The sequence below is a fragment of the Dermochelys coriacea genome, chromosome 12, assembly GCF_009764565.3.
Source record: "Dermochelys coriacea isolate rDerCor1 chromosome 12, rDerCor1.pri.v4, whole genome shotgun sequence".
NCBI classification, from domain to species: Eukaryota; Metazoa; Chordata; order Testudines; family Dermochelyidae; genus Dermochelys; species Dermochelys coriacea.
The window spans coordinates 36162823-36234911 of NC_050079.1; the positions used below are offsets into that span (position 1 = coordinate 36162823).

The 72089-nt window shown below is 43.6% G+C and overlaps 1 protein-coding gene and 1 long non-coding RNA gene across 5 annotated transcripts; one reads left to right on the forward strand and one right to left on the reverse strand.

The window, feature by feature from the left end:
- The first annotated feature begins 2982 nt into the window (after positions 1–2982).
- LOC119841347 lies at positions 2983–34385 on the forward strand. 4 transcript variants are annotated; one of them, XM_038368713.2, is made up of 12 exons: positions 2983–3830; positions 7922–8056; positions 12286–12410; positions 14211–14279; positions 15876–15989; positions 17343–17458; positions 18644–18699; positions 22217–22269; positions 24103–24230; positions 25256–25412; positions 27927–28095; positions 32673–34385. In XM_038368713.2, exons 1-11 carry the CDS (start codon positions 3543–3545, stop codon positions 28069–28071), a joined length of 1386 nt encoding a protein of 461 aa, XP_038224641.1. In that variant the 5' UTR covers positions 2983–3542; the 3' UTR covers positions 28072–28095; positions 32673–34385. The 4 variants fall into 4 exon arrangements, with proteins under 4 accessions (XP_038224641.1, XP_043350654.1, XP_038224647.1 ...); XM_038368715.2 differs by lacking the exon at positions 14211–14279 and having other exon boundaries at positions 3356–3830; XM_043494719.1 differs by lacking the exons at positions 24103–24230; positions 25256–25412; positions 27927–28095; positions 32673–34385 and adding an exon at positions 23733–24080 and having other exon boundaries at positions 3355–3830.
- On the reverse strand, positions 13900–27067 carry LOC122456230. The gene is made up of 3 exons (XR_006274989.1): positions 26751–27067; positions 21721–21863; positions 13900–14421 (listed from the first exon to the last, which is right to left on the reverse strand). It is a non-coding gene; the product is annotated as an uncharacterized LOC122456230 (long non-coding RNA).
- Positions 34386–72089: the final 37704 nt, after the last annotated feature.

Here is a 72089-nt window from a genome sequence, read left to right on the forward strand (position 1 = left end):
GTTCACTTATGCCAAGTATTCCATAACTCCTTGCATTTGCTGAAGCAAGCATTTGGCATAAGCAGATAGGAAACTTGCAAAAAAATAATCAAGATTCATGGACATAGTTTGGGGGGCACAGGAGGGGCATTGGCCCCCTCCAAAAGTGCAAGTAGGTGCAGAATTTGCACACACCCCTTCACACACAGCCCCATTGGCCTGACAAGCACGGCTCCCCTAAATAAGTCAAACTATGCCTATGCATTCATCCTTGTCTTTTATTAAGACATAGAAAGTACCTTCATGGACCAGCACCTGGAATGCTAGTATCCAAGACAAAGATAAGGAGGAAAAGAACAAATTAGGGAACTGGAACAAACTGATAGGTTAGATTTTAGTGACATGTAAAGAAATGTGTCACTTGTAAAGTCATATAAATAATACCAGCTGAAATGCATAACTTGTGGAGCACACCTTCTGGATAAGATGAATGTAACATCCCTGCACAGGACTGCTCTTCAGAGACTGGCATCATGTAGAACTTTTTTCTCTTGTACCATATTAATACACCTGACTGACACTGGTTATTTGGTCTCTTGAGTATATTACATAGTCAAAAACAACCAACATGTGATCTCATACAATTGACTATACAATTTATCAACACTCTCCTTCAAGCAGCATCTCCCAGCCCATGCTAGCTACTCTTCAATCAGTCCCTCTCAGGCCTTCCTACCAGTACCTGGAGTCCTTTCTTCCCCGAGAAGAGGATCCAAAATTCTCTTTGGGCCATTTCCTGTCTGTCAGAGAAGCCATTAGTAAACTCATTTTACTACTTTTTACCAAGCAAAAACTCCCACCCCTTCTATATTGGCAGGCTTCCCCAGGCCTGTCTTATCTACAACCAGAAGCCTGATTGGGTCACATGACCTTATTTTGTCTCACCTGGGGAGGAGGGATTGGCTGTGTCACAGGTGAGGCTGAAACTCTTATCCCCTTAAAGAGCCAGCTGCCTTGTGACAATAAAGAATGCACTAGAGGAATTCTGCTCTACATCCTCCAAATGACACTTTCACAAGCACCACCAGACTCTGGGTCCACTGTATTATGTATCACAAGAACAAGATAGTGCTATTGTACCAGCAAAGCTAACCACGACAGCTTCAACTTAACTGACAGAGAAGCTCTTATGACATTGGGAAATCATGCCTGAGGTCCAGGCAGCCAGAGAAGCCTGGAATTCCCCTTCTAAATTCCTGTATATGCATGCATATCCTTTCTGGGAAGTGCACTGAGATCTGCAAGAATTCCTTTTGGAAAAATAGTTCTAACACTGACATCAAGCATCTGGGAATAAATAAAACAGCTAAACAGCCCCATAAGGGAGATGAGTAAAATAAACCATGAAATACCATGTATTTCAACACTGTATTTTTCACTCCATGCATCAGATGAAGTGGGTTTTAGCCCATGAAAGCTTATGCTCAAATAAATGTGCTAGTCTCTAAAGTGCCATAAGGACTCCTCGTTGTCTTTGCTAATACAGACTAACACGGCTACCACTCTGAACATGTGAAATTTGTGCATCTGGTAGGTGCCCGCAAGATGGAGCTAGAGTTCAGGAAAAGCTGCCATGAATGGACTAGTGTTAGGATTTGGGCTGGTTGATAGCCCCAGGCTAGGGTCTGGGGTGGATGATGGCCCCAACCTAAGGTTAGGCTTAGGGCCAGTTGGTGACATCAGGCTAGAGATGGAACCTATTAGTGTCCACAAGTTAGATTTATGTGTGGGGCTGGTGGGTAGCCCTGGACTACAGTTCATGGAAGGTGGCCCCAGGTTAGGGCTAAGGTTGGGGCCAGCTGGTAGCCCCAGGCTATGGCTGGAGACTAATGGTTTTCCTAGGCTAGGGTTAATGTTGAGAGTAGACCCCCAGTTTATACCAGCTCCTGCGAAATTGAAAGGGGAGAGAAGGGGGCATGAAGGAGAGAGAGTAGCTTTTCAAGCATTAAGGAAAGTAAAAAAGAAAGAGAAACCAGCAGGGAATTCAATCCAAATTCAAAAGCTGACAAGAGTGGGCAGGGCTGGGTTTCAGGACTCCTTGGTAGTGGTGAGAAGCTGCAGAGGAACGTTGTGAGCTAGGATTTAGTATCGAGGGGCTGGAGGACTTTGCACAGTGTGTGCGCAAGGAAAAGGGACAGGAGACTATAGCTTGGGACCAAGTGTGTATCAAGAGGGTGAAGAGTAGCCAGTGGCTGAGGGCACTGCGAGTGTAGCCATGTGCTTGCGGTGGTAGTAGTGAGTATCCAGGGGCTGGATCCTGCAGTGAAGTAAGTGTGTGTGTGTGTGTGTGTGTGTAGCCAGGGGCTGGATCGCACAGCGGGGAGTGTATGTGTGTGTGTACCCAGGGACTGGCTCGTGCAGTGAAGTGTTGTGTGTTGGTGTGTGTAGCTGGATCGTGCAGTGGGAAGTGTGTGTGTAGCCAGGGGCTGGATCCTGCAGTGACGTGGTGTGTGTGTGTGTAGCTGGATCGTGCAGTGGGGAGTTGTGTGTGTGGTAGCAGGATCGTGCAGCGGGGAGTGTGTGTGTGTAGCCAGGGGCTGGACCCTGCAGTGACGTGGTGTGTGTGTGTGTAGCTGGATCGTGCAGTGGGGAGTGTGTGTGTGTGTGTAGCAGGATCGTGCAGCAGGGAGTGTGTGTGTGTAGCCAGGGGCTGGACCCTGCAGTGACGTGGTGTGTGTGTGTGTGTAGCTGGATCGTGCAGTGGGGAGTGTGTGTGTGTGTGTAGCAGGATCGTGCAGCGGGGAGTGTGTGTGTGTAGCCAGGGGCTGGACCCTGCAGTGACGTGGTGTGTGTGTGTGTGTAGCCAGGGGCTGGACCCTGCAGTGACGTGGTGTGTGTGTGTGTAGCTGGATCGTGCAGCGGGGAGTGTGTGTGTGTGTGTAGCCAGGGGCTGGACCCTGCAGTGACGTGGTGTGTGTGTGTGTAGCTGGATCGTGCAGCGGGGAGTGTGTGTGTGTAGCCAGGGGCTGGACCCTGCAGTGACGTGGTGTGTGTGTGTGTAGCTGGATCGTGCAGCGGGGTGTGTGTGTGTGTGTGTGTAGCCAGGGGCTGGACCCTGCAGTGACGTGGTGTGTGTGTGTGTGTGTGTAGCCAGGGGCTGGACCCTGCAGTGACGTGGTGTGTGTGTGTGTAGCTGGATCGTGCAGCGGGGAGTGTGTGTGTGTAGCCAGGGGCTGGACCCTGCAGTGACGTGGTGTGTGTGGTGTGTGTAGCCAGGGGCTGGACCCTGCAGTGACGTGGTGTGTGTGTGTGTAGCTGGATCGTGCAGCGGGAGTGTGTGTGTGTGTGTAGCCAGGGGCTGGACCCTGCAGTGACGTGGTGTGTGTGTGTAGCTGGATCGTGCAGCGGGGAGTGTGTGTGTGTGTGTAGCCAGGGGCTGGACCCTGCAGTGACGTGGTGTGTGTGTGTGTGTGTAGCGGGATCGTGCAGCGGGGAGTGTGTGACACACACACAGGCTCAGAAGCTGCCCTGGGAGGCGGGACCCGGCGCTGAATCCCGGGACAATGCCCGATCTCCTCAGCCTGCTGCCGGCCGCGCTGTGCCTTCTCCTGGCCGGGTGGCTGCTGCGGAGCCAGCGCTGCCCCGCGGCCGGGCCGGGCGGCAGCTGCCGCCGCTACTCGGTGCCCGGCTGCGGCTTCCAGCTGAAGAAATGGGCCATGCGGGGGATTCTCTTCTTCGCCTTCCGCCGGCGCCGGAGAGAGCGCGGCGGCGCCGCCCGGCGGGAGCCGAGGGGCTCAGGAGCCGGCCAGGAGGCGCTGGAGCGGCTGCAGGGACTGGTCTGCCATGCCCACGTGAGTGCGACCCCAGCGGGCTGGAGCTCGGCAGCTCCCCGGGGATCGGGGGAGACGCGCAGGACTGGGACCAGCGCCTCCTCCCGGCAGATTTGTGGCGATCATAAGGGCAGATTCTTCGCTGGTGTGAGGCCCCACAGAGGCATTTATACGCCTGGGATCCCCACTAGACTCTGGCCGGGTTCAGGCAAAGACATTAACCATCTAGCTTCGGGTGTAGCCATTTTAGGCAAAACCATGTTGGTTATTACCTGAGTCCTGCTCCTCTGCTTCCCTCTGATTGTGTCACCCTCTTGTCCTGCCCTGGCAGGGATGCTTCTGTGTGTCTGTGCAGTGGGCATCTGATCTCAGTCGGGGCACCCTGACCCTTCTGTAATACAGATAATAAATGTTATGAAACCACTGTTGCAGGAACTTGAACCAGAATAACATTGCAGGGGCAAGAAGCTAGAGGTGAGAAAGTGCGGGCAAGCAGGCAAGGCGGAAGATGCAAAATAGCTAAAGATATAGGGCCACATCTTCATCTGGTGTAAATGGGCATCACTTCATTGAAGTCAAGTTGATTTACACCAGCTGAGGATTTGGCCACTGTCATTTTTTGGAGAAACTTCTACCAATTTGCGACATTTTCTAAAGGTTTTGAGGAATCCAGAATTTCCTCTCTTTTTTCAAGCTGATTATCATCACATTGGCATTGTGTGTGGTTTTGATGGGTAGGGATGGTGTCCCTAGCCTCTGTTTGCCAGAAGCTGGGAATGGGCGATGGGATGGATCACTTGATCCACCTGTTCTGTTCATTCCCTCTGGGGCACCTGGCATTAGCCACTGTTGGAAGATGAGCTAGATGGACCTAGCTCATACTGAGCTAGATGGACCTTTGGTCTGACCCAGTATGGCCGTTCTTATGTTTTATTTTATTTTTTAAATAAAAGGCTATTTTTAAAGCTGGTGTTTGAGGGGACACACCGGGACACAAAGCAAGTCATGAAAATTGTAATAAGTGATATTGGATGGGCATCTTAAAGTAGGGCTGGAAGAACCCTTTGTGTTTTTTCCAATTGTGAAAGCCCTTTCTGTGGCAAGGACAGAGATCGCCTTCCAAAACTGTAGTCACTCTATGACCAGACAACACTCCTACACCAGAGTGATCCGAAAAGTGGTTCAAACTGTAAGCATCACCTATCACCCAGCTTTGCCGTTTTCCTCTCAGACTGAGAGCAATGGAACACCTCTTCTAGAATGCTTCCAGAAAATTTCAACAATGGTTCTGAAACTGTCTCTGCAAATATCTATTTTGACAGTCCAATGCATTCTGCTTTGCTCAATATAGGACCCACTTATCAAACTTAGCTACCTCAAGTCAGGCACATGCATATATGCATATTTAGCTGCTTAGATGGGCACTTAGTCACCTGAAGTAAGTATTTTTGGGCATTATTCTGAGTACATTTTTCAGAGGCAGGAATTTATCCGCACACAGAAGTCAGGTTATGCATGTGCAAACCTGATTTTTGAAACTGCATCTGGTGAGGGGTTGCACAATTTGTGCATTTATACAGCTGAATTTGAAAATTTGGGTCTAAGCACATAATAGAAGCATTAACATTTATCATTTGGACCCTTAACTAGTGGCCAATTACCGTTATATAAGGCACTGATGAGACCTCACCTGGAATACTGTGTGCAGTTCTGGTCTCCCATGTTTAAGAAGGATGAATTCAAACTGGAACAGGTACAGAGAAGGGCTACTAGGATGATCCGAGGAATGGAAAACTTGTCTTATGAAAGGCGACTCAAGGAGCTTGGTTTGTTTAGCCTAACTAAAAGAAGGTTGGGGGGAGATATGATTGCTCTCTATAAATATATCAGAGGGATAAATACCGGAGAGGGAGAGGAATTATTTAAGCTCAGTACCAATGTGGACACAAGAACAAATGGATATAAACTGGCCACCAGGAAGTTTAGACTTGAAATTAGACAAAGGTTTCTAACTATCAGAGGAGTGAAGTTTCGGAATAGCCTTCCAAGGGAAGCAGTGGGGACAAAAGATCTATCTGGCTTTAAGATTAAACTCGATAAGTTTATAGAGGAGATGGTGGTATGATGGGATAACATGATTTTGGTAATTAAATATTCATGGTAAATAGGCCTAATGGCCTGTGATGGGATATTAGATGGATGGGATCTGAGTTACCCAGGAAAGAATTTTCTGTAGTATCTGGCTAGTGAATCTTGCCCATATGCTCAGGGTTTAGCTGATCGCCATATTTGGGGTCGGGAAGGAATTTTCCTCCAGGGCAGATTGGAAGAGGCCCTGGAGATTTTTCGCATTCCTCTGTAGCATGGCACACAGGTCACTTGCTGGAGGATTCTCTGCTCCTTGAAGTCTTTAAACCACAATTTGAGGACTTCAATAGCTCAGACATAGGTGAGAGGTTTTTCGCAGGAGTGGGTGGGTGAGATTCTGTGGCTTGCGTTGTGCAGGAGGTCAGACTAGATGATCAGAATGGTCCCTTCTGACCTTAGTATCTCTGAATCTATGATTGGATTTTACTGAAATCAAATTCTAGCTTCCCTGTAAATCTGAATATTTTGCATACAGTTTTGAGCTATTGCTCAATTTGACTCTGGGATAACAAGTAAAGCACCTGGGTTTGGAACCACTTCACACTGAGGTTAATAGTAGTGCTATTTGCCAGCTGGACAGATGTAAAGTCAGTCTGGGTTGGGACTCCAAATGCCTGAAGACATCAGGCATTTTAAAACACATGAAGCACAAGAAGGCTTGTGACAAGGCCTCCTTGGTGCTACAATAATACATACAATAAATAACCATTTGGACTTGAAATGTGTCAAAAATCATCAAAACAAAAAGTTTTGATGTTTCTAAAACAAAATTTCCCCAGTATTTTGGGCTGGTTACAAATTTTGAAAACTTGTCTTTTTTTGGTCCCAGTTTGGAACAAAGCAAAATGCCAAAATTGTCAAGTTTTTTTTGCAAGTCATAAATTCCATCTTCTGGCCAACTCCAGGTGACTACTCCCCACTCACCAGGCTACATCAAAGGAAAGACACAAATGCGAAGTTGCTAAGAAAAGGAGTACTTGTGGCACCTTAGAGACTAACAAATTTATTAGTCTCTAAGGTGCGACAAGTCCTCCTTTTCTTTTTACGGACACAGACTAACACGGCTGCTACTCTGAAAAGTTGCTAAGAGGGAGGCTTGGTGTCCCAGATTATGATATGGAAGTGATCAATGCTAAAAGGAATGCAAATGTGGTTGCCAATGCTCTGTGCAGGAAATATGTCAATGGTCAAGCACCCTAGTTACACCCATTTCTTTTAGGGGGAGATCTGACAGTATTCATTGCAAAACTAGCAACCTGGTTGATTTAGGGCTATATCAGGCTTGTTCCAACAGACCACAATTCCGGGGTTTTCAGTCATATTTTCCTTCTCCTACAATTTCCTCTCATTGTTTCTTAACTCCCAAGTCAGCAAAAAGGAAAAAAAAATTATCAAGGTCTAATGAGCAAATAAATGGAACCATTGCACAATCAGTTGTTAAAGTAATTGCTGTGGAATGCAGAGATTATTTTTTGTCCATTTCTTAAAGAGACATGTGGCCACACAAATATTAAAAGAGGAAGCAGCATTGACAGCTGATTAAAAATAGTGGACTGGGAGCGCACCCACTGACCAAGTATGACCTTTTGAAAATCTATTAACCTCTTGGCAGCCCTATATAAATAGAAATGAGAATACTTACCTATTTGCCTGAAGTATTGTAAGGCTTAATATAATACATTGCTATTTTTAAAACACTTTGAGATGCTTGGTTGGAAGGGACTTGGGGGCGGGGATTGCAGGTGTTGACTAAAAGCAGTCTCTGGATCAAGTCCACTAGTGTCATTCTACAAAGGACCCACATTAGGAAAAAAGAACATCCTACATCCTTTGAGTAGAGGGGAAACTTAACTGGCCTGATGATTTTTGACATGCATAATCACTCTTCCCCACATACCTCGCTTCCGTTTTTTCTCGTTCTCTCTCTCAATGCTAAAACATTTTTTCCCATTACCTTTCTGTAGGCCCTGGATTCAGTTTACTTCACTGGGTTTACAGAAACCGACAAGACTTTTGTGATCACTCGTCTTGCAAGACGTCCGAATGGGCTCTGTGAAATGTGGCTCTTCCTCCAAGTGGATGGAATTGGAGAGTTTGAAGTAAGTGGAGGGTGAGAGCGAAGTAAGAGGTTGGAGTTTTGGGGTAACATTCAAGGGTGATGTTCGTTACCCATCTGGAATTTAATATCGAGGTTTGACCCCAAGATTATTATTCTATTATCAAGGGTAATGTCTAACGACCAACCCAGAATGGGGCTCCATTGTACCAGGCACTGGACAAATGGAGAGTTGACAGTCCTGGCCCCTAAAAGTTGGCACTTAAATAGACAAGACATTCAGGGTGATAGATGGGGTATTACGTACAAGCAGAGTGAATAATGTAATGGTCAATGTAGTGGCCAATATGGATCCCTGAGAGACTACTCAAAGAATGGACAAAAAGTAACTCAAGCAGAGGCTAAAGTTTTTTTCCTCTTCATAAACATCAACATCCAGAATTCTGTGCAAGACAGCAATGCTATGACTAAGGTCAATTACAGGGTACCGTGTCTGTCCCTTTCTTCCCCCTCACCCTGTTCCAGTCTCTTTCCCCATCCTCTTGTTTCTCCATCATCCTTCAGCAGCAAAGGCGGGTCTTACTAGCTCAGTTATGCCTCTGCTCCATAGTAGCTCTTTTTCCAGTGGCTCTGGGAGCAGCAGCGTGAAGCAAAATACAATCGTGATCCTAGTTCATCCATTACTGGGTCATAAACGATTCACTCAGCTGTAGGGCACTATGCAGGAGGACAAGGAAAATGCACTCTTTCCGTGTTCCTGCATTGAATGTAGCTGTTGCCATGCCCCTGAAGTAGTGTGTGATTGTGCATTAGTGAGAGAGGTTTGAACTAATGTCTTTGGTGGAGTTGACCTTTTTACTGTTCACAAATTGCCCACAAACTGCTTGTGAATTTTAAAATTATGCTTGTAAGATTCCTAGGAACATATTTGTGCAGTGAGCTGCATGCTCCTATTTAATCTGAGAGGTTGCTGACCTAAGTCACATGGTAAGGTTACCATTCTGTCATTGGGCAATTTACATTTTATAAACAAGTGCTTGAAGAAATCTGTAAGGTGTTGAATATTTCAGCTAAAGGACAAGGAACATTTTAGGGAGACACATGTAGAGCTACTTATTTCTTGCTAACTGTAAGTGGGGGAATAGTCCCGCACTTGTGGGGAACTTTCCTGGCTTCTGCACTGCCCCGGTGAAGTGGGCTAGCGAAAGGATCTGAGTCCTCGCTCCCACTTCCTTTACCCAGTTGCCTCCCTGCCTTTGAGGACTCCCCTTCCACTCTCCTGTCTGGCAGAGTCCTCGTAACCTCAACAAGACTGGGCCCAGGATTCCTGGGGGGCTCGACCCCAACCCTGCTGTGGTCACCTAGGACAGGGGCTAGGGTGTCCCCACTCCGGGGTACTCTGTCTGCACTGGGCACATCTCAGACCCACTGACCATTACATACAAGTTAAAGCAAATGCAAGTTATTTAATCAACAATTAAATTTAAAAAGAATAAAGAAAAAATGGGAAAGGTTAAAGGAAATGCATCAGCCCGCTCTGTGGTAGGGAACTTCACAGACAGTGTCTCTGGAACGTCAGGGCAGTTCACAGTCTGTTCCTTGGAAGTCCCAGGCCTTCTTCTCAGGCCCTGGCTGTGCTGCAGGGACGCTGTGGATTAGACACTTGCTCTGATGGTAGCCAGACGCTCTCAGGCTCTAAGTGGTAGGACCCTTCTTCCCAGTGTCGCCCCCGCCCTGTCCGGGTTACGATCCAAGCCTGGCCTGCACAGCCCCTTGGCTGAGGTGTCTCCCTGTGCTGGGCCTGCTGCCCAGGGTCCCCCTCAGTCTCCGCAGCTGCTCACTGCACCCGGCTCCGGACTGCTCCAGCCCCAGCTGCACCACTCTGACTCTGCACTGCTGCAGCTGCTCTGCCTCCAGCTCCCTGGGCTGCTTCTCTGGCCCCTCTGCCTCTGGTTGCTGCAGCTCTGCTCCCAGGACAGGTCTGCTCTGCAGGCTGCTTCTGTGACTCTGCTCCCAGCACTGACCTGCTTCGTGGGCTGCTTTTCTGGCCCCTCTGGCTCTGGTTGCTGCAGCTCTCTGGATCTGGCCCAGCTCTGCTCCCCAGCTCAGCTTGGACCCCTGCTTTCTCCTTAGCTCGGCCCCACTCTGTCTGATCCAGGCAATTCCTGCTCACAAAGAGGATGGGACCTCCCTGGCCACCTGACTCTCTGATTAGCCTCCTCACCCTGTCATTCAGGCTGACCTGGAGCATTGGCCTCTCCCCATTGTTCCTGGGGGCTGTCAGTCTCAGGGTCCTGATTTCCCATAGACCCTTCCCCTTTTAGTACTGGGAGCTAGCCAACCAAAACACCCCCACTGACTGTTAGTAAGGGGACAAGAGTCCCGTTACATAAAAACCATTAAATCTATTCCTAGGTGTGTGTTTGGGTTGGTTTTTGGTCTTGTAAATGGCTGGATTCTTTCTTGACTGTGGAATAGAGAAAAATATAACAGATTTTTTGACTGTCTAGTAGACTACATATTTTAGTTTCTCTTGAGTACTTCTGGAACAAATGCCTTTATGCATTTCACATAAAGAATTATATGCACATGAATAAAAGTTCTTCTCTAAACATTAACAGGACTAAAAAGCAACAATCCAAATGTTTGCATAAAATCAAACAAGTTAGGAGCTAAATACACTTAGTATTTTCATTATAGTAACACGAGAACCACAAAGAGCTAGAAGAGCTTACAGTCTAAATAGATGAGATGGACACAGGGTTAGAGCAAGGAAGTATTATCATCCCCATTTTGCAAACTTGGAACTGAGGCAGAGTGAAAACACGATTGTATTTTGAATTAAATCACAAGTGAGATTTAGCAAACATGCCAGTACATTTTCCCACTGTTTGCCGAGCTGCAGTTAGGGAGATGTATGTATAACCTGGACTCGCTGCTCTGAGTTTAGCAGTTGCTAGGCAGTTAGGTTTCATTATCTGTTACCTGGCTAGTATTAACTGCAGTAAATACCTGGTGATTTGAACAGGATGGTATTTCAGACTCTGTTATGGAAGATAAAACTGAAGTCTTAAAACAGTGATTGAAAACTGCTGCGTGTTAGAATAAGTAGGTGCAATTGGCTCGTGGCTGGGACCATGTGTGTGCAATTGACAGAAACCCAAGTCTTTTGTAAAGCCAAAATATTGCATATAAAGCTATTTTTACGCGAGAGAGTGACAAGGGAAGGGATGCACGACAGATGCAAATCCCATTGACACCAAGAGGTGTTACTTATGTGCAGTAACTGCAGAATCAGGCCCCTCGGTTAGTAAGGATTCTGCTTGATATGTTCTGCAGGAGTAACTTCAAATAATAATAATTTCTTTACCAGCTGCATGGTCCTCTACAGCTCCTGCCATCTGCAACATTCCCCTTCCTTCACCACTGCCGCAATATCACCTCTTTCCAAATTTCATGATAAAACAATTTTTTCTCCTTTCCCTGCTATTTAATTTTTCTGTACCCCTCTATTATCAACTCCCATGAATGCATGCCTTAGAGTGGATTCGCCATCTATTACTTTTTACAGCACAACTTCCTCTAACTTATATGATATATGCTGATATAACCCGTAAAGCCTTTCATAATGCAGTTTACCTTTAAAAAGTTGTGCAGAATAACTGCATAGGGTGAAATCATCTCTCCATTGACATCAATAGCAGGTTTTTGTAACATTCTTTGAGATCTAGTGGTGAAAGCACTATACAAAAGCTAGGTATTATTATTCGCCATTGACTTCAATGGGGCCAGATTTCCTCCATTAAGTTTACAACTGTGAGCAGTCCCATTGAAGTCTACATAGGGTGATTGACTGGCAGAATGATAGGAATAATGATGGATGGATGAATGGATGGATGGATGCATGGATGGAGGATGGATGGATAAAAGTGGTTTTATCCTGGTATAATTACGCCGGTCAATTTTCCCATGTAGACAAACCCTAAGAGCAATGTGGTAGTAGTGGTTACTGTTGATAGTGTTTGCATCATGAGGTCCTAGAATAGTAATTTACGATTTCATTCCATTTACCACTTGTGCTGTCTGCAGTGATTACTTGATATTCATCAACTCAGGTGTTTTACATGCAGTTTTCTCCTCTGTGAAATATGTGGAATCAAAAAGTTGTCGCTGTCAATGTTCCTCCCACAATAGATGAATAAATTATAACCCCCATCTCTGCTTTATCCCCACACTTTAATTCAATAAATGTTTTATTGAATTGTCTCTTAGCACCCAGTACATCCGGACATGATGGTGAGCAATGAATCTGAAAAATGCTGGCGTGGCGGAGGGCTGATGATTGAGTGCTTAGAGCCACACAGACACTGGAAAATAACGTTCAATGGACAACTCAGGTATTATCATGTCACCTCTGTGGGGAGATGATTGCTAAGATACAGGATTCTGACTCAGGAAAACTGGGTCCATTCTCAGATCTGCGAGGGACTTTGCTGTGTCACCTTGGAAAAGTCATTTAATCTCTTTCTGCTTCAGTTCCCATCTGTTAAATGGAGATGATGATAATGCATCTTTTTTACCACCTTTTGTCTATATTATCTATTTAGGTAAGTTACTTATGTGGTCAGAGAGTGCCCTGCACAATAGGACCTGGCTCTGTTCAGTTAGAATGGTTACATGGGATAAATCGTGCAACTACAAAAGAGATTTCAGGACAAGTTGTGTACAGCCACTTACAATAGCCTTTTCCCCGAGCTTCAGCTAAACTCTGTGGAAGCACGGGCTAGAGTGCTGTCTGGTCAGGATAATTTAGAAAGCATAACACAGAGTTCGAAACAGTGAATTCCATTTCTTATTATCACCTTCAAGTCCTATTCAAAGACAGCACCATACCACCAAATAGCTTACTGTACAGATGTTTATATGGAATACAAACAGCTCAAGCATTTTACCCAGTATTTGGAAATATATTTAAATAATTTTCTATTAGATAATAAGCCTAGCAGTGTATTCTTCTGATATCAACTTTAACAAACTCTGCTGTTGATATCATGGAAGTAGACTTTGTAACATCTGCATCACAATGAAGGGTTTCAGTATAACATTTACATTTTACTTTAGCACACATGCACTCATTCTTTCCCCTCTGATCTTCTTCAGAGATAACTTCTGGTGTGATCTAAAATGTATAGTGTCAATGATAAAAATTTCAGGCAACAGCAAGAACTGAAGTGTCTTTTATCTTGTCCATATCCAAACACTTCTGCCTAGCCAGGAAACTGGAAAAAATGTGGTCTGGGGGAGATTCTTCTGCTAGCCTACTCAGTCCTTTGGTGACAGATGACTTGCTCTCTTGAGATTGTGTTTCAGATGGGAAATCTATATCTAAAATGTGACAGGTTTTGAGGCTATGGTTGAAATATTCAAAAGTGTTTAAGTGACTTAGGAGCCTAACTCCCATTTTTGAAAGAGATGTAGGCTCTTGGAGCCAGATTTTCACCGGTGTTTAGGTGCCTCAAGATGGAGATAGGCCCCAAATGGAATTCACAAAAACACTTGAGCATGTTAGTTGCCTATTTGCATCTTTAGGCCCCCAAATAGCTGTGAGGATCTGGGCCTAGGTGTCTGACTTTCATGGACTACATGCCTAAGTCACTTTTGAAATTGGAGCTAAGGCTCCTAAGTCACTTGGGGTTCTTAAAAATTTTACTCCAAGCCACAACACCAGATGCATATTTTGGCTTTGAATTATCATTTAGCCAAGTCCCCGGAGAACATCTTCTAGCACTATATAGAATAATTCTCCATCCTCCACAAGATCAGATTGACTCAGCTCTCACAATGAGGATATGACTTGCAGAAGTGCCAGCTTATAAAAGTTGGCTACCTATGTTGGCTTCACAAAAGCTGTCAAGCATGCTTAGTACCTATAACACTTCTCTTTAGATTTTTCTGGTTTGCCTGCCCTACCCAGATACAGAAACAGGTGATTTTAACAAAGCCCTTCCTCCCTCTCCATTGCTACTTTCCCGTTCGTTGGACTTAAACTAATTAAAGGTTGGGATATAAAAGCATATGGGTTACACAACAGCTCAGTAAATGAAAAGGGAGAAGTGGAAAAAAAATGTAAGGAATGTTGGTAAATGATGCTGCTGATATAGAAACAAGGCAAGATAATAACACATTTAATCTTCCAGAAAGGGACCATATCGGCATCAGTGGAATGAAGAGGAGGGCGAACTTGTCCACGTTAAATTCTCTTTCCAGTAAGAGCATGGCAGTTTGATGGATCCATTTATTTTGTCAGAGTATAAATAAGAAGTTATGGGCCAGATCTTGACCCATTCTAATTCTGCTTAAATTATGCGTGGACCTTGTTTTGTCCTTCAACTCAGGGTGAATTTCTTCCTGTATGTATAAAAAAATTCCCAGTTAAATTACTAAAATAATTTATTGAGGATTGGCCTGATAAATACAAATCTATTATCTAATCATTGCCTGAGCGTTCTGTTAAGTGATTTGTCATTTTATTAACTCACTACAGCAAAAACTTTACTTATATTTTGGAACTTTGAATTTAAAGGAAAGCTGCTATATGCTTAATTGTCAAAATTAGGCCTTCTTTAAAAAGTTTTATAGTCCCATAGGGCATCTAGGTGCCACTATTTATATATTTTCTGTATTTGTGCAGAAGAGGTGGGTAAAAAAAAAAGAGTAATGAACAACCATAGTTTATAGTAAGGCTGCTGTGGCTATAATCATCTAGTTAGGAAAGAGAATACAAGCTAACTAAAATTGAGCCACAGTCTGCTTTTGCCTATCTATGGACTTGGAATTTTGTATACATATCCAAGGGCGGGATTTGACGCATAGCGTCAATGATAGAAATATATACACAAGGCATTAAACTGAGCAGCTCCGTGATGGATTGTGTAAGAAACAGATCCAATGTCTGCATCATAGCAAGGGTCAAAACTGGAGGGGAAAGGAATGTTTTAGTCTAGAGTTAGAAGCACATTTTTATAGGTCCCTTAAACCCCGCCACAACTTTCCATCTCCCTTAAGCAATCTGTAAACTGGGAAGAATCAAGCTTATTAAAGATGATCATGAGTAATATTCAGAATTTTTTTTAGTTTATTAAGATTATATTTTCAGAACTATTTTTTTCTAAGGGCTGTAGTCTCCAGAGTACTTTGATTATACACACAGAGCCAACTCTTCATGTAATGGCCTGCTGCTTTGATATGCTGTTGTCACTTCCCAGCAGCATAGAAACTATAGGCAGATATAACTGTGTCTTCACTATGGACTTTTGCCAGCACATACATGTCAATCAGGGATAGTATGTCTTCATACTCCAGACTCTCATGGCTTTTTTGTAGTGTAGAGTTGGCCTGTGTTTGATTTGTGGTTCCCTATTCCTCCTGATCTATAGGGTGTGGCTACTCACTTTCCGTCCAAATTAATAATCTGCTGACAAAAGTACATGGCATTTGTGCTACAACATGGGGTGTGTAAGTTACAATAGATCACGAGAGAAAAACGAGGCAGCAATATCGCAGATTAGAATCTTCTGCTATCCCCACTGCCAAGCCAACTTGATGAGTAATTAGCTGACATGTCCTGTGCTGCCACACAATAATTGCACATTAGCATCATGGTTTCTCCACTGTTCCCTTGTTCATTTTCCTAGAGAACAGAAATATCTAGAAATATTGTAAAAATCAGAAGATTCCAAGCATGAGAAATACAAAGGCACAAATCCTGCAAATAAACTGAAGCTTTGTCTGAGTCATGATTGCAGGGTTTGACTCAATAGAAACTTAAAACTGATGAGATTTTCCTTTCTCTTCTTTTGTAGCTGGACTTCCTTTTCAGATATATTTGACTTTAACCTTGACAGTCACCCTAAAGTGTTTGCACATGCCATTGCTTTGGAAAAGTGGAGTGCAGAATTCTTCCGAAGAATCAAAAAGTGAGAGACAGTTTTAACTCTTCTGGGGTTGATGGTAATTTTGCTTTCCTAGCCCAGCTAGTATTACCAGCTAGTTTTGCTGCAGACCAATTCATAATAAAACTGATCAGATACAGTCAACTTCTGTGTAAGTTTCTGCCTTTGTTCTGAAGGTTGTGTGTATTTTTATTATTTATAAGAAAATAATGTAATTTAAATCTGTATATTAAAGAACTTTGCTCCTCACAGCTACCTCCTGGCCTAGATGAATACATAAGGTACATTTTTATTGTAATATGCGGTAGTCACCCGTAAGGAGTCAGAATTTGCTAACAGTTGCTATGCACATAATTTAGACCCTGATCCTGGTATGCATTCTGTGCAGGCACCAACACTCACATGGGATCCCATTGACTTTAGTGGGGCTTCTTGTGAGTGCCGGGATCTGCCCTTTGTTGGAACAGGGCCTTAAATGGCAAGTTCATTGGGGCAGGGACCATTTCATTCTTGGTGTTTTTTTTATAACATCTAGCACTGTGGGATTCTGATCCTGATTTGGCCCTTTGTCTCCACTGCCTGGCTCCTGGTGTAGGCAATTGTGTGTCTCTGAAATGAGTAAAAAATGCTACCGTCTCTTCTGATATGGCAGCGTTTTACACCCACTTTGTGCAGGTGTAACTTACTACACAATTACACTGAGGCAATGTCTTGGGGGTGTGATTCGCCTGCTCGGGGGCGCAAACACTCGCCCTAGCTCCCAAGAGTATAAATAGCAATGTAGCCATGAGAACAGCAGTGGAGGCTTGGCTGAACCCGGCCAAGTACACACTTGCCTGAAACGGGTGCTCAGCTCAGCTGTGCTGCTGCTGCCCATGTGACTGTGGCTATGCTGCTGTTTATACTTGTGTGTGTACATGAGCAGGGGAATCACAACCCTCTCTCGCACCGCAGATGCAGCTGATAAGGCAGAGAAGAATAGGCCTAAAAACATTGTCTCCCTGGTTCTAAATACAGGGAAAAACAGTGAGATCGTTGCTGACGTATGCTGACTTTTAAGTGACAACTGCTGAACTGTCGCTTTTGTAGGGAAAAAAGAGGGCAATTATTTTAGGAAGGGGAGAATTTCTTCTTGCCTCAGGGTGTCTTTTTGTATAACCTATTTATAGGCTGAACGGTTCGGAGCAATATTCTTAAAACTCAAAAATATGTCTGACAACTTGCAGCTGGGATCCAGATGTTCTGAAATCTGTGTGTCTTTCATAACAGAATCAACCCTTTTCTGACTGGGCTTCGGGGAGTGTGTTTGAATAAGAAGCTTTGTTTCTTAGCTGCAGGATCTTTACCACCCTGCCACCCCCCCCTTTTTTTTTCCAGAGATGGGGAACAACATTCTCGTTATGAACAATGGGGCCAGTCTATAGGAGAAATTGAAATTGAAGGTCATGAGAAGAAAGAGGTCTCTATGAGAGGTGTTCGGAGCCACTCTTATGGTAACAATATCCTGAACGATTCTATTACGTGGCAGCCTAGAGGTTATCTTTTTGGCTATTAAGTATTGCAGCATGAACCCTCTTAAGTGTGACTTGTAAAATGACCTGTTTCATGATTAGATCTAAAGTTGTTTAACAAAAAATGTTTTGCAGCTGAATTTATGATATGCAATGATCAGAATCTTCCCACTGCAAGCTCATTCATGATTTCTCACTTTAAATACCAAACAAAGCTTGTGCTGGAAGAACACACTGTCTTGTGACCACACAGCCGCATTCCTTTAGCAAAGGGTGTGCCTAAAACTTTATCCCTCTCCATGGCCCATATGGCTGAGAGACAATCTGAGAGACTGAAGATTCCTTCTTTGTCCAACCCCACATTCGGAGCCAGCTGACAGCTCTGAAATGGTGCTAATGTCTGGCTAAGGGGCCCACTAGGGTCGAAGGTTCCTTCCAGCCTTGCATGTAAGCAGTGTGAGCACATGGGATGGAGGGGCCTTGAGTGGTGTACATAAGGCCCTATAACCTCTCCCCACACAGGTGTTGTTTGTGGAGAGTTCACTCTGAGCCTCCCTGATTCACAGGCCTCCCTACCTCCATCCACTTCAGCGAGGGTGTCTGCTTCCTCTAGGCAGCATTAGCCTCTGTGGTTCTTGTACAATGGGGAAAGGGGTTTAGGATCCATGGAAACCCTTACCATAGCTGCAGGCCTGTCCCCAGGATTGGTTAGGTCAGTACAGAGTAAGGGGGCTACACTGGCCTATTGATACTAGCACAGTTAAGTATTTGACTTAGTTCTAAAGAGCTTTCCTAATTACAGCAAAGAAGAGTCTATCCTGTGGGGGTCATGCCACTACCTAGAGGTCTATTCTCTGAGCTGCACTGGGCAGGCAGATAGCCCTGCTTGCTAGCTTGGGGCCTTGAACAAGTTAAAGGGGAATGTTTGGCCACCAGTTATTATTGCAGCTAATTAACATTAGTCAGGTCTAAAATTAAATCCTTAATAGGAACAGTTTCATTGATATTTCTCCCATAGGCCTTTTTATAACCTTAGTATGTGATTGCCTGGTAGAGCATTTCTCTGGCTCAAGATAAGGAAGCCAGATACCTTTATATAAATGCTTGTACTTAAAGTGCTCAAGAAAGGTAAACTTTCAAGCACATATTCTCAATTTTTTTCCCCAGGCATCCGAAACTGGGCTGAGATTTACCGATATGTCATGATTTTGATGCATTGTGAGGTAGGTCTCATCATGCCTTTCAGCACTCTAGAGATCAAATGCAAACTTCACTCGACTTGTAGGATATGTCTGAACGTCCAGAAGCAATATTCTAGGAGGAAATCAAATATCGTAACAGCCACATCTTTAGACCCTGCTTTTTAGCAAGTTATCTCGTTGCCAAACCTATCATTAACACTCACTGAACTAGTTCTCAGTAGCACATGCTTGCTGGACTCTGACCTCATTAAGCATCTCTGAGATATTTGTTTATACAATGAACACACAAGAAGATTCATGGGTAAACGATCAACTTGTGATAGTGACATTGTGCAATTTGCTAGGTGCAGGGGTGGGCAGTTGCCATCCTCTGAGACATCAGATAATGGTTCAGATCCTCTGGTCTGTCTGAGTTGTGCTTGGCACAGAACGCCTTCCACCCCCCATCCCTCCTTCCCACTTCAAGCCATTTTTAAGTTCCTTCCATTTGGTCTGACCAGTCCCATGCATTGGTACAAATTTGAGCACTGCTCTAATTTATGCTTGGCTGTCACAACCCCAAGGGACTGCTCCTGCAGCTGGGGATTGCCAGGTATAGAGATGCCCCAGCCACACACCCTTTCCCCAGGGATGCCAACTCCTGCTCCTTTCCCTGCCCCTCCCACTTTGATTTGAGGGTGTGGCACAAAGTTACTGTACAGACTCTATTCCACCTGGGGATTCCCGTTGCACAAAGGAAATCTATAGGGGACTGGAGCTGCACGCTTTACAATAACTTTGAAGCTTCAGAGTGCGCTACTGAGAATGAGTTCTCAGAGTGTCATTGGTGGTTACTGCAGCATTAGTTGCTTTCTCTAGAAAAGTTCATGCATGAGGACTCTAAGGATGTGGCTGTTAATCCTTTTTGAAGGTTATATTTCATTTCCTCGAAGGGTGTGCATCTGGGTGATACAAAACCACTCTTGCCATTTTCTGTGCCTAGGGAAACTGCTTCTAAAACATCAGTTTGTTTCCTCTCATGTTTCACTCAAAACTTTAAACATCTTTTGTTAGCCCCAATTCTGGTTTGCAACTTCTCTGTTATCAGGAGCTTCACCACAGTCCCACCCCTGAAATAGCAATAGGGAGGTTTTATAAAATGTCCTTGTATATGGGATCCCCCCAGCACTTACATTTATTTCGCTAGCTTTCTCAATTTCTCATTCCTCCTTTGCCAGACATCTTGTTTTGATCTGACTGTGGGTCCCTGCAACACACTGCTCATCTCTGCGGGTGACTTCTGGGGACAGAGCCTCAGCTCCTGTAAATTGGCACGGCTCCTTTGATGTCAATGGACTTGGAGCTACCCTGATTTAGACCAGCTGAGGGTTTGCCACGTTCTAAGCCAGCTCCAAAATAAAAGTCTCTGCAAATATTTGCATATTGTTTGCTCAGCTCTCTTTCCCAGGCTGCATTTTTTGTGGCTATGCTGAGGAATGTGCAGAAACATCCTGGTAGGAGCAGCTGGCCTGGTGGAATTATTACTGAGGGGAATCCAAGCTTGGGCATCTTGCCAGGCAAAGGCTTCTTAGAATGCATTTCCTGTGTTGATACAGGTGTAGGGAATTCGAAAATGTCAGCATTTCAAGAGATAAACTCTCAAGCAAACAAACAGAATGAGAGGGCTCAATCCTACCTGGCCAACATCACTGCATGCCTTGTAAAATCTTGTATGCATGAATAAGCATCTGTCTTGATTAAACATGCAGCATTGTGCAGATGTGTCATAGGGTAGGACTGAACCACTGGATTATAGGTTCTTATCACCAGGTGATACCCCCACAGCAATTTGTTTACAGTTACTGAGGGTATGCCTACACTGAACACCTCCCCATCCTCCCTGCAGTGAGTCTCAGAGCCCGGATCAACTGACTCATGCTACGGGGCTTAAAATAGCAGTGTAGACATTCCTACTCTGGCTGGAGTTCACACTCTGAAACCAAGCGAGGGTCCAGGCTCCAGTCCCATAGCGTGAGCCCAAGGCAGTTGAGCTGGACTCTGAGACTTGCTGTTGTGGGTCTGTTTTTTGCAGTGTATACATACCCTCAGAAGTTAAAATTATTTCCACCACATCCTTTTGATTAGAAGCCACCCATGTGTTTGCTCTGATAGGAAGGAGTAAATGTTTGACTGGAAGAGAGTTGGCATACCCTTCCTTTGTGTGTATAAGCAACTCATGATGGGCTGAAATTTACATGATAATTGCAGGAAAGGAATGTACTCTAGAGCAGAGGTGGGCAAACTTTTTGGCCCGAGGGCCACATCGGGGTTGCGAAACGGTATGGAGGGCAGGGAAGGCTGTGCCTCCGCAAACAGTCTGGCCCCCGCCCCCTATCTTCCCCCTACCACTTCCCGCCCCCTGACTGCCCCCCTCAGAACCCCTGACCCATCCAACCCCCCTTGCTCCTTGTCCCCTGACTGCCCCGACCTCTATCCACACCCCAATCCCCTGACAGGCCTCCCGGGACCCTTGACCCATCCAAGCCCCACCCCTCCTTGTCCCCTGACCAGCCCTCCCAGGACCCCCATCCCTAACTGTGCCCCCAGGACCCCACCCCCTATCTAACCCCCCCGCTCCCTGTCTCTTGACTGAACCCCCTCTCCGTACCTCTGCCGCATCCAACCGCTCCCTGTCCCCTGACTGCCCCCCTGGGACCTCCTGTCCCTTATCCAACCCCACCCCCCTTACCATGCCAGAGGCAGGACAAGCTTATTGGAAAGCCTGGGAGGTGGGCGGGCGCAAGCCGCACTGTCGGCGCGGCGGCATAGCTGTGGGGGAGAGGGGACAGTGAGGGAGGGGCTGGGGGCGGGCCTCCCCAGCCGGGAGCTTAGGGGCCAAGCAGGACAGTCCCGTGGGCTGGATGTGGCCTGCAGGCCTTAGTTTGCCCACCTCTGCTCTAGAGCCTTAGAATCAAGGTGGGGCAGGTATGAAAAGAATAAAGGTGCATTTGCTTCTTTATTTAACATTTTCCCTATGTTTTCTTAGACACTTCTAGTCCTTACTTCTGTGTCAGCTTTTATTTCTTACTGCTGCTACTGCCTGTTCTCATCGTCTTGCTCCTGCTGGCTGCGTGGTCCTCCTGTGATCCCTTTGGGTATCCTTCTCCCTTTCATCTCCATAGCTTCTTCCATGCAATGCCCTTATGCTGTGCCAAAACACATAAAAACACATAAAGCCATTAAACATCACAGCTGCATCAAGGTTAATCCTTAATGTGTCCGGTTTGAAGTGTCTGCCTCACATTTACTGAATGCTTTTCATGGGAAATATAAAATGTCTAGTACTTAAGAGGATGTATCAAGAACGTTTGGTGACATTTAGAAGTTAAATGCTGCATATGTATGGTCTTCTCTGGAATCTCTCATTTTAGGAGATCAGTGGCATTCTGGAAGAAAAGTGGCAAATAGGAATTATGTTGATGGTAGCATCATAAACTCAGGCATCTCATCTGCTCCTAGCAATGAGAATACTTTCCCAGCTCCGCTCTTTTTCTTACAGGGTGGGACATCAGCACACTTAACTGTTATTTCTGCACCATCAACTACAACACAGTAAGTTCAAGCAGTCTGTGGGACTTATACCTGCCTTGTTCTGCACTGGTATGGCCAGGTTTCCTTCCAGACCACAGCCAGACCTTGGCTTTTGCCCCCAAAGTTTTGTGGTTGCAAATAATCATGGGTCCAGCTTTCACCTTCAGTTATTTGCAATCTCTGTTTAGATCATTCAGCTGTCGAAGTATATGATTTATTGGCACCAGTTGAGCACTTCCAGACTTCCAAGTTATTTTATGTGCACTTGCGAGTGAAAGATTGGAGGCAAGCATTTGAAATCTGGCCTTTTGTAGTCTGTGTGATACTAATGTAGCTATTAAGAAGAAAATACTTATATAGCATCTGAAATCTCAAAGCGCTTTACTAACATTAATAAAATCTCACAGCAACTTCATGAATCCGGACACATTATAACCATTTTACTGACGGGCAAATTGAAATGGGGTGGTTAAGTGACTTGCCCAGAGGACACAAACAAATCAGGAATCATTGTGGGGAAATAAATACAGGAGTCTCAGTCTTTTTACACAGAGGAATCAGTTTGCAGCTTAAAGGCAGGCGGTGTAATGTTTCCGGTGAAATGGGCTGGAGAGTATGTTTTCAACAAGTATCCTCTTGCAATGTTTAGACTCAAACTTTAGAACTCCTCTTCCTGGATTTGGTGACTTCTGGATTTTTAGCCTAACATCATCTTTTCTCAGGTTCTTCACAAGCCTTTCTAGCCAGCCCCCCAGCTCTGAAGTAAAGTCCATAAAAATTCCCCTTCCCTGAGGTTCATAAGAACTGCCATACTGGGTCAGACTAGTGGTCCATCTAGCACAATATCCTGTTTTTGACCATGGCCAGTACCAGAGCCTCAGAGGGCATGTACAGAACAGGGAAATTTTGGAGAGATCTAGCCCTGTCTTCCCCTCTTTGCTTCTGGCAGTCAGAGCTTCAGGGTCTCCCTGATTATGGGGTTGCATCCCTGACCAACTTGGCTAACAGCCTTTGATGGACCTATTCTCCATGAACTTAGCTAGTTCTTTTTTGAACCCATTTATACTTTTGGCCTCCACAACATCCCCTGGCAATGAGTTCCACAGGTTATTTGTACATGGTGTGAAAAAGTATGTTGTTTTGTTTGCATTAAACCTGCTGCCTGTTAATTACATTGTGTGACCCCTGGTTTTTGTGCTGTATCTATTCATTTTTTCCACACCATTCATGAAATTATAGACCTCTATCATATCCCCTTAATCGTTTCTTTTCTAAACTGAACAGCCCTAACCTCTTTAATCTCTCCTCGTATGGAGCCATTCCATACCCTTGATCATCTTTGTTGCGTTTCTCCGAACTTTTTCCTGTTCTACTTTTTGAGATGGGGTGGCCAGATCTGGACCGTATTCAAGGTGGGGGAACACCACGGATTTATATAGTTGCATTATGGTATTTTCTGTCTTATTTTCTATATCTTCTAATAGCTCTTAACATTGTCAGTCTTTTTGACTGCTGACCCTTCTATCCAACTGGCTCTTACGTCCCTTCACTGTCTTCCTCTCAAGAGCCTCACTATAAGTCTTGCCTCTTGCCTACTCTTTGTTCAAGAGAGCAAAGAGATCTTTAATTTCCTTGCTCCCTTTTCCAGCATGTATTACCATCATCTGCAGTTCCCAGGGTTCCTTTGGGAACCACACATCCTCAGCTCTGTGCTGAATCAGAATTAGGGTGGTACTGCCCTGTAGCCTCCCTTAAAGGGCCAGCATTCTGTTCCATGAAAGAGATTGTTCGTTTTAATTGAGCATTGGAAACAGTGGCCTGCACCAGGCGTGTTCTGTTTTTTCTTTCTCTCAGTCTCACTGTAGGTTATGTTCTTTTCCCCGATGGGAAGAAGGCTGGCATTGACTGGTCCAATGCCTCACTGGCTGAAATGGCTGATGATGGTATTATCAGAGATTTATACCAAGTCAGTTTCACTGCAGGTAAGTTAAAGGAAGTCAGGTCATCTTCAGTTTTTTTCAGTACTAAACAAAATGATTTAGAGTCTAGAAAATAATTTCACTGAATTATAAGACAGGTACAAGCAAGAGGAATTTTGCAAGATGCGCTATTTGATTGTATTTTCCAGAAAGCTTATGTACAAGGAGGGGGAGGCCAAAATCAACTAACAAGCATGTCCCACTCCAAACCAACCCAGTCAGCTTCTGGCTGTAAGTTCCAGACTGTCCCTTCAAAAGGCAGAACACCCTGCTACAAGTCACTATTATAATTGTATTGATCCTATTTTGATTTAATTGTATGTGGTTACCTCTCAAAGGGTCCAGCTACCAGAAGACGTACAGGGTATGTCTACACAGCAACTAGGCATGCATTTGGGCTTGGGTTGCAGGGCTGTTTCATTGCTGTGTAGACTTCTGGGCTTGGGCTGAAGCCCAGGCTCTAGGACCCTGCAAGGTGGGAGGGTCCCAGAGCTCGGGCTGCAGCCTGAGCCCCACGAGCCTGAGTTGGTTGGCATGGGTCAGCCACGGGTGTCTAGTTGCTGCATAGACATACCCACACATGTGCTTAACTTTAAGCATTGGAGTAGTCACATTGACTTCAGTGAGGCTATTGGAGTGCTTACATATAAGCACATGTGAAATTCTTTGGTGGCTAGTAGCCTCAGGTAGCTGTCCCAGACAGGATTTCAAATCCCCAATTGTGCTGAACATCCTTGTGTGGCTCAGGTTTAACTAGCTGGGAAATGAGTGCTGCAATTTCCAGTCTCCTTTGGTCAAAGCTCACATTTTGGCTTGGGAACCAGCTGCTCGAAATGGTGGAGGGCCAAAGAAGCTGTAGAAAAAATGTTCAAAATGTACACAAATACTTACAATGTTTTTTTTAAAAAAGGTTTAAGGATGGGGGACTGTATGAAATCACATGAAATCAACATGAAGCTAGTTTTCAGCTTTACTTAAGTACTCTATCATATGTTCAAGGAAACCTGCCTACATTTTTCCTTCCTAAGGTGGCCAGTTCTTTGAGGTTCATGCTATACTTGACAAGCAGGCTCGCCCTGTGGTATATAATGGTTTAACCGGAACAGGAGTATTCCATGAGTGCATTGCTGATTTCCAACTGAATCAGACAGTCCCAGGCTGGGGCTTGGTTGAATTTTATTACAGGTGAGATTCTGGTATACAGGAGTAGAGAAATTATTCTTATACTGAGAGCCCAGTGGAGACAGAAAACAAATATGCTTTTGAACAAAAGTCACATGTGAATTGCCAGCCTTGGCGTTCTCTGTTATTTGCTTTCTGTGAAAGTTTGTACCAGCACCGTTTGTTCCAAAGAACATTTTTGCAAAGCAAAACTGTCCTGAATACTTATGCATGTATTCTTGTGTCTATGTGTGCACCACAGGGCTTGTGCAGCATCTTTGAATCTCCTGCTGGCTTTGTGAGTTGGAAGGCCATCCGCTCTGGGAAAATGAACGAGACTATGTCAAATTGGGTGGCCTCTCGCATTATGTAAATAATGAATCACATGCATTATTTACAAACAGCACTTTAACCATCTCAAGGCTGAAATCTGTTCAGCCGAAAGTTTTGTCAAACAACTGCAAGTAGCAGACAAAGTATGAATAAACTCATTGTTTGTTCATGGATAACTTTGGTCACAGCCCTGGTAAAGCTCCCCCTGCTGGCCATTCACCAGGCTGTTGCTTTGGGCCCACATGCCGTGTGGTTTGGGTCTTGAGCAAGGGGGAAAGTAAGTCAGGACGCTTACTGGTACGGGGCCGGGGCGGCTCCGGCCCCTGGAAGGGGCGGGGCCTTGGGCAGAAGGGGCGGGGCTGGGGGAAGTCAGCATTCCCCACCCAGTCCTTCCAGGCTGCCTGGCCCGCGCTGCCCGGGGCTCCCATGTTGATTTAAAGGGCCCGGGGCTCCAGACGCCGCTGCTGCGGTAGTGGCAGCGGCATCCGGAGCCCCAGGCCCTTTTAAATCGCCAGCCCCAGGGCAGCTGCTCCCTTTGCTCCTCCCCCGCCCATCGGTGGCGGGGGGGGGCAAAAGGGGCAGGGACATTACAGCGCTGCCGTGGCAGTGCTTTGATGTGGGCTGGGTATGGGCCAGTGCGGGTTCTTACCAGTACCCAGTATCGGCCTGTACCGGCTCACTTTCACCCCTGGTCTTGAGGCACACTCTTGCGGTGCAGTTCCTCCATTTTGCACTGCCTTCTGAGAGCTGAGACCCTAAGGTCCAAATGCCTAGACCCAGTGACTTATGCCAGCTCCCCCAGAATCCCCAGTTGCTTAAGCACACCCTTTCTTACAGCTCCAGCCTTGGGGTCACTCTGGATGATAGTTTACTGTTCCAGGGACACATCATAGATAAAGCACATAACACCCAGAGTCTGCAAAAGGGATTTTAAAACAATTACTCTTTACTTGAGACAGCACAAGAAGTATATAGGTCTAAACTAAACAACACAACATCTATATGCCATCCCTGCCTCAGTTTCCTTACCATTCTGGAGTGTTCTTCAGGATTTGGAGCAATGTCCTTTCAGGATCCCAAGTCCCTCTCTCCTGCACCTCTCTCATTATGGCTCCTCCTCTGGAACATGGAGTCTCCCACTCTTCTAACCAGCTTCCTTTGGCTTGGTCCCATAGTCGAAGAAGACCTCCTCTGCTATGAAAGCATGCTCTTCTGTTCCTCTCCTGCCTAAGCGTCCCTTTTCTCTGAGTCCCTCTGGGTTTTTAAATGTGAGCAGTAGCCCCTGGTTTTTGTGTTTTCCTGTTGGGAGATTTTCCATTCTCCACTCCCCTGCAGATAAACTTGGTTGAATGGGTTTTTCAGCTCAGGCATCTCCCTTAGCATACCCACTATTCAGCCAGAGCCCAGCTGTTATGGTTAATCACTTCTTTTTGTTTATTCTGTGATATGTCAAGGACCCTATCTGCCCACGGTTGACTCACTACACAGTGAGGCCTTTGATGATACAGCAGTTGTATAAAATTAACCAGAATTCATAAATGGTGCATAGACAGATTACTTAAATTGTCACAACTTGTGAACAGGAGAAAAGGATACAGTCACCAAATGCATCCCTCACTGCAAATTGTTCACTCGTCTGTGCTGAGAAGTATGATTATTTCTGATTCCCTAGAGAATCCAGTAAAAGATTAAGCCCAAGTTTTTCCAAAATTAGTAATGATTCTTGGGACTCAATTTCAAGCACCTTAAAGGGTCATTGATGTTCAGAGGATGGGTGCTCGGCACTTTCTGAAAATTGGACTCCTTTAAGGTATCTAAAACTAGACTCCAATGGAACATTAGTTACTTTTGAAAACTGTGGTCTAAGACTGTTGCCAGGTGACCAGATAGCTCATTAGACCCATAGACTTTGAGGCCAGAAGGGACCACCATGGTCATCTAGACCAGTTCTCAACTTGTGGCCCATGGGCCGCTTGCAGCCCAATCAGCACACAGCTGTGGCTAATGTGACATCCTCAGGGCCATATAGGTAGTATATAGTGTGCATGCAGCCCACAATGGTAAATAGGTTGAGATCCACTGATCTAGTCTGACCTGCGCTGAGTGACATATTTTTGAGAATGTAGTATTCATGACAGAAAGGCAGTCTTACTCCTTGTCTTCCCTACCACTGTGGAATAACATGCATCGTTTCTGTACTTCTAGAGATACACCTGGGCAGCTCATTCCTAATTCTGGCTCTAGGTGGAAGGAGCCGTCCATTCCTGCCAGCTCCCAATTCACTGAAGAGCACTCTCAATGCACCAGGGACGTGGCAGGCAAAGGAGCCCAGCTAGGTCAGCTCACATAGTTACAGAAGCAGCTCGGGAACAAGGTGAGTTTCCACAAGGAGCCAGCATCTTTCATAGAATCATAGAATATCAGGGTTGGGAGGGACCTCAGGAGGTCATCTAGTCCAACCCCCCCGCTCAAAGCAGGACCAATCCTCAACTAAATCATCCCAGACAGGGCTTTGTCAAGCCTGACCTTAAAAACTTCTAAGGAAGGAGATTCCATCACCTCCCTAGGTAACGCATTCCAGTGTTTCATCACCCTCCTAGTGAAAAAGTTTTTCCTAATATCCAACCTAAACCTCCCCCACTGCAACTTGAAACCATTACTCCTCGTTCTGTCATCCACTACCACTGAGAACAGTCTAGATCCATCCTCTTTGGAACCCCCTTTCAGGTAGTTGAAAGCAGCTATCAAATCCCCCCTCATTCTTCTCTTCCGCAGACTAAACAATCCCAGTTCCCTCAGCCTCTCCTCATAAGTCATGTGTTCCAGTCCCCTAATCATTTTTGTTGCCCTCCGCTGGACATTTTCCAATTTTTCCACATCCTTCTTGTAGTGTGGGGCCCAAAACAGGTCACAGTACTCCAGAAGAGGCCTCACCAATGTCGACTAGAGGGGAACCTTCAGCTCTCCAGTTTCCAGGCTGTGGAGTTTTGCAGTGACGTGTGTTATTATAAATGCATGTATGTGACAGGTCTGTCTTAGAAACTCGAGCTATATCATAGAATCATGGGACTGGAAGAGACCTGGAGAAGTTTGATAGTTGGGTCCTATACTGAGCAAAGCAGGGTGCATTGGACTGTCAAAATAGATATTTGGAGAGAGAGTTTCATAGAATCATAGGACTGGAAGGGACCTTGAGAGGTTGTCTAGTCCAGTCCCCTGCACTCATGGCAGGACTAGGTATTATCTAGACCATTCCTGACAGGTGTTTGTCTAACCTGCTCTTAAAAATCTCCAATGATGGAGATTCCACAGCTTCCCTAGGCAATTTATTCCAGTGCTTAACCACCCTGACAGTTAGGAAGTTTTTCCTAAAGTCCAACCTAAACCTCCCTTGCTGCAATTTAAGCCCATTGCTTCTTGTCCTATCCTCAGAGGTTAAGAAGAACAATTCTTCTTCCTCCTCCTTGTAACAATCTTTTATGTACTTGAAAACTATTATCATGTCTCCTCTGGTCTTCTCTTTTCCAGACTAAACAAACCTAATTGTTTTCAATCTTCCCTCATAGGTCCTGTTTTCTAGACCTATAATCATTTTTGTTGCTCTTCTCTGGACTTTCTCCTGTTTGTCCACATCTTCCCTGAAATGTGGCGCCCAGAACTGGACACAATACTCCAGTTGAGGCCTAATCAGCATGGAGTAGAGCGGAAGAATTACTTCTCGTGTCTTCCTTACAATACTCCTGCTAATACATCCCAGAATGATGTTTGCTTTTTTTGCAACAGTGTTACACTGTTAACTCATATTTAGCTTTTGGTCCACTATGACCCCCAGATCCCTTTCTGCAGTATTCCTTCCTAGGCAGTCATTTCCCATTTTGTATGTATGCAGCTGATTGTTTCTTCCTAAATGGAGTACTTTGCATTTGTCCTTATTGAATTTCATCCTATTTACTTGAGACCATTTCTCCAGTTTGTTCAGATCATTCTGAATTTTAACCCTGTCCTCCAAAGCACTTTCAACCCCTTCCATCTTGGTATCATCCGCAACCTTTATACTTTAAACTTATCACCTTATTTTCTTCTAGAAGTTTGCAAATTGATTGCTTCATTATTTGCTCCATTATCTTTCTGGGTACAGAAGTTAAGCTGACTGGTCTGTAATTACTCAGGTTGTCCTTATTTCCCTTTTTATAGATTGGCATTATATTTGCCCTTTTCCAGTCTTCTGGAATCCCTTCCATTTTCCATGACTTTTCAACGATAATTGCTAATGGCTCAGATATCTCCTCAGTCGGCTCCTTGAGTATTTTAGGATGCATTTCATCAGGCCCTGGTGACCTGAAGACATCTGCTTTGTCTAAGTGATTTTTAACTTGTTCTGTTCCTATTTGAGCCTCTAATCATACCTCATTTTCACTGGCATTCACTACATTAGACATCCAATCACCACCAACCTTCTTGGTGAAAACTGAAATAAAGAAGTCATTAAGTACCTCTGCCATTTCCAGATTTTCTGTTATTATTCCGCCCCCCCCTCCCCACAATGAGTAATGGGCCTACCCTGTCCTTGGTTTTCCTCTTGCTTCTAATGTATTTGTAGAATGTTTTCTTGTTATCAGTGGTGAGCTGGAGCCGGTTCGCTAGAACTGGTTGTTAAATTTAGAAGCCCTTTTAGAACCGGTTGTCCCGCGACGGACAGCCAGTTCTAAAAGGGCTTCTAAATTTAACAACCGGCCAAAAATGACGCCTTAGGCGCCAACTCCGTGGGTGCTCCGGGGCTGGAACACCCCCGGGGAAAATTTGGTGGGTGCAAAGCACCCACCGGCAGCTCCCCACCCAGCCCCAGCTCACCTCCGCTCCGCCTCCGCCTGCTCCCCTGAATGCGCCGCCCCGCTCTGCTTCTCCGCCCACCCTGCCCCAGCTTCCCGTGAATCAGCTGTTCGCACAGGAAGCCGGGGAGGGCTGAGAAACAGGCGGCGGCTTCGCACTCAGGCCCAGGGAGGCGGAGGCGGAGAGGAGGGGAGCAGGGGCAGGAGAGGGGGGAGGTGCGAGGAGGTCCGCCCGCCCCACAGCAGGTAACCCGGGGGGGGCGGGGTGCAGGGGAACCTCCGCCACCCTCGGCCTGAGCAGGAAGCCGCTGCCTGCTTCTCAGCCCTCCTAGGCTTCCCGCGCGAACAGCTGATTTGTGGGAAGTGGGGGGGTGGAGAAGCAGAGCGGAGAGGCGCATTCAGGGGCAGAGGTGGAGGCGGAGCGGAGGTGAGCTGAGGCTGGGCGCAGGGCGGGGAGCTGCCGGTAGGTGCTCTGCATCCACCAAATTTTGCCCATGGGTGCTCCAGCGGAGTTGGCACCTAAGGTACCACTTTTGATGTGATCAGTGGGGGGAGCGGCCGCTCCCCCTGCTGCCCCCCTAGCTATGCTACCCCGCCCCTAGGAGCCAGAGGGACCCGCCGGATGCTTTCTGGGAGCTGCCCAGCAGGTCCTTCTGGCTCTTAGGGGCAGGGCAGGGTGGGCATCCACTACGGTGGCCCACGAGACCCTCCTGCCCGGTTCTGGGGGCAGTCAGGGGACAGGGGAGGAAGGTGGATGGGGCAGGGGTCCCGGGGGTGGGGTGACCCACGACCCCATGTGGGGTGAGGAGGGAACCGGTTGTTAAAATTTTGGCAGCTCATCACTGCTTGTTACCCTTTATGTCTCTAGCTAGTTTGATCTCATTTTGTGCCTTGGCCTTTCTAATTTTGTCCCTGCATATTTGTGTTATTTGTTTATATTCATCCTTTGTAATTTGACCAAGATTCCACTTTTTGTAGGACTCTTTTTTGATTTTTAGATCATTGAAGATCTCTTGGTTAAGCCAGGGTGGTCTCTTGCCATGCTTCCTATCTTTCCTACGCAGTGGGATCATTTGCTCCTGTATCCTTAATAATGTCTCTTTGAAAAACTGCCAACTGTCTTCAATTGTTTTTCCCCTTAAACTTATTTCCCATGGGATCTTATCTACTAACTCCCTGAGTTTGCTAAAGTCTGCCTTCTTGAAATCCATTGTCTTTATTTTGCTGGTCTCCCTCCTACCATTCCTTTGAATCATGAACTGCATCATTTCACGATCACTTTCACCCAAGCTGCCTTTCACTTTCAAATTCTTTACCAGTTCCTCCCTATTTGTCAAAATCAAATCTAGAACAGCCTCTCCGCTGGTAGCTTTCTCCACCTTCTGAAATAAAAAATTGTCTCCAATGCACTCCAAGAACTTGTTGGACAATCTGTGCCCTGCTGTGTTATTTTCTCAACAGATGCCTGGGTAGTTGAAGTCCCACATCACCACCAAGTCCTATGCTTTGGATGATTTTGTTAATTATTTAAAAAAAGCCTAATCCATCTCTCCTTCCTGGTTAGGTGGTCTATATAGTAGACCCCTACCATGACATCACCCCTGTTTTTTACCCCTTTTATCCTTACCCAGAAACTTTCAAAAGTCTGTCTCCTATTTCCATCTCAACCTCAGTCCAAGTATATACATTTTTAATATATAAGGCAACACCTCCTCTCTTTTTTCCCTGCCTGTCCTTTCTGAGTAATCTGTATCCTTCTATACCAATATTCCAATCATGCATATTATCCCACCAGGTCTCTGTGCTGCCAACTATGTCATTGTTTTGTTTATTTACTAGCATTTTGAGTTCTTCCTGGTTATTCTCCATACTTCTTGCATTAGTATACAGACATCTAAGATGCTGATTTGATTCCCTCCCCGCCCCCAGTTCTGTCTCGTCTCTCCCTTATCCCTGCTATAACAACCCAGGCTCCCCCCAAATTCTGACCTTTCTCCCAGTTCTCCATGTTTTTGGCTTACCTGTGGGCTTTGGTCACCTGCCCCCTTCGAACCTAGTTTAAAGCCCTCCTCACGAGGTTAGCCAGTCCATATCCAAATAGGCTCTTTCCCTTCCTCAATAGGTGGACCCCATCTCCGCTTAGCAGTCCTTTTTCCTGGAACAGCATCCCGGAGTCAAGGAAGCCGAAGCTCTTCTGGTGAAACCATCATCACAGCCAGGCATTCACCTCCAGGATGTGCCTGTCTCTGCCGAGGCCCCTATCCTTGACCAGAAGGATCAACGAGAACACCACCTGCGCTCCCAGTTCCTTCAAGCTTACTCCCAGAGCCCTGTAGTCACTTCTGATCTGCTGAGGGTCATACCTCGCAGTATCATTAGTGCCCACATGGATGAGTTGCATAGGGTAGTAGTCGGAGGGCCAGATGATCCTTGACAATCCCTCCGACGATCTCCTTGATTTCTTTGTCCCTAGAAGTCACTACAAAATGGGCACAGAACATTTTGTGGTAAGATACCCAGATTTGTTAGTCTGTCTACAATTGTACCAGAAGCAGAACCAGAAAAAGTAAGAAACTATGACAGCACTTCTTTAAAACAGATGTCCGTCAGTGAACTCAAACCTGCAACGCCATGTGCAAATATTAAATAGTCCTACCAATACTTCTAATAGAAAGTTTATGGTTTATATCTAAAAATACAAAAATCTCTTAGACATAATCTGCATTCTGCTCACAGCACTGAATGGTTATAATGTGCCATCAAACAGTAGAAATGCAGTGTTATTTATTAGTATCATTCTTGTGAAAGATGCTGGACTGCCAGCCCTATAAAGTGAAGTCCCATGTGTCTGCAGAACAGATACACGGTGCAGCTGCAGTTTAAGTCTTGTCAATGAGCCTTAACACCAGTTTAGGTGGGACTGCCTCCTGAAGGGCTAAGAGTATAGTAGTACAGTCTCCATGCATATTCATTTTTAGTTTCTATGCTCAGACGGCCAGCTAGGAGACTATTAGTGCCAAAGATGATGGGGGTTTTTTTTCTGATATGGATACCTGTCCATTAGAAATTGAGTTGAGATCGCCGCAGAGATAAGCAAATTCTTTTGAAATAGGTCACCAACTCTACATCAGGTGGTAACTAGTCTGGGCCACACACTTTATGTCAATTGCTAAAAAGCTTTGTAGACCATCACCAAATTATCTAATTCCCCCCGGGAATAAAGTTCTCTTGTAATGTTTGTCTGTTTCATTAGAGGGGCTTAAGTGCCTGTGCAGAAATCCATTTATAGTAATTTTGGCAACTTTTATATAAGGGAAATTTATTTTCCATTATGCTTGGCTAGTTGTAACAATCTAGTTTAAAAAACAAACAAACCAGTATACATCTATGTACTTTTAAGAATAGATTACTTAACAATTAGTGTAGGTATTCAGCAGCCAAGGCAAAAGCATTGTATTTTAAAACCTGAACATAGTAGCAAATAGACAGTTGTTTAGTAAATGACTTTTGGGGGGGGGGGGAGTACAATTCATTTGCTGCTGTGATACATTGTAAATTATTTAGGTATATGTTATTGTGCACTAGCTGTCTATCACATACTTAGAAATAAGTTAGCTCTTTATAATTCATTGTTGGACAACTTTTAAAATCAGTTGCTTTTTAGAAGAACATAAACCATAGAAATTCTTTATTTATCAATCAAGACTGGGCTAAACAAAGACACAGACATGAATCAGGGTTTTGAGATAGGGTCACATTTAGAAATTGGAATCTTTCCAGCCTGATCTTGAATGAGTAATGTAATAATCATTGTAGTAAATGCTAGTTAGACAGGCTTTAGCCATGAAAAACAAAAAGATCACTAAGCATGAAAAACCATAATGCACAGTTTGCTCTTGTTTAAACATTTGCGTGGAACAAACATTCCTGGCATCTGTCTCATATCTTAGGTTTCACAGTGATATCTTAATTAATCATGCAATACCTGTTTTGCAACAAAGTTAGATCTCCCCTTTCTTTGGATCATCGGCTTAACAATATACACCTAACATAGATTCTGATCCCTGAGTCTTAATGGTGTTTGTGTTCCGAATTCCTCACTCTCAGCCATTACAGGCTATTACGCCTGGGGGAATTCTGCGCATCCGCAGAGCACAAAATTAATCTGTCTCACATAATTTTGTATTTTCCTGCATAACAAACATTTTGCCTAAGAAGTGCTGCAGTGTCGCCATTTGCCCACCAGAGGCCGCTGTGGTGCCAGAACAGCCAGCTGCGCGTTCATGCCGACTGTTCTGGCGCCACAGCGCCCTCTGGTGGGCGAAAGGTGGACCTGCGGCACTTCCTAGGCAAAATGTATTTTGTTCGGGAAAATACAAAATTCTATGCCCAGTGCTGCAGATTTCCCCCAGGAGCAGAAAAAAAAGGAGGACTTGTGGCACCTTAGAGACTAACAAATTCATTTGAGCATAAGCTTTCATGAGCTACAGCTCACTTCATCGGATGCATTCATTTTTTCCACTGAATGCATCCGATGAAGTGAGCTGTAGCTCATGAAAGCTTATGCTCAAATACATTTGTTAGTCTCTAAGGTGCCTCAAGTCCTCCTTTTCTTTCTGCGAATACAGACTAACACGGCTGCTACTCTGAAACCCAGGAGTAGAGTTCATCGCAGCACCCTGCCCGCAGAGCCAGGTTAGGACAGAGCGGGGCACACAGGGCTGCTGGGAGGGGTCACAGACTGAGGTTCAGAATGGCTAGTGGGGGGACAGACTGGAGCACGGGCTCAGGAGCTAGTGGGGTGACAGCGTTAAGCCTGGGGACGGGAGAGGGAAGCTGCAGATACCCCTGGAGAGGAGGGATGTGGGGACAGGAGCAGATGTGCCTGACTGAATGGGAGAGGTTTGGGGCAGCCAGGGTCTGCATGAGGGAGGCTTTCCAACACCCTAACAATTCCCCCCCAAAGAAAAATCTCCCACCCACACCCAACACCTTCCAGGTTCACTCCAGACTCCTTCCTTCTCCCTCAGCTCCTCCATTACCCCAACTCCCCCAAGCCTTTGCACTGCTTCTGACAGGTGCAGGAAATACAGTTCTGTATTGTAATTTAAATGAATTGCACAAAGTTCTGTATTAATATGCCTCGTAAGGAATCTATTTGTAAAAAAAAATTACGAATATTTCTTTTTGGTCTGTATTGTTACAGACATACTTGCTGACAGATATTTTGAAATAAACTACCAAAATAATTGTAACTGGCATGATTATATTGTGTAATTTCGACAAATAAAATATGCAGAATTTTGCAGAATTTTCAAATATTGTGTACAGGATTTTTAATTTTTTGCTGCAGAATTCCCCCAGGAATAAGCTATGTAACAGAACAACTGAATCTGACATGAGCTGGGCCTTAGGAGACCTGGTTTCTTTTCAAAGCTCTACCACTGGCCCCACTGGGGGGATCTTGGACATGTCACTGCATCACTCTGTGCCTGAGTTTGCCCGTCTGTAAAATGGGAATAATGATACGTCCCTCTGTTGAAAAGCCCTTTGAGATCTGATTGAAAGCACTGTATAAGACTACAGTATTATTATTAGAGTTGTATATTCTGTGTCTAGCTTTCTTCTCATGGGGCCCAGAAAGAGAAGTCCTACAGCTTAGACTATAAGTGTTTTAGAAGTCAGAGTGAATTGGCCTTTCTTTTGTATTGGAAAATATTGTGTGGCGTCCAGTCCTAATGACAGCCATGCTAGACTGATCACAGTTTGACATCACACTGAAGTAAGCTGCTCTAAAATCGCATGGGTGAAATCCTGGCCTTACTGAAGCTGGGAGTTCACCCTGTGAATGATATTCTGGCTTCATTGAAATCAGTGGCAAAATTCCATTTGACTGTAAATGGATCAGGATTTCATGCTGAAGCTTCCTTCATACTCTGAGATCACTTATAGCCTTTAACTCCTCTACATACAACCATGTGTATGTTAGTTCCCAGATAACAAAAGTAACATTGGGAAACACTGATTTTGTGATAGTTTAGAGAAAGTGCTTTTGGGTCACTGTCTCATGGCATAGGACTGTATCATGCCTTAGTTTTCTAAGTAGAACTCTTCATTGAACTGTGTAAGGAAACATGCCTTAAATGACTTACATTTGATCTGAGACAAGAATTCTATTCAACAGTCTGCTTTCAGTTCTCTTACACAGAACCGTATAAAGCAGAGGTTCTCACACTGGGGTTGTGACCCCTCAGGGAGTTGTGAGGTTATTACATGGGGGGGTTGTGAGCTGTCAGCCTCCACCCCAAACCCCACTTTGTCTCCAGCATTTATAATGGTGTTAAATATATAAAAAAGTGGTTTTAATTTATAAGGGGGGGGTCGCACTCAGAGGCTCGCTATGTGAAAGGGGTCACCAGTACAAAAGTTTGAGAACCACTGATATAAAGTATATGGCATCAGCTGAGGAAAAAAGTTATAAAATATACTATAGCTAAAGTCATTTTCCCTTAAACTCAGGTCTGCATTTTCAGAAATGTGTACATGCAAAATGTGCTCACAGTTGTGTGTCTAATGTGTAAGTGCGGTTGCCACAATTGTGAGAGCAATGCCATACGCAAATGATTAGGAATCCATCACTTGCATGCACAATTACTGAGATTGCTTATGCAATGGTGGTTATTATATATGCAAACTGAGCATGCATTTTTGCACATACTTTTCTCATTAGCCAGGCCTGAATATCTTTGGCTGATCTATAGTAGTGGATTTTGTATTTAATGGGACCCCGACTGCACTTCCCAGTTCATCGTCCCTGAAGGCTGCTGTGTCACCGCATTGGCACTGGTACATCAGATTAAACACAACCATGTTCTACAGGAAGCTGTGAAGGAGCACACTCAAGTGGCCTGGATTGCCGGTTCTTTGTGTAACAGTATTCTGGGATAAGAGCAATGCTTCCTCCCCCTTTGTTCCAGAGCAGGGTCTGGATTTTTAGAATTTCCTGTGCTCTCTTAAAAGAAATAGAGTGCAACTTAAATTAAAAAAAATATCCAACATTTTTCTTCTACGAATGACTTTCTTAAAATTACTATTGGCTGACACATTTCAAGGTCCTGTTTACCTGGCACAATGTAAATAGAGAGAAGATTATTTCAATCATTGGCACAGTGTAAATAGAGAGAAGATTATTTCAATCATTCTAGTTACAACTAGTAATACATTTGCCAGAGTATTGTCCTCTCTCCTACAGGGATCTAACCTGATTATGGGAAACAGCGTGGGGAATATTATAGGCACCTGCCCTGGTTCTGGGATAGTCAGGTCACCATGTGTAAAAGGCATTAAGTTATTCTGTATAACATATTAGGCCCCTTCCAGCTGTTTAACTTAGCGGGCCTTTTTACTTGCAGCCTGGAACTCTTAGCTCTGTATGTTGAAACAGTGCACCTGGCCTATATGGTTCTCTTTTCTAAGGCAACCTTTGACTGAAGGCTTTGGCAATTAGTCTGATATCTCCAGTAAATAGCATTGCTTTTGTTACAAGGAGATTATTTAAGAAACAAATTCTTTGGGTCTCTGGGAATCTGCACTAGAGTCCCATCGAAGCCCATCGACAAACTCCCAATAACTTCAAAGAGACAAAGATTTGGCCATTGGGGGATAAAAAATACATCTGTAAATATGGGGTTAAATCCTGGCCCCATTGAAATCAATGGGAGTTCTGCCATTGATTTCAGTAGAGCCAAGATTTCACCTATGACTTTTTATGATTATGTATATTTGGGTCAGACTACCAGCCCACCTGTTGCTTGAAGGAGTGCTAGTTAAGAGTGAATCATAGAGCCCAATGGCTGGAATTATAGTGATTGGAGCGGTGTGAATACTACAAAACAATATTCAGCAATTTTAGGATGTTCTAAAAATCTTTGCACATCTTGGAAAACAGACACTGTAATATTGTCTGAAACAAGTAGCATTTAATAACATTAAGATAATGACGCTGGAAAACAAACATATTATGAATCAGTTTCTATTTAGAAGAAGTTTATCAAAGAGGTAATTTTAGAAAGCAGATGCAAGTATCATACTGTTACACATCACATTTTGTTCCTATATTTAACTATAAAGTGAGTATTCATTACTATAATTTCAGGAACATCTGTCCCTGTGAGGTTATTTTTATCATCACGTCCATTTATTGTGTCTGTCTTGTACCTTTTCTAATCTTTCTCCTATAGGATATAAACATTTTTTTTTAAAAGAAAGAGAAATGGGAACATGATCAAGCATCATTGAAAAGATTAAATGTTTGCAGTGGCTATTTTTGGTTCATAATTATAGCCATTGGAATGGAAGGGTTATTTTACCTTGACGTCTATATTATTATTTTCCCCCCAGTAAAATAAAACCAGGAAACCTTCAGGAGCTTTGCAAAAGGTAAAAACAGACATCAGACTCATCAAACCTTTATCCCCTCCTCCTTCCTCCTTTGTTGTTGAAACTGATGTGCAGTATGGTTGGGAACCATCTGATGGGACACTGGGGAACTATCAGCTACAAAATGTTAGTGCTCAATTCTGTATTCCCTTTGCAGACTTGGAGGGCCAGGTGGGCAGTGGGACCTGCATGGTTCCTCTGTGCAAGGAGGGTAAGATTTAGGGAGTCCGTGCCCCCTGCATTCCAGGCAGCATAGTCCAAAGATAACGCTGTGGCTGTTCATTTCTTTTCGGTTGATTGCCAATGTCACTTTGCTGGGCTCTGTTCCATAGAGGCTCTGAGGTTTTCAGAGCCACCAAACTCTGCAATGAGATAGAAGATGCTGTCCTGCAGCGGCTAGAAGAACTGGGACTGCAGAAAGAGCGCCTAGCAGTGAAGTCCAGTGCTGTTGGAGAAGATACAGCAGTAATGTCTACTGCCGGGCTGCTCCACATGGAGCTGGAAGTTAGGGGGAGTCAACAGATATTACAGATTCGTATCTTCTCTTCCTCTGCAATGGGCAGGCTGCTTCGGCAACTCTTTGCTGTGGTTTAGGATGAGCGTTGCTATCTGACTATGAAAGACACTGGATTTTGTTTAATGAAATGGGGAACTGTTTTTCTTCCTTGTCTGTATCTCCTTATATCACATGAAAGCTATTTTGGTCTTAATTATCCCTTCATTTAATGCAGAGGTCCCCAAACTATGGGGCGCGCCCGCTAGGGGGGTGCAGAGGAACGTTCAGGGAGGCATAGTGAGACTCGGGCCAGCCCCCACGGGGTATGGGGAGAGAGCACCACCCAGCCCTGCTCCACTCCAAGCTCTGCTCCAGCCTCCCAGCCATGGCTCGGTGGGGGGGGGGGTAAAATGGGAACACAGGCAGGGGTAAGGGGGGTGCAACCCTGAAAAATTTGGGGACCACTGATTTAATGCTTTTTGAAGGTGCTGGAGAATGACCTCTTGGGATCAAGATTTCAAAATCCATTCAGTCATTCAAGCTTGGCAGCTAGAGTAGCAGTATAATTGACTCCTCTGGGATCTACTCACTTGCTGACAATTAACTTTCAGTGCTCAAGGTGGGATTAAATTTAGCAGATGGAAATCTAGGATGAATTCAGGAAAAAAATAATCTTAACTAGGAGACCTGTTAGTCAAAGGGAAGGGGAAAAAATAATGGATTTTTTTCAGTTTGGCCACCATACCGGAAAAATCAACTATTCAGCCAGCTCTAGGGGGAATCTCCATCGCCTGAGTTATTTAAATCTAGACTGGGTAGATCGTGGGGATACACTGCTGTGGAAAATGCTGCACGGTGGAGAAATGGTCTAGAGGCATGAATAGGTCTGATCCTTGTGATTCTCCAAAGCAGCTGAGGCTGAAGATGGTTATTGGTTGATAATCCCGACCTGAGCTCTCTAGCTAGGAAGACATGCGGGTCCCATTTGCATGCAGAGGGCCTCGGATAAATGGAAACTAGCAGCTATGCATGAATGCTTACTGATGCTCTAATACTTATGTGGTGTTTTACTCACAAACTCCCTGGGCCCAATCTGGTGTGGTGCTCAGCTCCTGGTTTGTGTGATGGTCTCATTTACTTTTCCCCCAGGTGTGTGAGGGGATACAGAACTGCCGGGCCTCACTCACTCATTCATGGCCATACGGTATCACTGGCAACGAGGCCAACTGATCCTGGCGCACATGGGAGTCGTCATCCAGTGAATGGTGCCAGCCGATGCAGCAGGTCAGCCACTTGTGTGTCCTCTGGAGCCCCTTCCTCAGGTCTTTTACTCCCTGCTGGGCTTTATGTGCTGTTGCAGTAGCCTCTGAGGTCTCTTTGCACCCCATGAAGGTGCTTGACTGGTGGATCTGCACAGCCACACATCCGCTGGCCTTGCCTTTCTCTCCCCACAAGCCACCCTCCCAGACCAACACCTCTGAAGCTCAGGGTCACAGCATGCAGCTGGTGTGGATCCCACCTTTTGTGCTCCTCCTTCCCACTCTGCAGGTGAACTGACCTGATTTCCCTGCTTTTCATGCTGTACTCACGCCCCAGAGCTGGAAGTATGTGGGGGAAAGACTCTGAGGACCAGGACTTAGGTGCATTTGTGTCTAGTACAGGTGGAGCTGGTAGCATTGTCTGTTACTAAGGTTGCCTGCCACGTCCCATTAGAAGATCCTGTTTTTAGCTGCTTATCACTTTTTGCCAAAATGGAACCATTTGGGCTGAAATTGTCCATGCTGGGTATCTGCCTCAGGCTGACAGTATTTGTTTATTTATCTATTTATTTTCAAGGGTCAGCCAGAAAGGTTCAGCTGTTTCTGAGAATGAGGTCAGGGAAAAATAGATTGCTTTGCCTATTTTATAGAAATTCTGGAGACTTTTTCTTTGAAAAGCGGTTGTGCCCCCGTGCTTTGAAGAAGGGACTTGACATTTGCTTAGGAGAAGGCCTGGTCTTTGTCTCAGGGATGTGCCTTTAGCCACCCCTGTGAAAATCTGCCAGGTTATAAGCCTTTGAAAACTCAGTGAAGCCTTGATAGAGCTTCATAGCTAGATTCCCTGAAGTTTCCATCCATTCTGAGCTTGCTCCAGCCTGGGACTGAGCAGGACTTTCCCTGCAATTGCTGCTGTGGGCTGATCCAGGCTGAAGTTAGGCTCCAGAACTGAAAGCCGGGAGCCTGTCTCCCATGTGCTCTCAGTGACCCCTCTGCAGGGCCCAGGCAACACGGAGGAGGAAGCTGCCTGATTTGAATGCAGAGGAGACAAGAGCTAGACCTGGAGTGGGAGTTGGGGGAGTAGATTTGGACAAGGAGCTGTGGGGGGAGACTGTGGTTGGAAGCTGGTGGGGGTGGGGTGAAGAGTGATACAGGGTGATGGAGAAGGAAATGGGACTGTGAGCCATTGTGGAGGAGACTGGAACTGGATGAGGAGCTGGGGGAGATGGGTTGGCTGGGCAAGGAGCTGCGGGGTGAGGAAGAGAAGTGAGAAGAGAAGCATGAACTTCACCATTCCTCTACTGTCAACAGATATCTGTGACTCCCACGGGCAAAGTGTCTCATCCCTCTACTCCACAAAGAGGATGACAAACGACTACTGCTATTAGTTACTCTGTTAACTCATGTGGCAGAGGTCTGTGTAGTGAAGCTGACAGTTCCAATCCTGCTGATGATCTATGAGGTGTTAATAGGATTCCACATAATGGAACTTCTATTTCTCCAGTTTGAGTTTTTTGAATACATTGGAAACTGCATGCAAAAAACCTATATTAAAACAACATTATTCAGGTTGCAAAATCAAGCACTCAGAAGTTAGGAAATGCTCGAATTAAGGTTGCTGTTACAGCTTCAGTTTGGCCCTTGGGTGTGTCTACGTTATGATACAGCCTTTAATTACATCAGGGGTTCTCAAACTGGGGGTTGGGACCCCTGAGTGGGTCGCGAGGTCATTACATGGGGGGGGGTCACAAGTTGTCAACCTCCACCCCAAACCCCGCTTGCCTCCAGCATTTATAATGGTCTTAAATATATTAGAAAGTGTGTTTAATTTATTAGGGGGGTCGCACTAAAAGGCTATTGATGTGAAAGGGGTCACCAGTAAAAAAGTTTGAGACCCACTGAATTACATGATCACATTTTCCTCATTCCACACTGAATGAGGACCCCTGCCTCATTCAGTGCCTAGGATGGAGCTACCCTGAGGCTCCATCAGGTCTGTGCAGTGAATGAGGCTGTTGTCTGTAGGGACCCCTTCTTCATTTGTTACTGAAACTGGAAGGTGTGCAATGAACAAGGCAAGGCACTGCAGGAAGAGACAGGATAGCCACCTGGTCAAAACTGCCCTAGAGAATTGGATTCTATCCCTGCCTGTGCCACAGAGTTCCTGAGGGATGCTATTGAAGTTACTGAAACCAAACTTTTCAGAGGTGGTCATTAACTGAGTCAAGTATCACGGGGTAGCCATGTTAGTCTGTATCCACAAAAACAACAAGGAGTTCGGTGGCACCATACAGACTAACAGACTTATTTGAGTATAAGCTTTCGTGGGTAAAAACCTGAAGAAGTGAGGTTTTTACCCATGAAAGCTTATTAACTGAGTGTTTCTCATTTTCTGGGTGCCTGCCTTGAGGCCTGGGGTCTGATTTGAAGAAGTGCTGAGTACTCACAACTGCTGCTGAAATCACTGGGAGCTGTGCATTGAACCAATTAAGTCCTCTATAATGCTAAATACTCTGTAGTATCAGCTCCTTGGCATCTCTGATCAGGAACCCCAAATTAGTGCATACTTTTGAACGTTATTTCTCTGTGCCTCATCATCTATACCCCCTCCTCTCACTGGGGTGTTGGGAAAGTAAATTAATGTATGTTTGAGAAGCACTCAGGTGAGCATCATAGGAAAAGCCACAAGGAATTAAGTAATTCTGTATTCAGAGCAGGGTTTGAATAGTGTGCAGTAAATAAAGCATGGGACCACATCTTGAACAATGAGGATAAAACAAAATACTGAAGAGCTGCTCATTAAGTGTACATTGTGCATAAATCAGGGTTCTTGTGGAAAAAATACTATGTGATCAAGTAATTAAGAATGTATCATGATACATACAGAGAAGAAGGCCAAATTAAGGATACTTTAATACTTTAATTCTGGTATTTCTTAACTTCTGAGTACTAGACTTTGCAAACTTTAATGTTCTTTTAACATAATTTTTTGTGGATGATATATATATTACAGCTGGGCAAAATTTTTCAACCTAAAATTTCTGTGTGTGCAAAAAATACAGATGCAGTGACACTGATACGTTTCATGAATTCAAGTTAATAAAACCAAAATGTTTGTTTCAGGAAAAAAAGGATTGAAAAATCAAAATGTTTCATTTTGACAATTTTGAAATGAAACATTTTGATTTTTCTATTTGAGATAACTTTTGATTTTGAAATTCCCTTTAAATTTATTTTTAAAAATGTTTAAATTCACTTAAAAATCAAAACATTTCATTCAACCTGAAATATTTTTTTTTACTCTTCATTTAGCTGAAAATTTTGAAATTTTTTGTTTTCAGTTAGACCCCAAAAATCCATTATTCATCCAGATCTCTCTCTCTCTCTCTCTCTCAAACACCATCAGAGAGAAGGTAAAGGATAATTTTCAGTGAAGTTGAGTGAATAATTCATAGACGATATTTTTCTGATGGTTTTTAATTTATTTTTCTTCTCTCAGAACATCCACAAGCAAATTAGTTTCCTCAGATTTATTCAGTAGTCAAAGTAATTCAACACCCTTTTTTTGCTCTGTGGCTCGATAGATAAACAATTTATTGTGACTATTCAATACTTGAGATCTGAGTTGTGTTGCTTAGTTATGATGATTAGAAGTCATATGATACTGTTTCTGGAGTGGATAACATACAACTTCGAAATGTGCCAGCCAAGGATCATTTGTCCCAGTAAAACTCCATCTTTCCAATAAGAAAAGGAGTACTTGTGGCACCTTAGAGACTAACAAATTTATTAGAGCATAAGCTTTCGTGAGCTACAGCTCACTTCATCGGATGCATTTACATTTCATCGGATCTTTCCAATGTGAGAGGAGAGTGAATATAAACTGATAGTCACAGAAAATGTTATTTTCAGTCAGTATTTGGCAGTCACTTATTTTGTCCCACATAAAATGTCCTTTCCAGGAGTGCTGTTCACCTGCGACCCAGTTACTGGACATCCCGGGAAGATGGTTATCAGTGCAAGCTGTGGACTTGGGGAGGTTAGTGAGAATCTTTGATGTATTAAAAACATCAAACATTACTTTAGAGTAAGTGTGAGAAGAAAGGAGAAAGAGGAAATAAGCTATTTCGATTGTAAATTGTACCTCTGCCGTTTGCACATGGGGTTGGTTTGGTAGGTCTGCTTCATAGCCATTCAGCACTTTGAATATTAGCACCTGCCTGTGTTGACCTCCTTTCTAATTCATGTTGGTTATTCCTTGAGAACTGATAAATATGTTTGTTATGAACAACCACAGTAGGGACACAGGACTGGAAGGGATCTTCTAGGTCATCGAGTCATCAGTGCTCTGCCATGGCAGGCAACCCCGTCCTATAATCGTGTTCATAAACTTATCAAGCTCTATCTTAAAACTAGTTTTGGTTTTCCCCTCACTACTCCAATTGCAAGGGCTGTGCCAGAACCTCACTTCTCTGATGGTTAGAAACCTTCTTCTAATTTCCAGTGTGGATTTATTCAGGGCCAGTTTATAGCCATTTGCTTTTGTTGCTAATGTTGTCTTTAAGTTTAAATAGCTCTTCTCCCTCTGTGGTGTTTATCTCCCGATGTATCGATAGAGACGAATCATATCCTCTCTCAATCTCTCTTTTGGTAGGCTAATGCAGCTTGTTCATTCCAAATATGGGTTCTTTCTTCTAACCCACTTTGAGGGGAAGCTTTCTGAGCCAAATCCCCCACTCCCAGGGAAACATACTCCATAGCCTTGGTGAGTTTGAAGTCTCCAAGTTGCTGAGTTTTATTCTACTTGAGGAGGAGTTTTGGGTTGTATGGACAGGATAGGGGATGTGGCCAGGAACTCATGAGGAACCTGAAGATCTGGAGTTCAATCTGGTTTCTTCACCTTGTATCTGAAGATTTCCCAGCTTTGCCCCTCCCAGCAGCCCTACACTATCCCCTAGACCCAGATTGCTTCTGCAGGGTGCTGTTCAAGGGGTTGGTGTACATTTCTGCTGGTGAAGTGGAAGAGGGTAATATACAACGTAGGTTCCACTCCAATCCATCAGCTTTTGGGTCCTATAATCCTGCTCTCTTACCATGCTGGGGAGGTGAGAACAGAACCCTCTTGAGTTAAATTTTTAAAATAGTAATATGGGGTCAGAAAACTGTAATTAAGTTCAAAACATAGGGTTTTGTTTGCCAGGTGCTGAAGCACACGAAGAAGTCTTTTGCTTGAGTTTAAGAGCAAACAATTCACATCTCAGGGTTGTTCCATAATTTGCAAATTACTTTACAACGATTTGTGTGTCCAGAACACATGGCAGAACTGTGTTATGATTAAAATAAATCACCTACCAAAACCTTCATTTAAACCATGCAAAGTTGTCCCTTTTCATTGCTCCTTTCTCGGTGGAAAATTAATCTTAGGAAGTGATACTGCTGCCCAATAAAACAGGAATTCCAAAAGGAATTCTCATGCTGAACATTCAGGATTTTGACAGGAAGCAATAAAATGGAGGAAACTCACAGCTAGAAGTGAAATGTACCATACAGCCTGCACAAGTCTACACAGAGGGATACAGCCATATCAGAATATAGTGATAGTGGTGCCTTATGTCTGGACATTGAGACATTGACATTGTCTACACTGCAGCCGAGATTGAGCCTTCCAGCCCAGGTAGCCCTTGCTAGCTCTGCTGGAGCTAGTGAGCTAAAAATAGCAATGTGGACATTGCATCATGCGTGGCGGCTCAGGCTAGCCACCAACGTCCAAGCCCACCCAACCCCCGGGTCAGAACTTGAGTGACTACCTTTAGCTGCTGTCCATGCTACAACGTCTACACTAATAGTTTTAGTGCAGTAGCTTTGAGCAGACCTGGCCCATGTTGTCTACCCAGGCTAGGAGGCAGGGTCCCAGCTGCAGTGGAGACATACCCTGGGGGACCTGGAGAGATGCAGCCAATGGGCCAACTCCTGGCAGTGTCAAATATTTGCAACTCCCACTGGAGTAGTACGTGGGCTGCCTAGATTTACTAAATTTAAAGATATAGACACTTTTAAAGATGGACCAGGATGGGACTGTTATTCTAAGCATTTCCAGTCAATCACTCCCTAGCTAGTTACCTGATTTGGAAAATGGTTTCACTGTGTTATACATCTAGACCTTTATTTCCCTTTAACTTTTCTGCTGGTGTCAACCATTACTTATTACCTGCATTTAGGTGATTGTCTTTTGTATATCTACAGTAGATATAGTCTTACTAGGAATGCCTATGTGTATTTCCATTGCAAGGTGGAAAGCTCTAGCAAACTCTTTTGCTGCATTTAGGTTTTAGCCTCTACAGTTCCTAAAGCCAAATAACAGACTTAGTGAATCCCAAAGAGCTCCACAGGGAGGAATAAGTTATCACAAACTGTACGGCATGACTGAATTTTCTCCAGAAAAAAAGAGGAATTACTCAGGAAATAGATTATTCTCAATAAAGCTGTCTAAAAGTTGAGTTCTCAGTCCAACAATGAAATTAATCAAAAACAGTCCAAATGAGTAAAAAATACCAATTTATCAGAATCCAGATGTCTCTGGAGTCCCTCACATTTCCCATTAAAAATTCAGTTAATTCTTTCTTGATCTGAAGTTGCTCCTCACAGAACCATATAGATCTATGTTTAAGCTAAAGCATTAAAACACAAATAGAATTCTAAATTCAGAGCATGAATCACTCTCTTTGAAAGATCTGTTTTGAGGGCTTCATGAATTTACCCGTGCAGATGCCTTCTCCTTTCACAGTTGGGATGTTGGTTTTTGCATTATCTTTAGCACTTATGCAAGAGACACGAGAGAAATATTATAGCATACAAACAGTGCAAGTGAAGTTCATTCTCATCTGTCTATAAAATTTAATATAGATCGTAAAACCAAAGGGAGGAGGAGAAGCCAAACCTGTGGAGCAGCTAGGAAGCACTGGAGCTTTCTCACTAGAATTAAATCCCTTTTGGAGCAATTTACCTAACAAGCTTTTTAATCCAGTTATAAATAACACCACAGACTGAGACAAAGAAGAACAAAGGGTCTGCTCAGTTTACAAGGGATTTGTGTTATAGACTTACAGAAAGCAGCAGTGAATGCACTCTTTCTGATCCAAGGGGGAGGTGAAATTCCAAGAGTAGCTGGGCAAATTTATCTCAAATATTTATCTTGTTTTCCAGTAATAATAGAGCTTTGTGCTCCTACTCGCCTCACCTCAGCCTTGTTCTCCTAAATGCTCAGTAGCTCTGCAAATCAGGACACATTTAATTCAGGTGCCTAAATATGGAGCTAGATGCCTAACCTCAACCACCCAAGTTAGAACATACTGTCGGTGTCTTTATAGAAGCACACAGGAGGCAGTTCAAAAATTATTCTGTTCTGATGAGTGTGGAGATGGAAATATATGGCAACTAGAACTGCCTACTGCAGGGTTTCTTGCACCTTCCTCTGAAGCAGCTGGACTGGTCTCCATCAGAGACAGGATACTGGGCTAGATGGACCACAGGGCTGATCCACTCTGCCAATGTCTGTATTTCCATGGGAGTTACAAGTATAACTACCATAAACTCAGAGTACAGAGAGTTCTGCTCAGAATGAATTTCAGCAACAAGATGTGTATACCTTGCTAATCTTTACTGGATTGTGATGGTTTGTGATTGGTGCAGTGATCAGTGAAAGTTACTAGTACATACCTCTGTAAATTGTCATCGGCAATCTCTTCATATGGAAGTTGGCAGTGATACCACAAGGTGGTGCTGTTCAGAGTTTTTCTTTGGCAAAGGAATGAAGCGATTTGGATGACAGAATGACTCATCAGCTCTACTCTTTTCTTTGTTGTTCTCCCTCCTTTTCCTTCTCCCTTTTTTGTTTGCCTTACTCTTCCCCTAGCCTTCTTGGCTTTTCTCCCTTTCTACCAGTGTAGAAACACCACCTCCCCGAATGACTTTAGCTACAAATAATGGAAGAATTCTTCTGTTGACATAGCTGTGTCTACACTGGGGGTTTTGTTGGCATAGCAATGTCGCCAGAGGGTGTTTTTTCACACCCCTGATCAACATAGCTATTCTGGTATAAATTTTAAATATAAACCAGGCCTACCATGGCAACACCCCAACTACTTACAATGTCTGTGGTTTGAATCAAACTTTTAGTACAGCTTTGGTTAGACCCTATTTCTGTGTGGAATATCCTCCACAGCTTCATTAGTCGGTGAACTGAGCACATATATTACTGGGCTTCACTCAGTGTTGCTTTTGGCTTTGCCTTTAAAAATAAAAAAAAATCAATCAGAAAACTCTTTAATGCAATGTTATGATTAAGACTTTAATTGCACCAAGTCTGGAAATTCAAGGTCATGATTTTCATAACAACAACTTAGCTAAGTTGTACATAAAGGAGCCTCAGTCCAAGCTTCTAATTTTGCACCTGCAATTTTGTGCCTGCAGTGAATTGTGGGTGCAAATAATAGCATTTAGATGTCTGGCTACCTGATCTGGAGGAATAATCAAATAGTTAGATATCTAAATGCTATCAGCTGTTCCTGAAATGCATTGCGGACAAAGGAAATGTGGGTACAAAATTAGATGCCATATTAAAAATATTTGGCTGATACTGTATTTTAAAGCATATATAGTCATAATAAATCCATGCAAAGAAGCTGAGTTAGGGGATGTTGTGGAAATTATAATTGTGTGTTTCCTAACTTTAATGTTAGTAAAATCTCAGTCATAATGTTGCATGAATGTAGATCTTTCATTTGTATATTGGTTTCTACATTGGTTTTATAGGTAAAACTACAAGGAGTAGGCCATTAAAAGAATACTTTTAGCCTTATTTCAGTAATAATGATAACAAAAGCTAAATGTTAAAAGCTAAATGTTTGTTAGATAAGGAAATTCTCACAAGATTTTTTAATTCCCATAGCAAATGAATGGATAGCTTTTAGTGGCATGCTTCTTTCAGTTCTTCTTTTCGATATCTCTAGGGACTGCTGGTTGTTCTGCATCCATTATGGCATCAAAACAAATGTTACTGCAAGGAAATCTGCCCCAAGCCTTGAAAAACAAAGTTAAAGAATAAAATATGAAGAAGCCTGAGGCTAAATTTGTCTAGGTGGGGTGATGTGTTACCATTGCTGAGATGCAGGAACCCAAAGAGACTTTGCATAGTCTTTATTAATGAATATCTGTAATATTTTCAGTGTACCTTGCTGCAAAAAATTTAGGGACAACTGGTTTACTAATAACCCAGGCCTAAATGATGTATTGCATTACATGACAGGACAGCAGGTCACAATGTGGATATAAGAGACTCTAGAGACCTCTTGTGGAGAACACAGATTTCTTTCTTCTTACACTATATGTCTGTGTATTAATGAAATGCTGCATCTCATTTATAAGATCCTATCTGATTTTTTTTTACCTGTGTTCCATATGAATTTGTTTCAGAGTAGCAGCCGTGTTAGTCTGTGGTTTTTTTTGTTTGTTTGTTTGTTTTCCCACCAAATGCATCCGATGAAGTGAGCTGTAGCTCACGAAAGCTTATGCTCTAATAAATTTGTTAGTCTCTAAGGTGCCACAAGTACTCCTTTCCTTTATATGAATTTGTGGTTCTCTGCTTTCCCATGCTTTATTTTTCCCTTTCATGGCATATCGTTCATCTTCTGAATTGTCATTGGCTGTGATAATTATTTTAATTCCTGGGCAAGTTATTACTGTTTTATTTCCCTTTTAACAAAAGATGGCATTTAAAGCAGAACTCCTTGGGTGCAGCTTTTTGTTCTGTCTTTATATGGCCCCTTGCACAATGGGGTCATGGTCCATGACTAGGCCTCCAAGGCACTGGAATGATACACGTAATTAATAAGAATCTCTCTCTCTCTGGTATTCCAGGCGCTGTAATTGCAAGGGAGCATGGGCTGCCCTGTATTACGAAATGTAAGGGTGCAACCTCCTATTTTAAATCAGGTTGGTTTCCATGTTCCTTCATTTATACTTTTGCTTGTTAGACAATAGCAGCTTTACTGTCTCTGAAGAAGTGGTGTTTCCCATTGTTGCGGGGTAGGTCCATCCCATCAGGCGGTGTCGGGCTGTGGGGGAATTAAAATAGAGCTAGGGTGGCCAATGTGGCCTAATTTCCCTAGTTGCCATAGCAGCCCTGGCTCCTAAGGCAGCGTGGCAAAATGATCAGGGTCAGTGCAGCAGCCCTTCAGTGACGGACAGATGGCTCGAGTCAGTAGGACACCCATCTAGGTAGGGCAGTGTGGCCTAGCAGTCAGAGTCAATAAAAGAGCTACCCTTTGTGGCAGGGCAGTGTGGCCCGGTGGCCGGAGTCAACAGAACCATTCTTTGAGGCAGGGCAGTGCAGCCTGGTGGCCAGAGTCAATAGAACCATCCTTTGCAGCAGGGCAGTGTGACTTAGCGGCCACAGGGTGGTGGGCTGCTATCCAGGGGTGGGCAGTGGCTGGGGTAGGGGGATCCGGGCCCTCCCTACTCCACCAGCTCTCAGCCCAGGGTCTTATCTGTGGTGGGGTTATCCGCCACCGACTCAGTGGGGAGTTGCTACAAGTACACTCAGTGAATATATGGCCATGACAATGGACCAACTCAGTGAATGACGGGATTTTCCATTCTCCCCTCGGCCAAAAAAAGACACTCCCTCTCTAAGACTCCATTTTATACATCAATACAAACAAGTGACATACTGCCCCTCTGATGTAGTTAGTAGACAGCCTCTGACGTAGCCGGTTACCACCCATCACCTTATACATCTCTATTCATCACATGGTCATCCATCCTTATCTTTAGGATGGGTCAGCGTGTTCCTGTTCTCTTTAGGGAATGTGCTGGTATCGAGGTGTTCTAGTACCGCACTTCTGGAATGTGTTTGTGTGAGTGCTCGGTGCCTAGCACCTCTTAGGAATGTGTGGTTTTGCAATATCAGCCCTGTTCTTGCCAGATTCTGTGAGCAGGGCTGCCTCTAGCTCGCAGCCTGATTTTGCTTTATATCAGCAAAGTTTTGACCGCCACTTTAGCCAAGACCTCAGGCCGCTGATACAAGGGCTTATATTTTATGCCCTCTTCCTACCCGTCCTCCCACAGCTAGTAGTCTTGGGGGTTCCGCAATGTCGCCTTTGTCTTTAGTGTCGGGCATCTGGGAGTTGGCTGGCCTACGTCCTGGAGCACCAGCAGTCTCTTTGCAGGAGCCTGCAACACACTTCCGTTCCCTTCGGCAGTCAGCCCAGACTGAGCTGAGCGGCTCCCTTTTATATCCTGGTTCCAGCTGGAGCATGCTCAGCAGGGAGGAGGGGACATGACCTTCTTGGCCCACAGAGAGCGCTTAACCCTTGTTGAATCAGTGCAGGGTAGGTACACTCCGTCACACCCATGTCACACTAACTCTGTTCCTCTTCACAACGGTGGAACAGAACTACAAAGAAATGGTGTTTTTTCCCTCCCATAGAAAATTTGATGAAAATATAAACATAGCTTTTTGTTCCGTTGACATTTTTCTACAATTTTTTTTGGATTTACTTCAAAGAAACAAAAATCTGGAAATTATTATTTTTATTTACTTATTTATATATTTATTTGGAAACTGGGAATTGAAAAAAAATCAGCCACCCAGGCAAAAGTCGTAGGGTTTACTGAAACTGTTCATTTGACCAGCTGAACGTTTTCATTTGCTGAGAACCAAAATACTTTCAAAAAGGTTTAGTTTTGGAATAGTTGTGGTGACTTTTGATGAAAAACCCTAAAAATATCATTGAAAAGGAACCTCTGAAAAATTTTTCTCAAAAAATGGCTTTTTTGTCAAAAAACAAATTTCTAAGAATTTCCCCCAACTCTACTGTTAAATAAAAGACATGGTCTCAAGAAGGTTAGCTTGAGTATGTGGAGTGAATGCTTCCTAGATATCTGTATAATGTATGGCTAGATTCATGGCCACTCTGTTTTTGGTGCAAAATTATTGTTAACCTTGATTGTTAGCCTAGATTTGGGGGAACAGGAAGTGGACATATAACTAACTTCCTCACACTAACCCAGCCCTGTGCACTGCTTGGCCAGACTGGAGAATCTGGACCTATATCACTAAATATTGTTTGTATATCATCTTCGTAGATGTATTCTGACAGACAGATGTGCATATGCATATATACACACACCATTTCTACCAAGGTAGGTGAATGTGAATTTCAAGATTTACTACACTGCATCTATATAGGTTCAGCAAAAGAAAATAAATATATCTTTTAAAGTGCATTCTTTCCTTTGGGCAGGCAGGCTCATCCATCTGATCCTACTTGCACTGGTTATTTTTGCAGGGTAAGTTATACCTTTATATGGGAGGGAAAGGAGCAACTTGCTGCTCGGGACAGTTTACTCCTGTTTTCCCATGTGTGTCTCCCCATTTGGTCACCCTCCCTTGGCCTGTCTTCCATGGGTCATTGTTAATATTGACATTTCCATCTGACAGGAAATTAAGTGAAGGAGAAAAAGTCTTTTCCCCCTAGCTTTGCAGTAAAATCCTATTTTGTGTGCTACAGACAAAGCCCATTGCTTTATACCCAAGCAGGTATAACTGAGGTTAATGTACTGTTCCCAGTCCTCACCCCAGGGTATTCTCCTGGAGACTGAAAGCAGAACATGGTCCTTTGTATTGAATCAAAGTTGGCTGTCTTTTTTTAAAATAGTGGATTAATTCTAGGTCTTGTCAAAACTTTTCTGTCAACTCAAAAACTTTGCAATTTTGAACCATACATTTTCTGGTTTTGGCAACCAAAATCCTACAAAAGTCAGGGGTTGCTTTATTGATGAAAGTGATTTTGTGGTTTTAATCAAAATTTTCTGGAGAGAATCCTGCCCCATCTCCCTACATTTTAAGACCAACTCTGCTCAACTCAAGGCTTTGTTTTATAGGAGACAAAGTGATACTGGATGGATTCAAAGGAATGGTGCAGAAAATCGAGGCATAAGACTGGTTACAGAAAGGAAAAGCCTACCCATAGAAAATACTAGTGGCAATTTGCAATGGTGTCTGGTCTTTTGGGAAAATGGTATCATTTGCACAGTAAATTTATTAAAAAGAAAAGGAGTACTTGTGGCACCTTAGAGACTAACAAATTTATTTGAGCATAAGCTTTCGTGAGCTACAGCTCACTTCATCAGATGCATTCAGTGGAAAATACAGACTAAGGTGCACAAGTACTCCTTTTCTTTTTGCAAATACAGACTAACACAGCTGCTACTCTGAAACCAGTAAATTTATTGATCACTTATGAATGCTAGTGGACAAGTTACAATTCTTCCTGTTGAGCTAAAGATTAGGTTATCCAGCTAGGGAACATAAAAATATATAGGTTTCAGAGTAGCAGCCGTGTTAGTCTGTATTCGCAAAAAGAAAAGGAGTACTTGTGGCACCTTAGAGACTAACAAATTTATTAGAGCATAAGCTTTCGTGAGCTACAGCTCACTTCATCGGATGCATTTGGTGGAAAAAACAGAGGAGAGATTTATATACACACACACAGAGAACATGAAACAATGGGTTTATCATACACACTGTAAGGAGAGTGATCACTTAAAATAAGCCATCACCAACAGCAGGGGGGGGAAGGAGGAAAACCTTTCATGGTGACAAGCAGGTAGGCTAATTCCAGCAGTTAACAAGAATATCAGAGGAACAGTGGGGGGTGGGGTGGGAGGGAGAAATACCATGGGGAAATAGTTTTACTTTGTGTAATGACTCATCCATTCCCAGTCTCTATTCAAGCCTAAGTTAATTGTATCCAGTTTGCAAATTAATTCCAATTCAGCAGTCTCTCGTTGGAGTCTGTTTTGGAAGCTTTTTTGTTGAAGTATAGCCACTCTTAGGTCTGTGATCGAGTGACCAGAGAGATTGAAGTGTTCTCCAACTGGTTTTTGAATGTTATAATTCTTGACGTCTGATTTGTGTCCATTCATTCTTTTACGTAGAGACTGTCCAGTTTGGCCAATGTACATGGCAGAGGGGCATTGCTGGCACATGATGGCATATATCACATTGGTAGATGCGCAGGTGAACGAGCCTCTGATAGTGTGGCTGATGTGATTAGGCCCTATGATGGTATCCCCTGAATAGATATGTGGACAGAGTTGGCAACGGGCTTTGTTGCAAGGATAGGTTCCTGGGTTAGTGGTTCTGTTGTGTGGTGTGTGGTTGCTGGTGAGTATTTGCTTCAGATTGGGGGGCTGTCTGTAAGCAAGGACTGGTCTGTCTCCCAAGATCTGAGAGAGCGATGGCTCGTCCTTCAGGATAGGTTGTAGATCCTTGATGATGCGTTGGAGAGGTTTTAGTTGGGGGCTGAAGGTGATGGCTAGTGGCGTTCTGTTGTTTTCTTTGTTGGGCCTGTCCTGTAGTAGGTGACTTCTGGGTACTCTTCTGTCAATCTGTTTCTTCACTTCAGCAGGTGGGTATTGTAGTTGTAGGAATGCATGATAGAGCTTCCTCAGCTCTCGTCCCCTAATGCCCCTACTCTACTTGCGCTACATTGATGACATCTTTATCATCTGGACCCATGGAAAAGAAGCTCTTGAGGAATTCCACCATGATTTCAACAATTTCCATCCCACCATCAACCTCAGCCTGGACCAGTCCACACAAGAGATCCACTTCCTGGACACTACGGTGCTAATAAGCGATGGTCACATAAACACCACCCTATATCGGAAACCTACTGACCGCTATTCCTACCTACATGCCTCTAGCTTTCATCCAGATCATACCACTCGATCCATTGTCTACAGCCAAGCGCTACGATATAACCGCATTTGCTCCAACCCCTCAGACAGAGACAAACACCTACAAGATCTCTATCATGCATTCCTACAACTACAATACCCACCTGCTGAAGTGAAGAAACAGATTGACAGAGCCAGAAGAGTACCCAGAAGTCACCTACTACAGGACAGGCCCAACAAAGAAAACAACAGAACGCCACTAGCCATCACCTTCAGCCCCCAACTAAAACCTCTCCAACGCATCATCAAGGATCTACAACCTATCCTGAAGGACGAGCCATCGCTCTCTCAGATCTTGGGAGACAGACCAGTCCTTGCTTACAGACAGCCCCCCAATCTGAAGCAAATACTCACCAGCAACCACACACCACACAACAGAACCACTAACCCAGGAACCTATCCTTGCAACAAAGCCCGTTGCCAACTCTGTCCACATATCTATTCAGGGGATACCATCATAGGGCCTAATCACATCAGCCACACTATCAGAGGCTCGTTCACCTGCGCATCTACCAATGTGATATATGCCATCATGTGCCAGCAATGCCCCTCTGCCATGTACATTGGCCAAACTGGACAGTCTCTACGTAAAAGAATGAATGGACACAAATCAGACGTCAAGAATTATAACATTCAAAAACCAGTTGGAGAACACTTCAATCTCTCTGGTCACTCGATCACAGACCTAAGAGTGGCTATACTTCAACAAAAAAGCTTCCAAAACAGACTCCAACGAGAGACTGCTGAATTGGAATTAATTTGCAAACTGGATACAATTAACTTAGGCTTGAATAGAGACTGGGAATGGATGAGTCATTACACAAAGTAAAACTATTTCCCCATGGTATTTCTCCCTCCCACCCCACCCCCCACTGTTCCTCTGATATTCTTGTTAACTGCTGGAATTAGCCTACCTGCTTGTCACCATGAAAGGTTTTCCTCCTTCCCCCCCCTGCTGTTGGTGATGGCTTATTTTAAGTGATCACTCTCCTTACAGTGTGTATGATAAACCCATTGTTTCATGTTCTCTGTGTGTGTGTATATAAATCTCTCCTCTGTTTTTTCCACCAAATGCATCCGATGAAGTGAGCTGTAGCTCACGAAAGCTTATGCTCTAATAAATTTGTTAGTCTCTAAGGTGCCACAAGTACTCCTTTTCTTTTTTTAAAAATATATAGTGACCATTCACATGGCAGGAATACCAAATAAAAAACAATGGATTCTTCTAGTGACCATTTTGTGAACAATGGATAACATTTATTCTCCCTAACTATTCACTGAAGATTTATGAACGAAGAACACATTAGCAAAAACAATGCCAACTTCACAAGTAATATGAGTAAATTGTTAGCTTAAAATAGTTCACCCATTGAGAGCTAAAGCAAAGAACAATGAGTAAAACTGAAATACTTTCCCACATAGCCTATGGAACTCAATGCCACAAGATGTCATTGTGGCCAAGAGGTCAGCAGTATTCAGAAAAGGATTGGACATTTATAAATATAACAAGACTATCTAAAGTCACAATAGTAAGGATTTTAAAAATAACTAACAGCCTTGGAAGGGATAGAAACACTTCTGGCTTCAGGGTAGACTCCAGACTCTAACTATTGGAGTTGGAGAGGGAACTTTCCCTGGGGAAGCTATTCCATAATCACCTACTGCAGAGTTCTTTGTTCCTTCCTCTGAAGCAACTGGTGTCCTGGATTAGGTGCACCCTGGTCTGATCTAGTCTGAACTTTCCTTCTAGGTGTTTGTATGCAAGTTTTGTTAAGTCAGTGGAAGCCAGTCACTCCCATTCAAGAGCAGAATTTTGCCTAGCATGAATGTAGCTATTCAATCCCCATATATCCTGCCATATTTTTCCTAGTAAGGACTTGTGAGCACTTTAAATATTTGTCTTTGAAACTGGATGTCTTTCTGGGAGATACGCCTTTGTCAAACAAAACATGCACTCAATTTAGAAGTAATGGGATGACTTTCTCTGGCCATTATTATTCCAGAGATCAGAATAGAAGATCTAACAGTCCATCTGGCCTTAATCTATAAATCTATATGATTTGATCCAGTTTGTGAATTAAGAATAAAAATAAATGTGTATGTACCATGTAACACAGCGTATCCCAGGGCACGATATGTCCTTGTGTGGGGACTTCTCCACCACCACTGAATCGGCATTAACCAGCCTGAACAAGCTATTATATAATTACCAGATTTTACAGCCATCAAAGTTTTGTCCTTTGTACAGCAGCATCCAGGAGACTAAGATTAGGGGAAACCTGAGTCTATTGAAACAGTTATTTTTTGTTCTGTGCTAAATATTAGGTTGAAGGTTAGAGAAACCTGCTTTCTCTCTCTCTCTCCTCAGATGTTTGCTCTGTCAACTTGTCCATCAGGGTACTTTTAACATTGTGCTGTTGGGTTTTTAAAAAATTCTTTAGCCCGTATGGTCTGTGAACTGTTGAGGGACCCCACAATAAAGTCGGAGGATGCTGGGTATTTTTAAGAGAGCTCAGACACAGTCCCTAGCGATATATTTTTTCCCCCCAGTACAGTCTTGGATTCTGGCCATAGTCAAAGCCAAATATGGACCTGGAATCTGAAGTCCTGTCCTACTTTTGCTCTGTCTTTTTTTCCAAAGCTTTCTCATTTCACTTTGACAAATCACCAAGGAATATGACTCTGAATATTATTTTTAGTGGTTCAGTTTATCGGCCAATTAGGATTTTAATTTAAAAATACAAGAGCCTATCTCTCCGTTCACAGTTATTCTGTCAGATAAAAAACAATTGTTTGGTTACAGACTACATGAATCAATGTTATCAGGACTCATGAACTATCTTATTTGCTTTGTGATATGAATGTTTAAACATATTTTTAAATTTTTGGGGGTCTCTTACTTTTATGTGCCATGAAAACCTTCATGATCTCAGCAGGCTATTTTCCTGTTGTTAAGCCCTGAACCCTAATCTGAAGGAAACAAGCCCAGCTCCTCTTATTTTCAAACAGATAAGATTTGTGAGGTTATTAATCACAGGTTCAAATGCTACAGTGGGAATAGAAAGTGATATACAGTTTTATATAAAACTTGTCAACATTCATTACAGAGTTGGACCATCAGTCCAGTGGGAGCTTTAGACAGTCATTATGTGTCTGGTGTATGATAAAGAGCGATTTAACTGCATAAACAACCATGACATCATGCTGAACTTACATGTGCTTTCATCTGCCTCCTAACAATACAATTTCTTTTTAGTACATTGCATTATGCTTTGATTCTTGGATGGGGGAGTTGTCTCTTCTCCTGTGTATCCTTTTATCTACCCACTCTTTTGATAATAGAATAAAAATACTATTTTTCTCTAAAATCTTTTTGTCATTTTGTTCAGGTTTATAGGGATAGACCTTCAGCTGCTATAAATCAGCATAGTTCCAGTGAAGTCAGGTTAGAACAGTTGAGGATCTGGCCTATCAAGTGTTCTCTTGGCCAGTCCATATGCTGAAAAACAGCCACCTCTCCCACTGCTAGTAAAACTGAAATTGTCCCAGCCATGATAACATAGAACATCTATCTCCATATAACAATAATTCTGGATAGTGTCCAACCTACTGAAAGAAAACATATTTGTATTTTCAATGCACATTGTTATTATTATTACTTAGGGCCCTAGTCATGGGCCATGCCCCATTGTCCTAGGTGCTGGACAAATACAGAACCAAAAGACAGTCCCTGTCCCAAAGAATTTACAGTCTTAGTATTACCTGATTCAACCCTGTTGCTCAGACAGGCTCTCAGATTCACCTATTTCATGGGTGAACTAAACTTAAAAGCTAATGAAGCCATTGGCTCACTTGACAGTTGCTGGTACAGTACAATTTATAACAGGACAGATTTCTTCTATTGGCATCAGAGTAAGCATGATGATTTTTGAACAGCCTTTGGCTAAAGGTGCTGTCATCAGTCAGTATAACACTGCCATTACAGTGATGACATAGTTTAAAACATTCATATATAACCTGTCAAAGTCTTTTCAATGGCCATTTATTCTGAGGCCCAGTTCTCAGATAAGTTAGTAACAGTGGTCTAAGACTTTTAATATTACTTATTTAGGACTGGCTCGCGACATCTAAGAGTGTGCTAGGTGCCTTGCAGGAGCACAGAGTAGCTGAGCTTCCACATGTGCACTAATTTCTACAACGCAGCCTCCTTTGAACCATTTCTGGGACCGACCCCCTCCTTTGAAGCACTGTGGGATCAGTGTAAAGGGTTCTGGGCTTGTAGTTGATGGACAGCTGTTCTGAGTAGCTGAGGAAAAAAATCACAGTGTGAACAAAAACCTGAGAAGCCTTGTTCTAAGGGGTAAAAGACGTGAAGTCATTTTGCAAGCCGCAGGCAGGCCCTTGGCTGCACTTAGGTAGGATTAGCTCTGGCCTCTGGAAAAAAAATAGCCTCTGAACCAGACGGAAATGGGCAGCGGGTAGAGAGCTTACACAGTGTGGATGATAAATACAGCTTCTTTCATGCATCAGCACTGCAGCTTCAATAAACAACATACTGATGCTGCTACAATGTGAACCCAGAGGAGAAAAAAAAGTCTGTCCCCTCCCATAACAAAACCTTGGCCAATGCCAGAAAACAGAGGAGTGACCCCAGAAGAGGTCCTCCCAAAAGAATGGCAATCAGCTTTCAAAGACTTTCCCTTTAACCTATCCAACTTCCCCACGCCACACAGGGGAGAGTGCTGAACAATGGCATCTCCAGTTGTGCATTTACAGATACAAAAAGGTTCCTATTTCACAGAAGAGGAAGGATGGTCAAGTGGTTAGGGTGCCTGCCTCCCTGCTGCCTGGGACTCTCATTCTTGGTCTACCACAGACTTCCTGTGTGACTCTTGGCCTCTCTGTGCCTTGTTGTCCATCCTGTACAATGGGGATGATAGCACTGCCCTACCACACAGGGGTGTTGTGTAGCTAATCACATTAAAAAGATGATGAGGCTCTCAGATACTATGGTAATGAAAGAGCCAGATTAATAGCATAGACAGGATCCCAGCCCTCATCTAGAGATAGACAGCTATCAGTGGGAACAATAATACACTTTGGATCTTGTTAACATACTGTTGTAGCTCATTTCCACTGACCACACCACCATTCATGGTTTACCTTCATAACCACTGCACCCAAGGCAGAGCTGCCTGGAACACTCTACAGGGCTCTTCTGCTTTACAGGTTCTGAGAGTGACGTTTCTTTGCTCCTCCTTGTGGTTGATACTCTCCTGCACCAAGCCAAGCGCAGAGGTGGGCCTGTGATTGCTGCTTTCAGGTTGGCCGGGTTGACAGAACCAATGTGGAGACTCTTGGCCAGCACGTTGGGTTTTGCCTTGGCAGCTGCTCCTAGTGCTTAGTAGCATGGTTGAGCTTTTATCATTTCTGTGTGCTGGAGAGAGAATTGGGGTGGAGTAGGGTGAGGTTGGAGTAGTGGGGGTCTCCACAGCAGGCTGAACATACTGTGCTTCTGAACTCAGTAGGGGAAATGGCACTGGACTGCGTACAAGCGAGAAGAATCCTACCTGATGTGATTCAGTGACTTCACTCTACTGCAGGAGTGACCCATCCACCTGCCAAGATGGAAACAAATACATCCGAGTTTTAAATTCCTGGAAGGGAGAAATGTATTTGCTTATTATTTTACCAAGCAGCTCAAGAATGCTTATTTTTTTACTCTCTCAACACAAACGGAGCTCGGAAAGCGGAGCTGGGAGTGGAGCCGACTTCATTTTGAATGCTGATGACTGGAGCCCCAGGGATCATGTGAAACAGACAGTGCTATTCCCAAGTTCCTGAATGCTACAAAGCGGCCGTGATGGAACCAATAATAATAGAAAATAAAATGTGGGAGTTTGGCAATGGTTGGGATTACAAAAGGGAAGCCCAAAAGAAAGTTATACGCTGTTGTGAAATTAGGCTGAGATGTTTAAAGGGGCCCAAGTTAATTTACAGGACAATTAAAGAGTCCCCGACATGTCGTGGGGTTGCAGCATGCCATTGAATCAATGTACATTGATACTGTATCATGATCTGATAACACAATGATCTTATGCATATATGTAACCATTTGACAAAGAGAAAAGGAGTACTTGTGACACCTTAGAGACTAACAAATTTATTTGAGCATAAGCTTTCGTGAGCTACAGCTCTGCTTATGCTCAAATAAATTTGTTAGTCTCTAAGGTGTCACAAGTACTCCTTTTCTTTTTGCGAATACAGACTAACACGGCTGCTACTCTGAAACCTGCCATTTGACAAAGGTGAGTTAGTTGTCATTTTGGAGCCATTCCAAGATTGATCTCAATGAAGTCAGATACAATTCTCTCCCTCTTTCCCGCTTCCTCCACCCCTTTATGTTCCACTGTCATGGACTTTTTCATTTACTGAATCAGAATGGATACAGAAGTGCTGAGATATAGTGAGAGGGGATTTCCCCAGTATTGTTAGTTCCATCAGAGCCTAGATGCAACTGAAATCTCATGACATACCCTTTCCCCACTATTTTCTCAGATCTATTCTGCAGACCCAAGAGGTGTAAGTAGCTGAGATGGCCATCCATACTGAACATCTATACCTTTTGAGTTTCTGCCATCCCTGGCATATTCTCAAGTAAGCCTGGTGTGGGAACATAGCTAGATATCTGTGCAAATATCTCATATCATACTAGGCACCTGCCTTTCTCCCAGTTCTCCAGCTGGGTTGACTAAGGTACAAAGAGGTCAAGCGTCTATTGATCCAGTGAGTAAATGATTTGGGCTGAATTAGAAGCACCCACAATGATTTGAATGTTCTACGGTGAAATCCTGGACCCACTGACATCAGTGGGAATGGGCGTCAAGATTTCATCCCCAGGTTTTTGCTGTCATGATACAAACACTTGGGAGTGGGTCCAGGAAAGAAACAGATGTAGAGAGAGACTCCACAAAAAGTCAATTCCACTCTTTGTGCCTTTTTAAAATGTTTCTCATGCTCTGAAACAGATTTATATAAGGGAAGCACGAGAGCGCTACGGCTAATTCCATAGCTGGTTATTAGTATGTATCTGTATTTTTAATGTTGCCTTAGGGATTTATTCTGCATATGGAATCAGGAAGGGTGGAATAGGTCCTTTATTTCTTGGGCTAAAAACGTTCTGGTTTCCTAAGTCCCTAGAAATGAACTGAGTTTTTTTCCCTTATTAATAGCACATTGCCAGACTGTGTCCAGCTATTCCAGGAGCACGTCGGGGAGCCAGAACCCCTCCCTCTTTGTGCTCCAGTGTAACCGCTAGGTGTAATTGCAGCCCTTGTAGTCTCTGGAGTGCAGGTATTGCTCCCTCTATCCACCCCACCCTACCAGGTGCAAGACACCGCAAAGTAGGTGAGAAGGCAGGGGACGGAGGTGGGGCTGTGGTTTGGCTCCAGCCTTTGCACTGGTCAAAGGTGGCCTGGTATGCAAGTGAGCAGGGGAAATATGTGCCTCTCTGTGAAGGGTTGTAGTGGTCCCAAGAGTGTCAGAAATCCTCTCAGAGGCCCCAGTGGGGAAGTGTAACCCCCACCCCCAGTCAGGTGTGCTATGCAGCCCCCTTCTGTGCTCAATGGGAGTCTGTTACCACCATAGCTGCTTGGCTCCAGCTGTAGATAATTATGCTTTTAGCTTTGGAGGTCACAGGTTCAATCCCCAGTGTGCAAGCTGGCACAGAAGTCCAGCACAAAAGTGGGGTTGTATGATAGAACCCACACATAATACCTCAAGCCTTTACTTCATAATTAAAGAATACCATCAAAATACATGTACCAACCGAAAGGAAACACACCATCTTATTGGAAATGCAATTGCCCCAGGGATGAATTTGGCCCATTCTATTTCCACTTCAAGGGTTTAGGGCCCAGTCCTGCAAACGACATGACAAAGCCTTAGTGAGACACCCTGGTGAGTAAGGGTGACTTGCATGAGTAAGGAGTTTGCAGATCTGGCCTCTTAAATATCCATCAATGTTATTTAATTTGAAAAGCATGTGAGTGGGAGGGAAGTTTTTACTGAAGTCTTTTGCTCTCAGTGTTTTGATCTTTACATAGATATTTTGCCTAAAATGTACATTTAGTTTTACATTTCAAGGTTTCTTTTTCATGTAAGAGAGGATTTGATTATGGTTAAAGACTGAAGCTGTAAAATGCTCCAGTCTTTAGTCAGAAAATGGCTCAGTGTTTATGCAATCCCCAATTCTTCCTTTTTAAATAAAATTTACAACCTTCTGAAATGGTTTGTACAGACCTCCCAAGCTTTGATTTCTTGCAGAGTTTTTGAAATGCATATTAGCCCTGAGACTGCTAACAGACTGAAATAATTACACTCAAAGGTAGGTGTTAATGCCTTCGACATTTGCCGGCCAGTTGTCTTTATGCTTGTGAGAAATTTATGTACCAACTGCCTAAGATTTTACTGCCAAATTGTATTCTTTCCATTTCTCTTAAGAGTTAACCTCCATGCTATGGGTTTTCTCATTCATTTATAAGAGCAATCCTTTAAAAAAGTCTGTTTGTTAAAAAGGACATATGTGTGTCACTATATAATGTTACTCATTTGCAGAATGTGGGCCAGATTTTCAGCTAAAATTAGACATACAAATACACACACAATTTGCATGCAATTTGCATCTCCAATTTGCCTGTCAGTTACTACAGGCAACTGTACAAGTGTACATTGATGCATCTAAATTTGTCTGAAAAGCAGGTCCAAGTTACATTGGAACCATCCCAGCTCTGTTGTTAAATCAACTTTACAGAGAAGAAGAACAGAGCTATTTTTGGCTAGAATTTTTTAATGACCCAAGAGATTTAGACACCCAACACCCACTGAATTAGAATTTTTGCCTAATGCTTCTTAGATCAATCTAATGTTAATGTTTCTAGTATACACAGATCACGTGAGACACATTTCTCAATCAGTGTATGGGGTCTTAAAATGAGATCTGCCAATTAATACATTTAGGAAGGAGTTAAAGAGAGGGATTTGACTTTTGTCTTTCTCTTTTTTCTCATTCCTATGGTGCATTACTGTATTTGGGCAATTAAGCTCCCAGGAAGATGGGCAATATTGTGTTAGCATCTCTGCAGCACCCTCTACCGTCCTTCACTCAGTAGTTGTTAACTCAGATACCATGGTGATGGGCACATTAAAAATAGGTTAGACATTGACTTGCTAGAGCAGAAGACATAATTATTTGATTCATTTCAGTCTTTAGTTCTGTGAATGGCTGGAGACATTTCACATATATTTATTATTTGCATTCATTATTCAACGCTGATTTGCAAGTTTCAAGTTCCCTCAGGAGAATAATAATTGGTTTGTGGCTCTTTTGTTGATCTACTGCTGTGAATATTTGTACTATGAAATCCTCCCTGTGGTGGTTAGCATATGTCAGATCCTTGTCAGATAGTGCCAGAAACAAACTGAAGGCCAAGTCCTCAGGTAGTGGGCACAGCTTCACCTGGCTCAGAGTCGTTCATGAAAGTGGATCAAATGAGGTCTCCTGAATCCCTTGGGCTGGAAGGGAATCTGGCAGAGGAGGTGGTGACAGTGCTTTCAGATTTTCCTGGAAGCACGAGGCCTTGCAGTGAAAGCGAAGCAGGTGGAAGCCTCTGCACACACTGTAGTGTTGTTTCGGGTCCTTGACTGGGATGACTCATTTCTAGCTAATCAACCCAGTGAGAATGGTGAAATTTACAACTGAAGATAGAATTCAAATCTCGATGCTGCCAACTATTCAAAGGCTGGAGCCTAAAACTTGTTTGTGTGAGGTCCTCTGAGGCCTTCAGACAGTGACATAGAAAGGTCACAGTGAGGGATGGGGGGAAATTGAATGGAAACTTCTTTTGAACTAGACCACCGGCGTTCTTCCTAGCTCTGCTGCCAATTTAGTTGTAGCTTTGTGAGGATGAAACATGAACTGGTGTTTACTAGGGTGTAGGCTGAGGCCGTCAAACTCATTTCATTTGTGATTTAAGCCAGGCATTAAACATAGATTCCCTAGAGGTGAAAGGCCAATCCATGATGCCACCATTGCCCCATATGTATATCTGAAAGCAGGATGAGTTTTCAAACGCAGTACCTAATAGCTTTAAAGCAAGGTGGGGCCACACTCCTACTCTGATGCCTGGGGACTGGGCAAAAAACTTGAACTAAAAACTGTATAGAACTTCACCACCCATAAGTCAGAGGCAGCTTTTGTCTCCTGGTGTACGACTTACAGCAAGTAATACAGCAGGATATTTCCATATCTAGTAAACTCAACATACAAATGCCATGTGATTTTAATTCTCGTTTCCTCATGAGTTCTCTTCTGAAAAGCAGAGCGATGGCTGCTCAACAGCCATTTCCATTTTAATAATCTAAGGTGGCGTTCGCCCTGTCAAGTGAAGAAATATGTTCATTTACAACCAATGGCTTTAAAGAAAAGTCCTTGGGCATGTAAACTAGTGTGACTCCGATTGAAATTAATGGAGTTGCACTAGTTTACAAGCAGGGCTAAATTTTGCATCTCTCGCCCTAAAACACTCCTTCTCTCAAACAGGACCCAACTCTGCAATCCTGCTTACATTGAGTAAATTGGGTTCTCTCTCAGGTTAAAACACAGCTAGATGACACAGCTCCAAATTTGTTAGCCTGCCTCTTGTTGGCTCTTTTCAGCTGTGTTAAGCTACCTCAACTGAACTAAAACAATTGAAAAACATACCCCTTGTAGCCCATCAAAACAAGCACCATGGATGTCATAAGAACGTAAGAACCATGAGAACGGCCATACTGGGTCAGACTAATGGTCCATCTAGCCCAGTATCCTGTTTTCCGACAGTGGCCAATGCCAGGTGCCCCAGAGGGAATGAACAGAACAGGTAATCATCAAGTGATCCATCCCCGGTTGCCCATTCCCAGCTTCTGTCAATCAGAAGTTTAGGGACATCCAGAGCATGGGGTTGTATCCCTGACCATCTTGGCTAATAGCCATTGGTGGATCTATCTTCCATGAATTTATCTTATTCCCTTTTGACCCCTGTTATAGTTTTGGCCTTCACAACATCCCTGGCAACGATTTCCATAAGTTGACTGTGTGCTATATGAAGAAGTACTTCCTTTTGTTTGTTTAAAACCTGCTGCCTATTAATTTCACTGGATGGCCCCTGCTTCTTGTGTTATGTGAAGGAATAAATAACACTTCCTTATTCACTTTCTCCACACCATTCATGATTTTATAGACCTCTATTATATCCTCTTTTGGTCATCTCTTTTCCAGTCTGAAAAGTCCCAGTCTTTCTAATCTCTGTTCACACGGAAGCTGTTCCATATTCTTATTTTGTTGCCCTTTTCTGTACCTTTTTCAATTCTAATATATCTTTTTTTGAGATGGGGTGACCAGAACTGCACACAGTATTCCAAGGTGTATCATGGATTTATACAGTGGCATTATGATATTTGCTGTCTTATCTATCTGGGCAGAATCAGGCCCAGACTAAATGCCATCTATAACCTAATTTAATAGTTAGAAGCCAAAGCCCATATAACGTCTGGTTCATAGCTCTGAAGTGAAAGTTGATTTGTGCTTGGCAAATTCTGTTGGGGCTTTATTTTTTCAGGTGGCTAGGTGTTGGAATTAATTGGCTTGGTTTGTATGCTGCTCTGACAATTGCTGCAATTTTCATATCAGGGTCTGACATGTTAAATTCTTGAGGGGGGTGGCGGTGGGGCAAACGTTAGAGGTTTTCAGCTTCTGAACAATTATAATTATCTGCAATCAGCATGCCCTTCTGTAGACACCAATGCTCAGAGAGAACGTGCCAAGTGAGATCTGAGTTACTAATAGCATTCAGGGAAAAATTCATGGTTGTAGAGAAGGAGCAGGGACATTTAAAAACAGTTTCTGTTTACAGGAAGGTGTTTTCTGTTTGTTTTTTTTATCCTGTATTCCAACATCTGAAACACACATGTACAGTTTTTTAAGATTTTGCCTATCTGCTTATATCTTGAGGATGGGTGCTGCAGCAGACATCTTGGCTTTAAGGTGAATGTGTGCAGTATACACAAGCTAGCTCGTAAATAAACATGCCATGAGATGCCATGCTCACTGGTCACTAATGTTTTAATAACTACCATCCTTCTTAAGGACATCTCATTCTGATCCTTAGTCTAAAGAGTCACTGGGGCCTCATGGGCCACACTGAGAAAACTTTCACTTTGGCCGTCCTTCTGCTTGCCGAATGTCTCTTCTAGAGTCATTTGTTTCTCTTCAACTTGGGGCTTATGGACTAGTTGTGGAACAGAGGAGTTCATCTGCTCATTTTCCCCTTGAAATCCAGATCCTCTTCAACATCATAATCATCTCTTCAGCCATGCCAGAAACACAAGGTGGTGATATCTTGTGGGGAATGAGCTTGAAGAATAGGTGGCCTCCTAGGGGCATTGGAGGTGGCATACTCTAGTACAGTGGTTCTCAAACTTTAGTAAGCCGAGGACCCCCATTTTGATTTAAAAATTTGATGTGGACCCCCAAGACCCTCACTCAGCTCCAGGCCCCATCCTCACTCCACCGCTTTCCTCAAGGCCCCACTCCACCTCTTCCCACCCTGCCCCTCCTCTTTCTCGCCTCTTTCCACCCCCTCCTCCGAACTTTCCCATCCCCCCTTCTCCCCCTCCTTCCCAGCATCTCCTGCATGCTGGGGAACAGCTCTCGGCATGCAGGAGGCGCTGGGAGGGAGGGGGGAGGAGTTTATCAATGGGGCCTGCAGACCCTCTGAAGTACCCTCATCCACAGACCCCAGTTTGAGAAACGCTGTTCTAGTAGCCTGTCTCCAACGGTGGCCAGATAGGAACCTCCTAGGTCATCAAATTCAGTCCCCTATCATATAATCATATCATATAATCAAATCCAGGCATCCCTATCATATAATACCATTCTTGAACTTATCAAGCACCCTCTCAAATCTAACTAGTCTGTGTGCCTACTGGAAAGCTGTTCCAAAACCACACTCCTCTGATGATTAGAAACTTTCTTTCATTTCCAGCCTACATTTATTCATGGCTAGTTTATGCTACTTTCTTCCTGCTTCAGAGGAAAATACAAGAAACCCCATAATGGACAATTAAAACGGTAAGAGCCTGTTAAGGGATCAGAGAATCAAAATTTAGATAAAACAAGAAGTTATGAAGATAGCCATTAAGTTTAGCTCCAGAGCCAAACTTTTGCAAAGTTCATGGATGTTCTGACCTGGGGATTTGTTCAAGCCCATCTTTCATATACTCAAATGTGGACTATTAAGTTCAAAAAAGTTTCCTAAACTTTTTCATGGTTGTGAAAGAAAGAATTTCCTCATATTTCCAGCTAGATTTGAACAACTAAAGAGGTTTGGCTAATTAGGGAAACATCCCAACTTTTGAATTTTCACATAAAACTCCAGATCTTTGCGCTGCCTCCTGATTGGCTTGGGTGCAAAAGTGTCTTATAAAGAGAGGAAAGCAAAGCAGAAGAAATATTTAATGTATGAGAATAATTACCCCAAATTCAGTGTTTCCTATGAGTCCTCAGCTGTTCTCTAAGAAGCTGCAAGTTAGCTGGATTATAGAGAGAGTCAAGGGTCACATCACAATCTTATTTTCATCTTCATTAGCCACTTAAATTTGGGAATAAATTCTATGAGCCAGATGGGCCCTCTGTTTAGACAAGTGGAGAGGACCCAGCTCATGTGAAAATTCCTTGAGGGTTGGAGAAAGTCCTGAAACCCATGGGACTTTATGATGGAATGGCTTTGACCTGGGAACTTTCCTGGGGCCCCAAGGAATCCTGTCCATGACTGTGAGGCTGGGATGTGGTTCCTTTGAGGCTTGGGTGAGGACTGGGCTGTAGAGATGTGGCCTAGCAAAGCAGCTTTTGTTCCAGCTTCTGGAATGCTGGGAGCAAGCAGAGCAGTGTGGTGGGGCCCGTCCTGTCTGCATCTGGGTATTCCGTTTCCAGTGGATCCCTAGGGATGGGAGGCTGGGGTTTAATCTGAAATGTCAGCTATCGGCTATTGTGGGATGTCAGATAACAGACTCACTGGAGCAATGGTCTGAGCCAGTACGGCAGACCCTACTTTCCTCTTCCAAACAGAACTCAAATTATGAGCTCAGCAAAGAAATAAATCATTCCCAAGGGATTGTTGCAAAGATGAATTGAGGACCTTGCTTTCCTAGAGGGTGAACACATGGAACAGCAATCAGTCTGCTCTCCATGTGTAGGCCTCGCTCTCCCCCCAAATGACTAGTTATTAAGATATTTACGGTTAATATGAATTTCCCCTACCATAAATCATCCTCCTTTCTACCTGCAGGGAAGTCATAGCAATCAGTGACCCAGCTCAATCAGTTAACATGGCAACCATCATGTTCTTGTAAAATGAAGATTATAGCAATTTAACATCATCATAAAAACAACAAGAGGAGGAAAAAATCCCTGTACTAGTATCTGATAACTTGCTGTAATCAAGTGCTTGCATATCCTTTTCTTAGAAGGCTGGTAAATGGAAAGTTACAGCTGTAGCTCACGAAAGCTTATGCTCAAATAAATTTGTTAGTCTCTAAGGTGCCACAAGTACTCCTTTTCTTTTTGTGAATACAGACTAACACGCTGCTCCTCTGAAACCCATGGTTTCATTTGTCACTGAGCAATTTATGAACTGTTGGCCAAATTCTGATCCTGATTATATGGTCTGGGTGTAAATGGGAATAATACCACTGACTGCATGGACTGCTATGGATTAACTGGCATTCTGTTCAGCCAAGCCAAGCACATATCTTTGGGGGAATTGCTTCCTAGTAAGATGGGGTGTACGTGATCCAGGGAGTGTAACTGCAGGAAAAAGCAAGTTACCTGAATTTCTCACTTAAAAAACACGCACATATATTGATGCTCTATGAATCTTCCTCAGGAAAGTGTCACTTGTATGATCCTTTGGGACATGATGTCTCAGACCCTGGTACAACACAATCAATATGGCATTCAAGGGGTTGGGAATAAATTAATGTAATTTAAAGAGACATTTTTCAGGACAAATTTATCCACAAGTCGAGGTCTAGCTGTAAGATGCACAGAAATTTTGCTAGTCATTTTAATTCCTATGAAAACAGCGGTGAGGCTGTTTTTTTTTTTAAACAAACATTCCTCTGAACGGTTTGCTACTCAGACACTGCAGCATTTTGCTAATGCATGAGAATCTGAAAGAGAAATCGACCAGAAAAGATGGGCACCCTATCCATACATAGATAGGGCCCATAAATTAAAGATGAAACTGACTGGCATCTTTTTGTTTGGTAACAGATTAGAATCTGACCCAATCACTGTGATACTATCAGACACTAATTCAGACCCATACCTATTCAGTTCACCAGTATCAGATCGGTAATGGTACTGGTAGGCAGTAGCTGGCCACTACTAATTGGTGCCTGTGATTTGGGGAAATGGGAATTGTTCCCTTCCTCTCCTTTTAAAAACCTGGGGAATTAATATATTTTAAATTATTTTAAAAAAACATAAGTGCTGATGTTACTTAGACAAGTTCATAGGAAATGCAGAGGTGAAAGCTGAATTATATAATTCCATAAGAGATATCATTTCCTCTCTGTATCCAGCGGTCAAGCTGTCAATCACCAGTTTCTCCCATGAGTGGCAAGCTAATCATCCTGTTACTGATAGCCTCAAATAGCTTGGTCATTTCCAGTGTACAGGAGATGTAATAGCTTGGAACAACTCAGTTCTTTTTTTTCCACCTCTGTCACCTCTACAAATAGGATGGAGCATCTTCTCTTAGCTTGGCACATTTCCACCAGCCACCCATGGAAAGGAAAAGCAAGAGCAGCCGTGTTGCCAACTGTGGCCATTTCACTGTGACCGTCCTGAAATTTAGTATGTTTCTTAAAGACCTAGCTTCTGGAGTCCAGTTATTCTGGAGTAATCTTAGCTTTTTTTAAAGTAAGATTTTAGCCCTTCTGATTGCACAGAAAAGATTGATAATGTAGCCTGAGTGCCCCCTCAGAGATCCAGAAGACAAATAAAGAGAATTCAAAATGTAAGATTTAAAAAAAACTCAAGAATTTTAAGCCAATCTCATAATTACTGGATTGAGATGGTAGCTGTGTTAGTCTGTATCAGCAAAAATAAATGTGTTAGTCCCTAAGGTGCCACAAGTGCTCCTTGTTTTTTTTCATAATTACTGGACTCATGAACTTTGAATATTTGACACCATTCATGATATCAGGTATCACAAGACTCAAGATGTTTTTCTTAAAGCCTGAGCTCCTGGAGTCAGGTGATAAAATGAGAATTTCAGCTTTCATTTAAAAAAAATAAAAGAAGTAAGTTCCTAGCCTTCACAGTTGCACAGAAAAGTTTGAAACCATTGTCCAAAATGCTCAAAACCCAGAAACAAAAGGATCCCAAGCTTATTTTTTTAAAAAAACCTCATGGTTTTTAAGCCATCAGCATGATTATTAGGGG

Excerpts from the sequence above, each read along its gene's own strand:
- LOC119841347 (XM_038368713.2), top strand. The coding sequence starts at position 3,543 with ATGCCCGATCTCCTCAGCCTGCTGCCGGCCGCGCTGTGCCTTCTCCTG. Across the intron at positions 3,831-7,921 it reads GACTGGTCTGCCATGCCCAC|GCCCTGGATTCAGTTTACTT; the intron begins GTGAGTGCGACC and ends ACCTTTCTGTAG. Across the intron at positions 17,459-18,643 it reads TGTTCGGAGCCACTCTTATG|GCATCCGAAACTGGGCTGAG; the intron begins GTAACAATATCC and ends TTTTTTCCCCAG.